This window comes from Malus sylvestris, chromosome 2 (assembly GCF_916048215.2).
Source record: "Malus sylvestris chromosome 2, drMalSylv7.2, whole genome shotgun sequence".
Taxonomy (NCBI): Eukaryota; Viridiplantae; Streptophyta; class Magnoliopsida; order Rosales; family Rosaceae; genus Malus; species Malus sylvestris.
In genome coordinates, this window is record NC_062261.1 from 14,473,030 (window position 1) to 14,544,955 (window position 71,926).

The 71,926-nt window shown below is 38.6% G+C and overlaps 3 protein-coding genes and 1 pseudogene across 5 annotated transcripts; 1 reads left to right on the forward strand and 3 right to left on the reverse strand.

Annotated features, from left to right (window-relative positions):
- Positions 1-13,432: 13,432 nt before the first annotated feature.
- On the reverse strand, positions 13,433-14,885 carry LOC126584480 (protein ENHANCED PSEUDOMONAS SUSCEPTIBILITY 1-like; annotated as a pseudogene).
- Positions 14,886-16,801: 1,916 nt separating this feature from the next.
- LOC126599883 (protein IN CHLOROPLAST ATPASE BIOGENESIS, chloroplastic-like) lies at positions 16,802-19,286 on the forward strand. Its single transcript, XM_050266348.1, has 11 exons — positions 16,802-16,959; positions 17,061-17,144; positions 17,592-17,666; positions 17,761-17,803; positions 17,873-17,930; positions 18,049-18,216; positions 18,297-18,359; positions 18,452-18,546; positions 18,648-18,729; positions 18,831-18,941; positions 19,032-19,286. The coding sequence occupies exons 1-11, from the start codon at positions 16,845-16,847 to the stop codon at positions 19,170-19,172; spliced, it is 1,035 nt and encodes a 344-aa protein (XP_050122305.1). The 5' UTR covers positions 16,802-16,844; the 3' UTR covers positions 19,173-19,286.
- Positions 19,287-19,970: 684 nt separating this feature from the next.
- Positions 19,971-26,256, reverse strand: LOC126599869 (filament-like plant protein 7). 2 transcript variants are annotated; one of them, XM_050266338.1, is made up of 8 exons: positions 25,953-26,256; positions 25,579-25,816; positions 25,314-25,452; positions 23,751-23,895; positions 21,249-23,667; positions 21,074-21,128; positions 20,338-20,770; positions 19,971-20,234 (listed from the first exon to the last, which is right to left on the reverse strand). In XM_050266338.1, the coding sequence occupies exons 3-8, from the start codon at positions 25,419-25,421 to the stop codon at positions 20,191-20,193; spliced, it is 3,204 nt and encodes a 1,067-aa protein (XP_050122295.1). In that variant the 5' UTR covers positions 25,422-25,452; positions 25,579-25,816; positions 25,953-26,256; the 3' UTR covers positions 19,971-20,190. The 2 variants fall into 2 exon arrangements, with proteins under 2 accessions (XP_050122295.1, XP_050122287.1); XM_050266330.1 differs by having other exon boundaries at positions 25,579-26,256.
- A 38,844-nt stretch (positions 26,257-65,100) lies between these two features.
- On the reverse strand, positions 65,101-68,693 carry LOC126605448 (floral homeotic protein APETALA 2-like). Of its 2 annotated transcripts, none has more exons than XM_050272856.1 (10): positions 67,746-68,693; positions 67,576-67,601; positions 67,425-67,455; positions 67,243-67,330; positions 66,770-66,918; positions 66,533-66,577; positions 66,360-66,451; positions 66,068-66,249; positions 65,724-65,945; positions 65,101-65,615 (listed from the first exon to the last, which is right to left on the reverse strand). In XM_050272856.1, the coding sequence occupies exons 1-10, from the start codon at positions 68,342-68,344 to the stop codon at positions 65,397-65,399; spliced, it is 1,653 nt and encodes a 550-aa protein (XP_050128813.1). In that variant the 5' UTR covers positions 68,345-68,693; the 3' UTR covers positions 65,101-65,396. The 2 variants fall into 2 exon arrangements, with proteins under 2 accessions (XP_050128813.1, XP_050128822.1); XM_050272865.1 differs by having other exon boundaries at positions 66,770-66,915; positions 67,746-68,691.
- Between the last annotated feature and the right edge of the window lie 3,233 nt (positions 68,694-71,926).

Sequence of the window (71,926 nt, forward strand, 5' to 3'; positions counted from 1 at the left end):
TGCGACGAATATGAATATTTCATCGCCTAACCCTTATTTACTTATTTTTATATTTTATATTGTTAAACTAAATTATTTCTTTATTTTTTATTATTTTCTTTGCGCAACGAATACACATTTGGTCGCCTAAACCTTATTTATTTTAATTTATTTATATTTTAAATTGTAAAATAAAATTATTTTCTTTTTTATTATTTATATATAAATTTTGTGCAATGAACAAATATTTCGTCGTGCAAAATCCTTAAATTTGGACGAGAGCCATCCCACATCGGTGGGTGGGGGTTGGCCCTTGGCCTTTTATGTACATGCCTCTCTCTTCCTAGCATGACGGGTTTTGGGTAGTGAGGTTCTCTTGCCCAGGAACAAATTTGTGAGGGCTTGTCGTGCTACGGCGGAGTCGGGATGTGACAATTTGGTATCAGAGCCAGACTCACCGTTTGTTCGGATGTGCCGATAAGGACGTCGATCTCCCTAAGAGGGGTGGATTGTAGTATCCCACATCGGCATGGTGGGGGTTGGTCCCTGGCCTTATATATACATGCCCCTCTCTTCCTAGCATGACGCATTTTGGGTAGTGAGGTTCTCTTGCCTAGGAACAAATTCGTGAAGGCGTGGCCCAAAGCGGATAATATCATGCTACGGCAGAGTCAAGATGTGATAGGGCGTGGGAATTTTTTTTATTAAGACTTTGCGCGACCAATTTTTCGTCACGTAAAACTTTACGTGACCAACACTTCGTCTCACAAAACTCTAAAAATTTGGGCGGGCACCAAAATTGGGACGCGGGAAATTTTATTTTTAAATTTTTTTTAGACTTTGTGTAACCAATATTTCGTCGCGCAAACTCGTATCCTTCGTTGCGCAAAGTAATACGGTTTTTAAAACCAAAATAACTCCTCCACCATTTTCTCAATGTCTTTCTCTACTCTTACCTCTCCTCTTTCTTTCCCTCTCTCTCCCCAAATCCGACCCTCTCTCTCACACTCACTCCTCTCGTTTAATCTCTCTTCACTACTTTTCACTCTCACTCATCTCTCTTTCACTATCTCCTCTAATTCTCTCACACTCACTCCTCCCTCTCATTCTCACTCACTCTCAATCTTGCCAAAATGTATATTCTCCCCGAATTTTAATTTTTTTATTTATTAATATGTGTTTTTGGAGTTAGTTTTGAGTTTGGTGTGGGGTTTGGGGTCGAGTATAGGGTGAGGAGTGGAGTTTGGGGTATACCAATTTCAGGGGAGATTATGCCAATTTTTTGGTATTATTTTATGTTATTTTTTTGTTATTTGACCATATTTGTTTTTTTTGTAGGGAATCGTCGATACTTTGACGGCTAAAGTTGAGGATTAGGATGCTATCGAACCATATCCCTTGCCACTATCACCACAATATACTTGTTTATGATTTTATTATTGTACTTTTTTAATTTATGTGTACATTTTGAAAATATTATATATATTGGATAATTTGATCACTATTTTTCATATGTAATTGTATTTTGAATATGTCAATTTAAATTAAGGTAATTAAAAAAATAAAATCATACAATAAAATTAAATTTAAAAAGTAAAAATTCGAAAAATCTTGCGCTACCAAATATTTCGTTGTGCAAACAATTAATCTAATTAAATTAATATAAGAGAAATAATAAAACAAAAAAATCAAAAACCTTGCGTGACAAAATATTTCATCGTGCAAAATATTAAATTAATTTATTTTAATTAAAAAACAAAAAACTTTGCACGACATTAATCTTCGTCGCACAAAGTTACTTTGAGCTACTTTGAGCGACTTTGCGCAATGAAGTATTTTGTCATGCAAAGCTTCCACTAGTACAAAAAAGACTTTGCACGACGTAGGACCGTCGTCGTGCAAAGTCAAAAATACGTCACCCAAAAATTAGCCAAACGAACCTTCATCGCGCAAGAACCGTCACGCGAAGGCAGTGAAGGAAGGGGAGGACCACAGACATCAAGAGCAAACATACATCCTCACAAATTCCCATATCATGCACAAATCCAATTTCAAACCTTTCCCTACAGAAATTTATGGTAGCTGCTAATCTTATACAAGTTATGAAAGCCAATTTACGAAGATAATACGCAAGTCATTTACTAAGCATGAGACATTTGTTACTAAATACATTGACATATTCTGCTTGCTGATTGCATTTGCAATCGACTGATAATTTGACTTATGAATGGAACTAGGTACACAAACGTAAAACTGTACAAACAAGGTGCTTAAACTTGCAGACTGCTAACTTCTATGAACATAAGAAGATGGCGTTACTAAAAGGCTCATTGCCTGCTTGCACTCGACTGACACAATCCGACTTCTAAATGCAACAGTTACATTGCTCATTCTCTTAGCAAGTGACTATTTGCAGATTTGAAATAAGGTGTTGGATTAAAACAAAGAAGGGAGTAGGTGTTGACAGGGGATCAAAACTGTAAACTTGAACAAGTGTTCAAATGATGATAGGCTGCAGTCTGAGGATTGGCAGCATCTTAATGTCTGTTTGATAAGTACTCAGACCTAAATGTTACTCACAAAATATTATTAAGATATGTCAAACATGCAAGTAGTTGAAGATAAAAAATGTCTTAAGACATAGACTTGGGATTAATAAGGGATTAAAAAAGGAGAAATAAGTTATGTGCTTTGTTTCATCGGTCTGAAAAAACGAATAAAGCAGGCTGGGTTTACATGGAAGTTTGTAGGCGATCATGCGTCTGCTCTCTTATTATTTGTCCTCTTTCATTTTCTTCCTTGTTTTATATATATAAATTTTTTCTCTAACAAATGATATTATCTACACTAAAAGAAGGCCGCTAAGCCTCACAATGCTATTCCTAGTAATTTCTTAAGCTGTGCTCAGTGGCTATTGAATGATTGAAGAGTAAGACGAATATCTGCAATCGTTTGAAAAACGGCTTGGATAAGAAACAGATTAGTCTTAAACATGTACTTACTATTTTCCTAACAGTAAAGGTTTTGCACGATTCTAATCTCACATTGTGAAGATTGGATAATAGTGTGAGTTATAGGATACAATGGTCGACAAACAATGTTTATCCCCTGATTCTTTATGGTTTCAATTGATTCCTTGTATCCACTCAATTCGAATTCATAAAACTAATGTTTTTGGTCTTTCTACTAATTCAGCGTTATTGTAATATATCCAAATCCTTTCTTTTAAATCATTCCATCCACATAAGCTCGAATCCATGGAAAACATTAATATCCTTCATTAAGTATACCTTATCAGGGTTTAGTAGAACTTTGATGCCAGGAACACCTTTCTCCAAACCATTTTTGACTTGATCAGCTCTTACCTTGAATGACTTGCATTGCTTGCTAGAGAAAAGAGCCAAATCAGTCAATAAGGATAATAAAAGAACTGCAAGTACACAAAGATCTTGCTATTGCAGGGGGAATGGGGAAGGAAAACGTACATGTGGATGCAAATTTCTTCCTCCTTGATCTTGGACAATTTTGCACCTACAAAACAATTAACACCTTAGGTTAAGGCCAAGAGCCTCACGCGCCCACGATGAATGGGGGGGGCTTTGGCCGAAGAACCTCCGATGCCAAAGTTAGAATTTAGAGAGAAAGAGTGTTTAGAGAATTTTGGGATTTTTGCCAAAGTGTTGGAATGAATATTTGGTGAAAATATGAGCCTATTTATAGGGCTAGGTTGGTTTAGGTTTTATTTTGGTTTAATTAGCCAATTAATTGTCTAATTAAACATAAAAGGAAATATTTTTGTGGTTATGGAATTAATTGGCTAATAAAAAGGAAGAAATGGTGAAAAAGGTAGAAAAGGTGATGGATTAGGTTTTGAATGGGGATAGCCGGCCATGTGGTGTTTTAGGGTTGAATTGGATGTATTTTGTGGTTATTTGGATATAATGGATGGTTTAATTGACAATTAATGGGTTAATTAGGCAATAAACCCATTAATTAGCCAATTAACATAATTTAAAAGGAATGTGTTTGGGAATTGCCTTGTAGAAATGATTTGATGAGATGGACTTTGAATTGTTACCTATTTTGGGCACTTCTGTCTTGGTTGAAAGAGGGTTGCCCGCTGCTTGCGCGTAGGAACCTCGTTGTACTGCAAGGGTATTTTTGTCCTTTTTGTCCAAAAATCCACGTGTCGCCTTATGTATATTTTTGGCTCCACAAATGCCCCCACACCTGTTGATCTGCTCGCAGAAAAGGGCAGCAGGTGTAGATATCTTCTTACTTTAGGAAACTTATGACTGCTTCCTATTTTGATGTAGATTCTCTCTTTAATAAGAAATTAGATCCTTCTAGGAAAGGGAAATAAATTTCTCTCAAAGCCTATTTAAGTCCACCTTAAGTGGGTTATTAAATCAACTTTGGAGAGCGATTTATTCTACCCTACAAGAGAGAGATAGCTTAGAGGATATTTGTTCCCCCTCCTCTAGCAATCTTCTACATCTTGCTCGTGCAAAAGACCGTCTTTCGTTGCTTTCTTCGTCTTCTTCGTGCTGCACTGAGGTAAGAAAAAATTAATTTTTCTTGTCTTCTTTTTAGATGGTGCTACCTCGGGGCAGCCGTCGGGGTGGTGCGGCACGTCGGCTGGCATGGGCCAGGAGTCGGCTCGGCATGGGCCGAGGAGGTATTGTGGCAGAGACCACTGCTTTAAGCTGCTCGACTTGGCTAGAACCAATGGCAGCTTGTATGGCTGGGGCCACGGATTGTGGCGCTGTGGCGCAGTGCTAGGCGAGTCACATGGCTCATGTCTTTTTGGGCTTTTGGACATGACGTGAGCTAGGCAGGTGATTGAGAGAAATGAAGAGGTTGCGGGCCTCATGAGCTGCTGGAATGTTGGGTTGAACTCCCCTGCTGGGTAGTACGAATGGCGTTGGCTACTTTAACTCTCTTCATCAGGAGAAACGTGGGCTGCTCCTAAAATAATAGGTGAATAGGATCAAGGCGGATGCATTGGCTCGTCCAATCACCGTTGTGGATCCTGCTGCAAGTGAAGGTGGGAAAATGGATCTTCCCTGCCTGCTCAAGAGATGCCGGCTAAGAAAAAACCAAAGACTTCTTTCGTTGCTTATGCAAAGGATGAAAAGTTGATTGCTGCTTATAATTAAGTGATCCACTTCAAGAGAATCGTCGATAGGCATGAACCCCAAGTGTTGGAACTTCAAGGTGTACTGAAGATCAACGAAAGTTTGAAGAAAGAAGTGGATGAGCTGCAGCGCGTCCATGTTGGTATTGGTGAAGTAGTTGGAGAAGTTGGTGCCCAGGCTGGAGCAGTCGGGGGTGATGCCGCTGCTAAGAGCTTCGTGGCTGCTGAAGGTGTGGCGACCGAATAGTTGTGGGATGTCCAGGCTGCTAAAGTGTAGTCATCTAGGTAGCCTTTAAGATTTTCTTTGTTTTTCCTTGTAGCTCTTGTTTTGCTTGAACTCATTCGGCCTTTGCTAGTCGTTTATAAACATGTTTTCCTTAGCTTTTCTTCATTTTTGCTTCTTTTGTTCATGCCCTAACCTTTAGACTTGATAGACCAGTGGCAAGCATGCTACTTTTTTATAAGCAGACAAGTTCGCGTAGCCTATGCAGCCGTAGGTGTTGGTGTAGAACTTTGCAAAGTTGTTAGCCATTGGGTTGGCAGCCGAATGCCTTACTTATAGAAGCAGACAAGTCTGCGTAACCACTAGGTTGTTAACCTTGACTTTCTCCAATTCCGTAGGTTGCGTAGCAAGTATCACAACACTTTAGGACTTGGTGTAGGTTGTTCCGCGCTTGGCAGAGGTGAAGCTTATCGACTACGTAGCATGTCAGCAGTGGATAAAACTTCGTATATGCGTGCTAGCTTGTTTAACCTTTCACAAGAATGTGCGGTTGTATAAGTCTAGTGCGGCTTTACTGCTCGAAGGGCAAGCCGTAGGCAGTCTTCCGGAATCCGTAGGCTACCTTAGTGCACTCGGTAGCAGCTTTAGGATTCCAAGGCAGCCGTCCATCGGATGTACTGCGTAATGTGCCCTTTCCGTCTCTAAGGCCCGGTTCCCTACGGATTAGGCCAAGAGACCCAAAATCCTTCAGTTAGCTAAGCCTTGAAAAAGACCATTGCGGCTACTTCTAGGAATCCTGGCGCAAGCCATCGTGCATCTAGTTATACTAGGGCAGCCTGGCTCATCCACGTCTGGATATTCAGAGTGCATAGTTTATCCTCCCGTTCTTGGAGAGCTGACCCATGTGGGTGTCGGGGAATTGGTTTACCCTCTCGCGTTGGAGAGCAATTAGTTTACCCTCTCGCACTGAAGAGCATGGTTGGTCCCTTAGGGGGCGCAATTCCTGTGGTAAGTCTCTAAGAAGGGCACGGTCTTCTTTTGAAGTGCAGGAGTGATCAGTTGTTGTAAGCATGCAGCCAAGCCAAGTCGTGATTACTTCTGAATTCCTCATTGAAAAACGAGTTAAACGAACGAGAACTTAGATGTAAGGTAAGAACTGCATAACAACTGGATAATCCTCGGTTGGTGAGGTAGTGCCCGTCGAGCTGCTTGAGTTTTCGGGCTTTGATGTAGCGAGAGGTCACACATGGTACTTCCTCAGATTGTAGGCGTTCCACTGTTTTTCGATCTTTTTGTCGTTTTATGGTGGCGAAGGTGTAATTGTTCTTGCCACCTACTATGCTGATATTGTACGGACTTTCCCAGATGGGATCCATATTTTTGGAGCCTTTTCTGCTGGCAGTGATAAAGGTTTTTCTTATGACCAGATCTCCGGGCTGGAACTGCCGGATCTTGGCCCTTTTGTTGTAGCTGGAGAGGAGCTGATGCTGGTAGGCTGCAATGCGAGTGATAGTCTGTTCACACCTCTCTTCTGCCAGATCTAAGCTTGTGGCCATCTCTTTTCGGTTGCTCGTCTTTTGGTTGTGCGATATGCCCATAGACATCTTTGGAGTTCGTCTGGCCGTTTTCTTTTCTTATTGGTGGGGGATTTCTTGTGGCAGTTGAGGATCATCTTAGTGGATGCTTTGGCCCGCTTATTGCCTTGAAGATATCTTGGCGTAGACATGTGCTGCTTGATGCCATATTTTTGGAAGAACTTCGCCAAATCTTTGCCCACGAATTATGGGCCGTTGTCGGTGATGATGGATTAAGGGATGCCAAATCGGCAAATGATACTCCTTCATATGAAGCGCTCTATATCCGTCTAAACCATGATCGTCATAGGCTCTGCTTCTACTTATTTGGTGAAGTAGTCGGTTGCCACAATTATCATGTTTTTGCCCCTGGTAGTCTGGCTGGTGATTAGCTAGGACTCGGAATGAATGGAAAGCTTTTTCACCACCAAGTCTTTTGTCATTCGAAGGCCTGCTAGTGGGGCTTCATACTTTGCTTCGTTGTTAGATGCTTTGAAGCTTAGAGTGATCTCCTGTTTAAGCATTGAAACGTCTGGGGTGGCAGGAACCATGGCTGCTCACGAGCCTTCGTAGTTGGATGCGCCGTCGACATGCAAACGCCAGAAATCTCCATTGAATGAGCAGGTGTGGCTAAAGTGTGCTCGGCTACCTTCGAGGCGTCGTTGGACCGAGTTGTTGCGTTCGTCAGAAAACTTTGCATCTGCCAGGGTCTAAGCCTTTATCGTCGCCGGTTTGGATTTAGCAGAATAGTGCGTCATGATGATGACTGCTTGCGTTTAAAGGTAAAACTTAAGCTTTTGGGTTACAACAATTATCGCCAAAGTGAACTTTTGAATTTTTAATAGCATCGAGGAGAGCTTTTGAACTGTAGAATACAGGTAGTCGGGCCCCTAACTCTTCTCGCATGATGGTAGAGCTTATTGTTACTTTAGATACCGTCAAACATGCGAATAAGTCATCCGCTGCTTCTAGGGAGGTGATGTCGGGTACTTCTTCAAGTCCTTGAATGTGCATTGGCGAGCCTCATCCCAAAGTGCATGCTTCTCTGCCAAAGCAAAAGAGTCTGCCAGAGTTAGATATTCTTTCATGATCAATTTTTCGAATAGCGGGTGGTCTGCTGGAAGTCCTTTTTGGAAGGCTGCTCTAGTTATCAAGTCGTTGTATCCGACTATTTTTGCCTTCTCTACTTTGAACCTCCTCACATAGTCGGGAAGCGACTCCTTTGGGTTCTTCTTGATGTTGAACAAATGGTCAGACTTCTTTTTTATCAAACGATAAGATGAATAATCTTTGGTGAAAACCAAAGAAAGTTCGTAGAAATTCCGGATGGATTGTGACAGCAGGGTGTAGAACCAATCTTGCGCCTCGTCTTGTAGAGTGGTGGCAAATATCTTGCACATGAGATCATCGTTGTTTCAATAAAGGATCATTGCGCTTTGGTAGCGCTTTAAGTGTCTCTCCGGGTCTTCATCCCCTTTGAAAGATGTGAAATGTGGCATGCTGAACTTGCGTGGAGGCTCTGCCTGCTGGATCTCGTCCGTGAAGGGTGACTTGCTTATGTTGGTCATGTTTCGTCGTAGTGTCTCGTCGGTGACCTCGTTGCGTTGGAAATCATGCAATCGCTTGGTCAATAGTCTCTCTACTTCTTCTTGAATTTGCCTTTGTTGGGGTAGCAGAGCTCTCGGCTGCCCCCAACCATGACTTGCTGGTCTAGGCTGCTCTTCCATATGTTTGGCTCGTCTATGCCGCGGATGCAGTGCATGTGGTACGTTCCTAGCATGGAAGAAAATATCCAAAATATCGCCGATATATCGGCGATATTTTCGTTTTTTTGAGTTATCGATATTTTAATGAGTATCCAATGAGTTTTCGTCAAAATATCGCGATATTATCGATAATATCGCGATATTAGCTATAATATCGCGATATTAGTAAAAAATTCCTGAAAATTTTGAAAAGTCTCAATTTTGAGCATAGAGGGGTTCGAACCCTTCCCACTTAACTCCTTAACGCCTTAACCACTATACCACTTATGTTGTTGTGATAATATGCTACAATATTTATATATATTCTTTTGTTTTGAATTATTTTTACAAGAAACAAATTTGCACATTTTCCAAATTTTTTGTGGTATTATATTTTAAATTGTGTCAATTAATTACTTAGTCAATGGCATGTGGTTTTTAATTTTTCTATTTTTTATTTGGTCACTTACATGGTAGGGCTGGAAAAAATTCCGGAAAATCCCAAACCAAATCGAAAAAGTCTCAAACCCAAACCGAAAAATCCCAAACCAAAACCATCCTGAAGTTCGGGAATCCCATCTCGAAAAATACCGAAATTTTCGATATGGGATTGGTTTCCAAATCCCATTTGTTTGGTAATCCCGAAAAATACCGAAGTATTCGGTTTCCTATTGACTTTTGGGTTTTGGTTCTTGAAAACCATTGTCATGGTTGCTAACTACTCTTCAAAATACACTCACTCTACACATAGAGATGATGAAGATAGTGAAAATTTTGAACCTCATAGGAACTCTATGTGGTATTAAGTCACTCATGTATCTTACCATACAATGTATAAAGTGTAAAATATTGTACTAATTCATTATATATAAATGATTATGGTGTGTTTAGACTTCTTTCATTAATTTCTACATATTTTCTACACTCACAATGTTTGTCAGCTCGCTATATAATCAACTTGATAATGTTAAATCCATCATGCAATGCATTTCCTTCCAATTTTTTGTGATAAACTAATAGATAATTGACTAAATAAACATCCTGCAAAGTTTCAATAAAAATTTCCAAGTTTTTCTTACAATTTCCGTGGTTTCCATGTAATTTTTATCGATATCGATATTATCCCGATATTTCCATTGATATTTCCGTGTTTTCGGACTACCGATATTTCTGATATTACCGATATTTTCTTCCTTGGTTCCCAGTAAGCGAACGAGTTCTTCGCAGGCTGCTGGTTGAACTTGAGCTGGATTGAGTGACTGCTTCTCTCCGTCCGTCGTGCTGCCTACTCTGATGTGAGGTGAATGATGCTCATTGTGGGCTTAGTCGCGAATGGACAATTTGTCCGGAAGGTTGCTCATGTTGACTATCGGAGTATGACCCCAACCGTGAATGTATGCTCATCCGTGGGCCTAGTCGAGAGTGCATGCTCATCCGCGCGCTAAGACGAGAATGTACACTGCCCAAATGTTGGGCTCGTGGTTGGTCGAATGGCTGCTTGCCGGGACGCTGCTGGAAAGGTCCGTCTGCCCTTGTCCTACTTCGGGATACCTTGTCCAGGGCACGTTAGATCCCGATGCGTTGCAAAAGTTGATTCACTAAGGTTGTCTGTTGTGCAAGGGCGCTCGTCAACTCTATGACTTGTCGAGACAAATGTTGTTCGCCATTTGGATTGGAAGAGCTTGGAAGGAATGTGCCTCATTGGGTAGTGGAAGGGTGGTAGACTCTGGGCGCGAGATTTGAGTTGGGAAATGTCAAATCCGTGAAAAAATGTGGTGAGAATGCCCTCGGCTCGATGGTAGGTCCGGATGGTTGAGATAGTCTTGGGCCGACTTGGGCTGCTTGGAAAGCCACGGGAGCAGGCTGGGCCGTGAGAGTGGGCTGCTCGACTGGAGTTGGCTGGGCCACTAGAGTGGGCTGCTCATCGGGAGCATGCTGGGTCACGAGAGCAGGCTGCTCGGCAGAAGCAGGTTGGGCCGTGAGAGTGGGCTGCTAGACGGGAGCAGGCTGGGCCATGAGAGTGGGCTGCTCGACGGAAACAGGCTGGACCACGGGAGTGGGCTGCTCGTCGGGAGTAGGCTGGGTCACGAGAGCAGGCTGCTTGGTAGGAGCAGGCTGGGCCATGAGAGTAGGCTGTTCGATGGAAGCAGGCTGGGCTAAGGGAGTGGGCTGCTCGACGGAAGCAGGCTGGACCACGGGAGTGGGCTGCTCGTAGGGAGCAGGCTGAGTCACTAGAGCAGGCTGCTTGGCAGGAGCAGGCTGGGCCACGAGAGCAGGTTGCTTAGCGGGAGCAGGCTGGGTCGCGAGAGCAGGTTGCTTGGCGGGAGCAGGCTGTTTAGTATGTGATGCATGCGAATGCGAGGCTTGGGCCCGGGCCCGTGCAAACTTGGATGGCACGACTTGGGCCGTGGCCTTGGTGCCGTGAGCCTTGGATGGCACGGCTCGAGCAGTGGTGAAGGCACCATGGACCTCGCCACGGGTGGCTACCGAAGTAGCCACCGTGGTGGTTCCCATGGTGGAAACTCGTGGTGGTGGTGCTGCTCCACTTATTGTCGCATTTAGCCTCACGGATCTCCGCAATCCCATTTCTTGAACATTAGAATTTTCACTTGTGGAATTTTCTAAATTTCTAGCCATTATATTTTGCTTATACGTTTTATCAAAGAACATTTGCACGTAAAAAATTCTAATAATAAGAACGTATAAAAAATATTCAAATGGACTAGAAAATAAAGAAAAAACCTTTTTGTGCGAGAGTCTTCTACGAGTATGGATTTCAACTCTCAATGAAAGCACCAATTTGTGGATGCAAATTTCTTCCTCCTTGATCTTGGATGATTTTGCACCTACAAAACAATTAACACCTTAGGTTAAGGCCAAGAGCCTCACGCGTCCACGATGAATGGTGGGGGGCTTTGGCCGAAGAACCTCTGATGCCAAAGTTAGAATTTAGAGAGAAAGAGTGTTTAGAGAATTTTGGGATTTTTGCCAAAGTGTTGGAATGAATATTTGGTGAAAATATGAGCCTATTTATAGGGCTATGTTGGTTTAGGTTTTATTTTGGTTTAATTAGCCAATTAATTGGCTAATTAAACATAAAAGGAAATATTTTTGTGGTTATGGAATTAATTGGCTAATAAAAAGGAAGAAATGGTGAAAAAGGTAGAAAAAGTGATGGATTAGGTTTTGAATGGGGATAGCCGGCCATGTGGTGTTTTAGGGTTGAATTGGATGTATTTTGTGGTTATTTGGATATAATGAATGGTTTAATTGACAATTAATGGGTTAATTAGGCAATAAACCCATTAATTAGCCAATTAACATAATTTAAAAGGAATGTGTTTGGGAATTACCTTGTAGAAATGATTTGATGAGATGGACTTTGAATTGTTACCTATTTTGGGCACTTCTGTCTTGGTTGAAAGAGGGTTGCCCGCTGCTTGCGCGTAGGAACCTCGTTGTACTGCAAGGGTATTTTTGTCCTTTTTGTCCAAAAATCCACGTGTCGCCTTATGTATATTTTTGGCTCCACAGTACACAATAAAAACCAAGGACTAAACGCTTAAGAAACAATCATCATAATCTTATAAAAAAAAGAAGAAAAGTTTGCGGACTGCACAAGACTTTAACTAATGTGGGATTTGGGGAGAGCAAGACATACAAAATAATAACACTATTTCTAATGATTACAGATTTAGGCATTATGGCTATTCCTAGTAATTCAAACTTCAAACCTGATCTGGTAGACGGTTTTGAAGAGAGAGATGGGCGATGGAGGTAGCTGCTGCAACTGGGTATGCAGTTTCTGCCTCCCAAACTGATCAAATGAAAAGAAAAAAAAGTTGTTGACTTTGCGCGACGCATGCTCACCTACGTCGCGCAAAACAACTTTGCGCGACGTAAGTGGGCATGCGTCGCGCAAAGTTGGGAAAAAGCGGTAAATTCTTTTGGTTTGGCGCCAAAAGTTTGCGCGACGAAGGACTACGTTGCGCAAATATGTTTTGCGTGACGTACGTACACCTACGTAGCGCAAAACGGCTTTGCGCGACGTAATTTTATGTGTCGCACAAGTTTTCGTCACGCAAACATGTTTTTGTACTAGTGTTCTTTGTGCAAAGTAGCTTTGTGCGATGAAGATTAATTTTTGTCGAGCAAACCTTAGCTTCATAAACTTTGCGAGACCAAACTTATTTTGTTGCGCAAAATGTTTTTTGTAGTAGTGTAAAGTGTCACATCCTGGGCTCGACTCCACTGTAGCACGATATTGTCCGCTTTAGGCCTCGACCACACCCTCACAGTTTTGTTTCTAAGAACTCACATGTGAACTTCCCAGTGGGTCACCCATCCTGGGAATGTTCTCACCCGAACTCGCTTAACTTCGAAGTTCCGATGGAACCCGAAGCTGGTGAGCTCCCAAAATGCCTCGTGTTAGGTAGAGATGAGAATATACATATAAGGCTTATCGGATCCTTACCCCTGGGAAATGTGGGATCTTACATAAAGCACCGAACCTGTGGCAATTGGATATAAAAATTAATAAACTAATTACTGGAGGTAGAGAGATTTTGAATACTTCAAATGTTTAGGCCACAAAAAGAGTTGAAAAATAATATGAACTGCTAGGTCGAACGCTTAACATTGAATTATTTCCTTCCAAACCACTTTTCTCTGGCTTTTAGTTATGCTGCATACATGCATAATATATATCTACTCATAAAATACAAACAAACAACTTCCCAACACTCGTCCGGTTTTATTCATGTTTATCAAGATCATCAGATCTGAATTATTAGTGAACAACACCGATGAAAACTTGCTATCATGCCATGCGTGATGCACAAAGCTATCGAAGTCTCAGCCTACTGTGACCGCATCCATGAATTCCGAATCATTCCCCATGGCCCCAAGGTCTCAGCCAAAAGACAAGCTTCAACATCAATGCTACCCTCTTCATCTCCAGCAAACACTGAAATTTTCCCATGTGACTTGTTCCCAGCACCAGTTCTCACCCCAACTGGCCTTCCCCAACCGAAGTCATTGCCGTACACATCAAACCGCGGCGAACTGCTCGTGACCAAAGCTTTACCGGTCAAGTTGTCCACTGTCATCAACTCCGGCTCTCGTACCCAACACTCCAAAAAGCTCCTCACTTTCTCTTCTGTATGCAAAGCTACCATCTTGTTCATTTCCCAAGCCACAGAACCAGTCCCACGTTCTAGAACATCGCCTGCTTTCTTGGTCACTGTCCCGGCTTGAAGCGCATTGCCAAAATACTGTTGTGGCAATGGTGGGTTCAATCGGGATCTGGTGCCTATGATTAACCGGTAACTAGACTCTTTGTCAGGGTGAAGACCATGTCCAATACGAATACGTATGATGGACCACCAAAGATGAGCTAGGACTGCTTGTAAGGAGGAGATTTTTCTATTAGGGTTTTCAGTTTCAGTCTCAGCATTTGCTTTTGCTTTTAGTTGAGCAATTTTTTCCCTTGAGAAGTGAAAAATTCTTTCTTTTAGTAATGGTACAGCAGCCGGGATGTTGATCTTGTCAATGACTTTATCATCGAAGACTTGATCCCGACCAGGAGTATTGGGGAATATGGGAATTCGAATGGGAGTGCTAATGGTGCCATCAAAAAACGAACGCTCAAGAAGAGGAGCTTTCGATACAGAATCAGAACCACGAGAAATTTCAGACCAAGAATTAAAGAAGTGCCAAAATGAAGTTCCGTCAGCAACAGTGTGGTTCATGGTGCAGCCTATGAAGATACCATCCGCAAGCTCGGTTGCTTGAACGGCAAGTAAGGGCCTGGATGTGCCTTCGTAGTTTTGAGCACCATTTAGAAGGAAAAAAGAGCGAACATGATGAGGAACGTAGAGAGAGTGTTTAATATCAGATAGAGTGACACCATCAGCTTTGGCATGGACAAATAAAGCGCCTGCATTGTTACAGTTGATGAAGAAGGACAAAGTGTTGTCGTCGTGTTCGATAGTTGTGAGGCGGCCGGCAAGTGGTGGAAAGAAGTTAAGTGTGCGAGAAAGGGAAGTTTTAAGATGTTAAATATTGTGTTGAGAAAAGTTTTTAGGTTTGTGAAAAGGAGGCCTTTCTGGTTGTGATCAAGACGAAGAACCTGAAGGTCCCATGGACTTAACTCTTGGAATTGAGACTTTCTTATCTGGACTCGCTGCTTTCACTGAACTATTTGTGAAGATCCTGATGCCTCCCATTGCGTTCTCTATATTTTCGAAACCGCGATGTTCTTTTTTACCTTATGCAGAGACGATCAAATATGGCTACCCATTAGCTTGCCAAATTTATACACCACCCTTCGGTCACGTACCTTTGCTTATCCAGCTTTTCTCCCTACATATCTCTTCTATTCCTACCAAAAAAGTGAAAGCTAAAACGTAAAAACAAAATGGTTATCAAACATGTACGTAACTTCTTGTCATGTCTAAAGGTTCTAACCTATCGATCTGTTGGTGGAACCATATTTTTGGTCTAAAGTACGGTGGTTTTGTTCTATTTTATTGTAACCTAAATTCTTTGTCACCCTAACCGAACAAATACTAAGTCTAACTTTGAGGCTGAGATGTGAATTACATTAGAAAAGAAATTATATCCAAGGAGTGTTCCACGGTAACTGCACTAGCAAACTTGTCAGTAATTGTTATGTAGCTAATATATGGCGTCAGTTGAACGAGGATAATGTCAGTCGTGTTTGAAAAGAGGTCCAATTGCTGAAATTGAAGTCTCCTTAATTGTTGCTTATGAAGAGACTTTACATGTTCCAAAACACAAGCTTGTATATTATGTGTTATAATATTATTACAGAAGATGATATATTTTAAAATATTTGCTCACTTGTTTATGATATGTTGTGTGTGTGTATATATACAGTGGCGAAGCCACGTGAGGGTGAGAAGTTGCGGCTGCCACTCCCCTCGCCGGAAATGAAGCCCAGGAGCGAGCAACCGCCCCTCCTCTTGCCGGAAATGAAGACAAGCCATGTATTTTGCTGCAGCTGCACAAACAAGCGCGCGCAGTGGCGAAGTTGTTAAGGTGCAGGGAGGGGTCCGCCCCTCCTCTCATCGGAAAACATGCCCAGAAATCATGGTTTGCTGCCCCATCGCCCCTCTGGTTTCGCCGGATTGCAGCTCACAATTGCTGCAACTGCAGCAGTTCTCCATAGCTGCGCAGGGAAGGGAAAACTTATTATTATTATTATTATTTAAATCCAGGATGAAACGACGTCGTTTCGGTCCTAGAAAAGTAAGTGAAACGGTGTGTTTGGGCAATTGGGCTTAATTTGAAAAAAAAAATATTAAAATATGATGGGAGGACCACTTGTCCTCCATTACCTCTCGGCTTCCTCCCCGTCCCTAATTCCCAACCTAACAAATAAGATTTCCCAGCATCAAACCCGCGCCGTTCTGTTTGGGCCCTTCTTACTGGTATGTTGGCTTTTTGTTTACTTTTTCGTTGGGATTTAATTGCTATTATTTAAATTCAATTTGTGCTAATGGCCATTGAGTAATTTGTGGGATTGTTCATTGATTTTGATGATTAGGTGGTGATTTTGGTGTGATTTCTGTGATTATTTATGTGGGTCAGTAGATTTAAATGTGTTCTAGTATTTGCAATGAATCCATCTGCATTCTCCAATTGATCCTTGGAATTTAGAAAGTTTGGTCCTTTATTATGCATATTTTAAAAATCGTCTAATTTGTATTGTCCACGTATTAAGCTTGAAAATTCTCCACAAATAAGGGGGCATGTAAGAATGTGAGGACAAAGTCATAATCAGAAAAACTAAACTATGCAAGGGCTTATAAGTTGTTAGGTTACTTAAAACCTCAATTTTTTTCATGTACACAAAAGTTGATTACCTCAAAATTTAGACACGTGAATCGAATTTAAAACTAGCATACAATGGTGAATACTCTGAACAAACTCAGCTATACCTTTGCTTACGAGCGAGTTTATTGTATTTGAAAGCACACACTTGCACAACTCTGTGCCTTTTGCTGAGGCCCAAGATAGCACTTCTGGGCCAGAGGCTTTTCTCCCTGGGCTGGGTAGTCAATTTAGAATTTTTGTGGCCCAATCCAATGTGGCTGAGAATTTTGATGCTCATATAAAAGATAAACAAAAGACAAACCAGAGAGCACCAGAGACCCACAAAAATGAAAGTTTGCGGCGGATTGGTGTGCGGAGGCTCTCGCGCCACCGCTCTGCCCACTGTGCTTCTTCGGCACGGCAGAGCTCGGCCGCGCTGCTCTTATTCCTCTGTCACGCACGGTAACTTAAGGCACTGTTTGGCTTGGATCTTTTTAGAAAGTGCTTATTAATGTTACTGTTTTGTAAAGTTTGGGAATTGATTTTGTGGTCGGAAATTGCAGACCATGTGTCTTTCATCAAGGAGGTTGCTTCCACTCAGCCGCCGCAGCATTTGAGCCAGTTGCTGAGAATGCTCAAGACAAGAGGTGCGTCTCTTCAAGTTTTCACATTTCTAACATCAAACATCATCAATTTGTTGGGTTTCTCTCACTTTGTTGTGTTTTCGGATTTGCATATGTTGGTTTGTTACCTTAAATTATGCTAATGTGACAGTGGCACTTGTAAAAGACAATGATTTATAGTACAACAATTTGCCCAGCTACATTCTCAGGATTATAGTACAACATGTGACAATGTGTTTAACTTTTGGTCTATAATTTAGAGTTATTTCACATGGAACAGTGCTTAGCTCCTAGTTTCAAATTACGGTCTGACGCACTTGCAAACTAACTTGTTAAAATCACAAAACTTTTTGCACGCATGTCAGACTGAGATTTGTTTGCAAAGGACTGGCTCAGGGGAGCTTTTTACATACATTGCTAATGGAAATTCTATGTAAATACTAAATTCTCACATACATTGCTATGGAACAGGTGAATCTATTGTTTCTCCGGGAGCCAAGGAAGGGCTAATCCCCCTTGCCATACCACTTGCGAGAAACAGCTCAGGTATGGAAAACCTTTACTTGTATTTGGAATTTGACCAATCCCATTATCCCAGGAGTTGCCTGTTCTAATTTTGTAAATATTTCCTCGTCAATAGGTGCTGTAACTGCACTGCTCCGGTGGCCTACAGCTCCGGCAGGGTAAGTGTTTGGAAAGAACAAATTTGATCCTTTTTTTAAAGTTTGATTCATCTAGTCCAATGCCTGCAGTATGGACATGCCAGTCGTTGAGGTCAGGAAGCATGGGGTGTGGCTTTTAGCCAAGAATGTAAGTAAAGCAATGCCAGTGGTGCGAGTGCGATACATTTCTAAATGTGACTGTGAATGCATTTATGTACTCGCTATACAACTCTTCTCAGAGCAGACGTCCAATCTTTAATCCGCAGGTGGACCAATTTATTCACAGAATCCTAGCTGAAGAAGATGCTAAGAACTCTGAAGAAAGAAATGAAGAGCTCTTTCAAGCTTCTGCTGATGTTGGGGAGAAACTTTATACGAAGGGTGACTTTGCAAAGTCGCAGATTTCAAAACTAGATTTCTACCTTTTAAGAAAAGTACCAAAGAAAATTCTATATTTTACTTTGTTTAACCCACTTCCTCCTTTATTTTCTTTTAACAAATGGTTCCTTTTCAGGTTGGTTTATTTCCAGATGTCTTGGAGCGCAAAGTGAAGTGGCATTTTGAGGAAGGGGACTATGTAAGATTCATCACCTCACTTTGGTTACTGCCTATAGGCATCTTTGATTAGTGTGTATCTACAATTCTAATTCCTTTGTGTGCTTTTGAAAGGTTTCAGCCTTGGTGACGGGAGAGTTCTATACGAAGAAGGAACATTTTCCTGGTTTTGCACGGCCTTACGTATTCAATGCTGAGGTTTTGCTGAAGTTCGTAGAAAACTTTGCTAGCTACTTTCCCCCGTGCATTTGTTCTGAATTAGCCAGTTGAATCACTCAAGTTCCAACTTCTAAAATCAAATGTTTTATAGGGTCGGGCGTACTGTTGAAGCTAAAGACGCCGCTAGGGGAGCTCTAAAATCACCATGGTGGACACTGGGTTGCAGCTATCAGGTTTCTACTTTTGGTGATCATTCCTAGATTGTCGCAGCTCCCTGTTCCTCTGCATGAATTTTTTTTTTGTGACATTATTCACTTGAGTACTTACGATACAGGAAGTTGCTAATATAGCGCAATGGGAGGACGAGCAAATAGAGTACATTAAGGAGAAGGTGACAGAGGAGGGAAGGCAGGCGGATCTTAAAAAGGGAAAGGCCCCTGCGCAGGTTTTGTACCTGTCATTCCTTATTAACTCTCAGAATAGGAAAAAAAAAAAAAAGAATAATTTCTTATCCTCAGAGTTCCATCATTTGCAGGTTGCATTGGATGAAGCAGCATTTTTGCTGGATCTAGCTTCCATTGACGGGACTTGGGATGACTATGTCTGGCAGGTTGCTGATCGATATAAAGAGGCGGGCCTCCAGGATATTGCAGGATTCATATTATACAGAGATTGATGATGGAGATAAAGAGATTTATGTTAAAACTGAATATACAGTGTCATGAAATTGGCTCCATGACCGGAGACGATTTTTGTGCTGAGTAATTAGTATGTGCACCGTCTTTCTGAATTTGTCTCTCTTTATTTTTTTTACTCATTATATGTTACATATCACATTTCTCTTAATTTTCTAAATTCTGTTTGTTTTTCTCTCTATTGCTGAGGCATTACCAGATTCCAGGAAGCTAAATAATATTATCAAACTATGCCTTTGCTTAATCTGCATTTTTAGGGTAACTTTTTTTGCTAATTTTCTTGTGAAAGTTGGTTGATTTCCTGTCCAGATTGCTGAGGCATTAGCCGCATTATAGAAATCCAAGAGCTCGTTTGGTAATCATTTTGTTTTTAATTTTTGTATATTATAGATAGAGGAATGGTAAGAGGTCGCACTTGGTGCGATGGCAAGTGCCTTCGCCCATGAGCGGTAGGTCTCGGGTTCGAGACTTGGGAGCAGCCTCTCCATAAATGGGGGTAAGGCTAGCCGACATTCACCTCTCCCAGACCCTGCGTAAAGCGGGAGCCTTGTGCACTGGGTACGACCTTTTTTTATAGATAGAGGAATGGTATGTGGGAGAAGGGAGAAATGAAGAAGAGTGAAGGCTAGTGGAAGAAATGAACAAAAACTAAAAAGTAAAAATGAAATGGTTATTAAACGGACCGAAATAAAAGTAATAACTTTGGACTCCGCTTGATCAGCTGTAAAATGGTGCTAATCCTTCCTTGATGTTAAAATGGTTCCGCAGAAACTTAAATATATCAGGACGAAAGAGAAACATATTTATTTACTTGGAAGATTACACGTGTGCAAAAACTGGAAAATACATGATGGGGTACACAATTGTCAAACACGTCGTGTGCTGACATTGCTTCAAATTCCGATTTGCCTACAAATCCATGATATATATATACACGAGTAATACACAAAATATTACCTCTCGGACGCACTCTGCAATCTCTCAAATCACCAACAGCAGTCATATCCTTATTATTTCCAAATACATGTGTGAAACAAACAAAACTGCCATCAAAACACAGCAAGGAACACCGACATTGTTATCGCGTTATCATTTGATTGAGATTTGATCATGGGCCAATCGGAAGGGGTGTCTTTAGGCTGTTACCTTTCTTCTTTCTCCACACTAGCTTTCTCCATAGGCTCCCACCTCCCCGTTTCTTGCTGGGCACTATAGCTAACGAACCAACAGCTGCATTGTCATCCTGGTATTTACTATTTAGAACAAGGATATTAGGACCGAACGTGGAAGTCGAATTACTGCCAACCTCTTTTGTCATTGGAGACGTAAAGTCCTTGACGCAAGCACCATCTTCTGCTAGCATTTTATCTAGTAATGAGGATCGTTGGTTCGAGTTCCTGTGTGGGGTTTGGCTTGCAGCTTTGGCTGTGGAGGTGTCTGTATCAGAAGGATTAGTGATGACCTTGTCGAAAAGGGCTGCTTCTCTTGGTGAAGCCATTGCCTTCAACTGCTTCCCGAGGTTAAGTATTGTCTCTTGGCATTCGGCCAACTTTTCTGAAGCAGCTGCTACCTCCCAATCCTGAAATTTTGAGGGGAAAAAAAATATTTACCTTCAGAAGTAAAGAATCAAAATTCTTTGAACTGTAAAAACAGTAACTCGTGTAATATTGCAGCTGAATGACAAGAAAGCACGGTAGAAACATTTTTCGCTTGCAGTAGTTTTCTTTCAAAACGGAATTCTCAGTCTACATTTAAGTCGATCACTTTCGATGGTGTTTCTAGTGCGATTACTGTTTCACCGTAGAATTATTAGCTACCATTCACAAATTAAAGATTCTCAAACAAACGTAAATGTATGTTAAACAATAGGATATTAACTCACATTTTGGGTTTTCCTTTCCTCCTGATTAAGATTGGAATTTGGGCTTTTCTTCACACTGCCAATAAAAAAATACGTCAAATGCATATGAATATTGTAGATGAGTAAAGCTGTAATTTGTATGTGTGTGTGTGTGTGTGTGTGTGTGTGTATTTGTGGTTTATATCAGCATTTGTACCTATCAAGCTGAAGCTGCAGTTCCAGGCATGTAGCCTCCAACTCTGCACAGCAGTTGTGTTTATTCTGCAGATGAACTTCTAGGGATGAAAACTTTTGGAGAGCTTCGTTTAATTCAACTCTGGCCTCAGTAAGCTGCGTTTCAAGATCTTCATTCATCATCTTGTGATTTTTAAAATGATCTTCAACGATTTCCTTTGACTCTCTTAAACATTGTAACTCTGTTCTCAAGCTGGCAATAGCTTTTTCAGATTCCTTGAGCTGGTTCATCAGGTATTCGCTCTTATCACTGGCCGACTGAAGTCTCCCTTCCAACTCTCTCCTTGCAGATTCTAAATTCACCAATTCATTCTTTAACTTTCTGTTTTCCTTTACCAGATTGGCCTGCAGCTCTTCTATTTGTATAATATGGCCATTTGACAAGTGACCAACCGCTCCAACTTCTCCTTCGGTTTCACTTCGTGTATCATCCCAATCAAATTCCTTCTTAATTGCATCCTTCATGCTTGAAACATCTTGAAGTGAAAAGCAGTGGTTTAAAATCCAGTCCAATGCAGCAGTTAATTCTTTGGCAAATTTTTCAAGACCAGCCTTTCCATTCAACAGATCATAGCAAGCATGAACAAACCGTTGTAAAAGATCACCGAGTTCAGAAGCTTTCCACTGGAAAACACGAACCATGTAGCCTGCGTTTTCCGAGTTTTTAAATGTCGACACATTTCCGTCCTTCCTGGACCCATTCTCTGGGTTATAATCTGGAGATGGAACGTGGATTCCTTCAATAAGCTCAATTAGTTTACATAATGACTTACTCAGATCTGGCTGGAACTGCGGATTACTCTTCTGTGGGTTTGAGATGTCCACATCACTTACTCCTCTGGGTGAATCGTTTACTAGAGATTTATCTGAACCTTTCCATGAGGTGCAGCTCTTAACGGAGGAAGGATTCAATGCATCAAGATGGCTTCGATTTGTCCTTGCATTAACAAATTCACCAGGCTTTGGATCTTCTGTACATGCCAAAGCTATTCTTAAGTCTTTAAGTATCTGTTCGGGGTTTCTTCCTGCAACATGGTTGTGCTCCATCACCAGTTTCACTACATCCTCAACCCAATGAGGAGCTTTGCCATTGACAATATTGTTAAACCTGGTCTCCCTGTTTGACAAACTGAAGCCTGACTCACCGTCCAAAATAGGGACCATCTGGCTGCCCACAAGTTCGGAGGAATACTCAGATTCCAAGGGGCGCGCAAATGCCTGGACTGAAGAAACAGGAGAACCAGCACTTTGTTTATCAGCAGAAACGACTGCTAATTTTTCCATTTCAACAAAGTCATCCATCAGATTTATGTCTGAAGCTCCTACAGTTTTGTTCGTCAGAGACCCTTTTTGTTTTTCAGCTCTGAAGTGCTCCAGTTCTGTAATCAAGGCAGATGCCCATGAATCGGCACAACTAACCTTATCATCGCTGCCAATATCAGACATAGATGCTACAGAGACTTCTTGTGACAGAAGATTACTCCTCATTGACTCCATGGTTGCCTGGCCCTTTAATGATTCTTCAAGCGGTGTCTCAGATTGCGATAATTTAGAAGCTACACGGGCATACATGTTTCTGGAGAACTGGAGTTCATTTATCTTCTTATTGAATGCTTCCTTGAGAGTCTGGTTTTCTTCTTCCATAGCATATAACTGCTCGGTCAAAATGTTAACCTTTTTGCTGGGAGTCTCAGGAAAGTTATCAACTGTGGAGTCATTCAACTTTCTCCTCCCCATGCCAACAGAGTCCCGTCCTAGCATTTCCACTTCATTTTTCATTTTTGCCAAAGCAGCAGGGCCTGGTAACCGCTTCCGGACTAGAAGCCGCAACCTCTGACATTCTGATTCTAACTTTGCAATTTTCTTTGCACCCTCCAAATTCTGCTTGTGTGATGCATCAGCGATTCGACGATTGAATTCTCTCTCTTCATTCCGGATCTCAAGCTCTTTCTCAAGCACCCGAACCTCATATTTCAAAGAAGCATTATGTTTCTCAGTGGATTCTAATCTGAGCGTGAGTGCATTGAAATCAGCTTCCACCTGTGTCAATTGTTTTCTTAAATCTTCTATCAACTTATCCTTCACTAAAAGAGCGTTACTAAGATGGGTGTTTTCAGCACCGATTTTAGAAAGCCTTCTAGTAGTCTCTGCTAACTTCTCCTCCAACGCCATCTTGGATTTCTCGAATTCTCTTGATGCCTTCATCATAGCCTCGTGAACCCTTTGCTCCTGCTCTTCTCGAACAAATCGTAGCTGCTGCATGCAGTCCTTGAGGGCTCCATCCAATTGAGCTATTCTTTCTTCACCAGCTGCTCTGACTTGGAAAGATTTATCTAATTCATGCTTCAGAAACCCCGCATCTGCTTCCACCTTCTCCCAGCCTATATAAAACATCCATATGAAAATGAAGACAATATACTGACAAAATGCACAGATTATTGGAACTTTTCGACTCATGAATTACCTTGAACAGCATCCTGTGCCGTTTTGGCATGTTTTTTCACAAGTGCATCTTTACTGTTACATTCAGAGAGAGCTGAAGCAAGCTTATCGCTTAGAGCTTTCAGGTTGTTCTCCAGTTCTGCCTTCTCAGCCTGAAGTGCTTCTACCTAAAAAAGAAAGCAAACAAAGTAAAGTGAAAAATAGTATCATTAATGCCTCCAAGAATATTGAACAGTTCTGAAAATTATTTAAAAATAAAAAATAAGAATAAAAAAACATAGTTCTGAATGAACACATATGTAGCAACCTCAAACAACAGGAATCATAAACATCCGTAAACGATGATAACTAATTACCAATTACTCTCTTAGAAAAACTGTACACATTATGAGGAAATCCTTTTTGACAGCAGTTGACTGGTTAGGATCATCGAAAGTCTAAAACTGGTTTCAGAATCCCCGCTGCCACAGGGGACGCATACCTGATGTCTCTATAAAATTTACCCCACGCAGTTTGTCCTTTTGATTGACAATCATATTATTGTAGGCTTGGTTTGTGGAATAGATAATTGGGGCCAATTTAGTGTCTTTCTCTAATGCTAATTTCCAACATAGGAGAAACTTTGAAACTTTAGCACTAGTTTTTTAACCTTAAGATATATCACAGTTCTTGCGGTCGAAAACTTCTGATTGATATAAATATTTATCTAAAAGTTGAAGGCTTAACATATTGAAAAGGAAATTTTGTCAAAATTGACCCACTCTCCTGTAAAATCTCTATTCTCTGGTCATCAAAACCCACTAAGATATACTGACTAACTTTTAGCAAAGGTCCTTGATCTATACCACGAGTTTAGTTTTCGTCCTGAACTCTACTAATAGTTTCTCCAAAACTTTTCCTTGAAGTTGAGGGGATTGAGGAGGAACTCCTTAAAATAGCTCGTGACCTATTCACAAAACTTCGTGCGTATGATCGAAACTCCTTAAAATACCCACTTTACCCCTTAACTTAACAAAAAAGTCGAAGGACTTAACAAAAGGATCACAAGTGCAACACAGGGCATAATTCGAGGACGAGAGCAACTGTTAGTAGAGTTCAGGGACCAAAACCAAACTTATGGTATAGCTTAAGCACCTTGGCTACAATTTCCTGTTTCTACTTCCACTAGTGTAATGCATGACCAGTTTTCTTAAAAAAAAAAAATGGCCTCCTTATGCCAATATAGTTGTTTGAACTGCAAGAAGTTATTCGATTTTAAGAATGTCTCAAGTGAATCTCCAAGGAACAAGAACAACCTTGGACCTTACATAAGTGTTCCTTTTAAGGGGAACTAGCATAATAGCATAAGAAAAACCATAAACATTTCTACTTAGGGAAATTTTGAAATAGATCCAATTTTATAGGCCTACTTTTGAAATAGGTCCAATTTTTATTAACTTTTGATTTTTGAAATAGGTCCAATTTTTAGTTACTTTGGATCCATATCAAAATACCCCTCCTACTTACAGGTAATGTAGATTGGAATAAAACATCATGGATTTCACTAAACTATGAATTTAACATAAAAGTTAAGGAAAATGTGTACCTCCTCTCCATTTCCTTTGACTGAGACATTGACTTTGTCTCCTTCTGCTGCTGCTGAATTGGTTTTATCTGCAGATTTCTTCATCCAAAGCCATGGCTTGTGGTCCATGATTCACCTCCCCAACCCACTTGCTGCCTCTCTAAAATCCAAACAACCACTCAATCCAATCACAACCAGATGCATGCAAACAAACAGATTAAACCCAAATTTCAAAACCCAAAAATAATTACACCCAAAAGAAAAAATCAACAGATTAAGTACCAACCAGGTGAGCATTGCATGAACGAGCAAAATCCCAATACCAGAAAATGCAGAGGAGCTGAAATTTCTATTTCTCTATAGAAATTGCGGTAATTAGAGAGAGAAATTTTATGAGAGAGAAACCATCAACGCAGTCCGATCCCACCACCGACAGTTTGATTTGGTTGCAGAGAGAGCGGACTCGAAGGAGGAGTTGATGATAACGAAATGGAGGCTGACCCAACCACCAAGCTTTAGCTTTCCTAGAGAGAGAGAGAGAGAGAGAGAGAGAGAGAGAGAGAGAGAGGGTGTGTGTTTGGTAAACAGGAAAAGTGAAATGCGGGGAAAGTGAAGAGTGGGAAAATGTAGACAGAGAGAGAGGAGTATGGAGGAAGATACAGTTGGGGGAGCCGGAAATGGATCTGAGCTTCTGACACGAGAGCCGAAGCGTACGTGTAGCTGGTGAGTCGTCGAGTTCCGTTTATTTATTGGTCGTTTTTGCGTTCATCCGACGGACTGGAAGAGCGGAAGTCGTTGTCCTTGTTGACAACGGTCTTCAACAATTGCGACTATTTTTTTTTTTTTTTTGGTGAACTATAGTTCGATTTTGATACTGTTTTCTTTGAAAATAAGACCAGCTGATGCTACGGTACAGTGATATTGCTTTTTAGTTGTAAGGGAAATGTTTTAAGTTTGATTCTTGTTAAAGGAAAATTTGAACTACATTATTGTTAGTTCATTGTGAGGTTAAGCTCATTTCCTCCCCTTAGTGTAGAAATGGCAGTCCACCCTTTCGGGGGTCATAAAGACTCACATAGACATTTCAATCTCTTTTTGACCACTATCGTGCAAATCAGTAGCGTCCGGAATCAAAATGTGCTATGAAATACGGGCCTAAAATTTTGTTTCCAACACTGGACCATCTGGTGGTGGTAAATTTGATTTTGATACTTCATTTCCTGGAAAAAATTAAGAACAAAAAAAATTGTACCTTATTATCCAATACAATCGCAATATGTGCTAGCATTAGTCATTGTGAGCGTGATTACAGAGAATGAGTTTTACGCACAGTGAAGATATTAACACTACGCATTTAAACATGACTGATTTTGTCAGAATATTTAGAATGACATATTATCTAAATGTAATCGTATTATATTTAATCATACTTAATATCTGAATATTAAAATTGGCACATGCTTATTAATTTTTTCATCTAAAATTACTTATTATATATATATATATATTCCCAATTTTCTAAATGTTTTAAAAAATGAAGTTTTAACGAAACACTTCTGGTACTGTTCAATTTTAACGAAAAATCACATTTTTATTAAAACTAAAGATTTTTTATTCACTATACCTTTATTTGTCATTTTTTATTAAAACTAAAGTTTTTTTAGATTTTCCTTTAATTTTCCTTTAAAAAACTATGAAAGAAAGTTTTTTCTTGCGAGGACGAAGGGAAGTAAATTATGTAGGTGCAAATAAACAATTACATGTGACCAATTAGTGTTGTTTTTTCCACTTATTGTATAAGTGGGGGTGTTTTCTTTGTTCTAGCTAGAATGGTGGTGGAGTCAGTGAACTTCTTGTTTCGTGTACATTATGTTAGTAATAAATTACGATTGAAAAAAAATATATAGAGATTTTCATGGCATGAAGAATTCAAGTTGAGTTAATAAAGAATTAATCACAAAAAGTTAGAGGAAAGAGTATTGTCCTTTATACGCTTTACAACGACTTCTGAGAAAACATAGCTTAAGGAAAAAAAGAAGTACCAATACTTGCTCCAGGAAACGATTGTGGAAGAAACAAGTGAGGCAAGCCTCGAAACGAAGGCAAAATATTAAGAGAGGAGCTTTGGCTCCTAAAAATTGAGGAAAAGTTCATTCTTAATTGTGTTTATAATCAGAACCGTTTATATTAAAAATAATATGTAAAGATCATATCTACAAAAAAATTAATTAAAATTAAGATCTTCCTCTATCTGTTTTTATTTAGTTTGATGACTAAATGATCTAATATTAATGATTTTTTGTTAGATATTTTTAGAGAGTAATTTATAATGTTAACAATTCTGTTTACAAATATGAAATTTCGTGAATCGGCTATGAAATGAATTGAGGAGGAACTCCTCCTCCACTATTAAAAGCCAAGTTAATTCCAAATATTAAAGTCTAAAATTGGCGATGTAAAAGGTGATATAGTTTTGTGGAGGCAAGTCAGAAAGCTGAAGTGCAAGACATCAATAACCATAATCAAATAGTTGACCTGGGCTCCCTCTTTTTCCACTCATGATATTAAAAATCGACATCGAACCACTACTTGTCGAATGTCATTGCCACCGACTCAACAAATTATTATTATTTTTTTAATTATATACACTAAATCTTTAGATAGTGTATATTAAACGGTTAATATTCATTCATCTCAAATTGAACGGTCGATTAAAAAAAAATTAGAAAAAATTAGAAACCGATAGCCAACAATTGCAAGGCTGCTTCTCCATTTTAGCACCAACAAATATTTTCCGGAAATTCATATTTTCATGGCAAAATACAATTCATCATATATAAGTTTTCATTCAATTTCTATGTAATATGAATTTCACATCAAACAAATTCTGAATCAGAAGACCTTTGCATTTCTCCCTCAACATTTTAATGTTGTGTCTCAACCTCTGTTAACAAAAAAAATCCATCGAAGATCATTTAATGGGGAGACAGAGAACTGGATCTGAATTGGAATTCGATCTAGATCTGGGTTTAGGACATGTGATTTTTCTTAAATTAAATACAACTTGAAATTATCACTTAATAGTACGATCTAGTGATAAATGAGAGATTTTAAGTTTGATTCTCGCTAAAAACGAATTTAAACCACATTATTATTAGCTCATTGTGAGACTAAATTCACCACCTCATCTTTAGTGTAAATAATATCGATTGTCCAAAAAAAAAATATACAACTAGAAGCCGAAAAAAAAAGTTACAAAAACCTATAAGAGAAAGTACAATTACACACATGTCATTATCTGAGTGGTCGCCAGTTAGGCTCACTCACTGCAAACTCGTTGTAATGTTAGCATCGTTCCTATGACTCTAAAACCTCATTTTAATTTGAAAAAAAAAATTATTAGTTGTCTAAAACTTGAATTTAATTATGTACGATTAAGTAATTTCATAATTTAATCAACCTCGCTCACTCTATGTAACTCTTCTCTCGACTTTTAATTTCTATCTACTTTATACAAACTTATTTTAGGACTTCATCGCAACATATTCGTAGCATCTTTTAAAATATTTTTAATATTTTTTTGGTAGTACATGCTACGAAGCACTAAGACAAAACCCATGTTACACTCTTTGTTTTTTATTTTTCTAAAAAAATAAGACAACGAATGATAAGTCACGGTTATTTATCTGTTTCGGCCTTTGAAGAGGCTATGGGAATTTCACTTTGCCTACATCGTAATCAAGCAGACTCACCAGCTAGGAGCATCAAATCTAAGACTTCTCACATTTTTTTTTTATTAAAAAATCTTAGTTCGTGTCCTTTATCACTGGATTTCTCACGCTCTTTGTTGGTGTTTCAATTATTTTATGTAAGTGTGGATATTTTTTATATATATGTTTTGTCTTGTTTGGCTCCGAGTGCATAGGGTGGTACAACAAAAGACAACCACACGTGATACGTACAATTGGTGGAGTTATCATAAGTTGATATTAAATACATTTGGTACATTTAATTTCAGGTGGCAAGTAACTATATGTCCTTGACAAATTTGGTAAAATTGGACGGTTGTTGCTAACTTTATTAAGGCATGATGTGCGATGATAGAGTTGTTTGGAAGTACTTTTAAAATAATTGAAAATATTTTTAGTGAAATTATTTTTGAAAAAAAATCTTTAATAAAAACGCAAATGAATCTTGAAATAAGCACTTCAAGTGCTGTTACAATCCAAAAATATTTTCTCTACAAGCAATTTCAATCATTTTAAAAAGAACTTCCAAATAAGCTCATCATCATGACTGACGACTTAGACCAACGAACTTCACATTATTCAAACATAAAACTTGTGATCGAGTTGATGACCTTTACTTATGATTTATTAAAATTAAGTCATGTTTGGGTTTGATTGATCTTAAAATTCTAGTATAAATTTTTTTTGAAACAATATGAAACGACATTGTTTTGAAACAAATACAATATCAACATAAACATACAACTTGTATTGGCAACGATATTACAACTTTTGAGTTTTAAAGGAAAAAAGATAAAATTATGAAATTTTGGGAAGTTGTCATTCAATCCAAATTGAAAATGATTTGTACAAAATAAAAATGAATGTGTGGATAATATTACCCTCTTCGGATCTGATGAAAACAAGATAGTACATATATCCTTCCTACCAAAACAAGGATTGATAAAGGCAAAAGTCACATCCCACACCTAACGAGCAAACATCTAGTTCTCTACCTTAGAGTTGTGAATTTTAAGGTACCATTTGGCCTATTCTCCTTGTAAACGCATTCAACCTAGAAACTGCAACAGTAATTTAGTGAGTAGTTGGTTCGAAATTTGACTCAATTTAATTATTACATGTACGTGTGAAAATGAAAGGAAGCTATCATTTGCACTCATAAAAAGTTATCGTGAATTATTTTCAAACAAAAAAAGTAAAGAAGTGAGAAGTAGGGATCGAGTGCAGAGAAATTAAAAACTTTGATCGTTTCAGTGACTTGAAAAATTGGATTGAATCTCTAAATTTCAAAATTGGCATGATTGGATTAGATGATGGGAGTTTTGGTGTGAATCAAATTGAATCTAATCCAATTCAATTTAATAAGTTGTATCACGTCAATTGCGAGATAGAAATAAATGAGAATGAAAATGGGCACAAGTAGAAACAAATTAATGAGATGTTGCCACATCATTTGGCATTTAAAAATTTGAGATAAGACCATGTTCTAATGGTATTTTGCTACACTTATAAATGAGATGTCTAAATCCAACTTTGATATATTCGAAATCCCTTTCTCCAATAGAATTGTATCAAAACAATGAAGGGTAGGAAAACACCAAAAGATTCAAATTGAGGTAGGGTTCTGCTATTTCCCAATACATATGGGCTTCCTCCCTGAAGCCCAAACATATCATACAGACTATGGTCAAGCTTTGTATAGCTAAAGGAAGGTCCAATATTTGTAAGAACCCAAAACCCATCTAGAAAACTTAGGGTTCTTTTGTTTTTGGTGGAAAGAAACCATTTAAAAGATGGGCTTGAAGATTGTAAATATAATTTTGCACGAAACAAGATATTTTGCCTATGTACTTTTCGTGTAGATTTATGTTTTGCCTTCAAACTCGTCTTACTGGTTTGCTCTACATGACCGACTATATGACACCACTATTGAAGATTCCCCATAACTTGTTTGATGCAAAAGGTAAGCAAGTGATCCATTTACTCAAGTCTTGCTGAAACACTTGTGTGGTTTTAACTACAGCTAGTTTTTTTTTCAAGTGCTTCTTCCATTATGTTATTGAGAACATTGAAGTTTTGGAACATAGATGTCAAGTTAGAGAGATTTTCAGTGTGTTCAGAACACGGGACAGAACACTATATATCATTATATAATTGACAGCAACAGACACGGAAGTCAAATCACTGCTCATACCTTACTGGGTCATATGATCTTCCTCTTTCTGTAGCTGAAGCTCTCTAGGGCTTTAGGTTATATAGGTCTGGCCCTAGCTTGAGCTAAACCTCCCACCGAACCTAAAACCCTATAAAGTTGTTGGGTTTCCTTCTTCGCGGACTGACTGCATGCAATTTAAGACCTATTATTCTAAATTGGAGTCGACAAACATCACTTCCCATATACCACTTTTGGTGTTTTCAAAAACCTAAGGCAAACTATTAGAAACCGCCTTTCAAAAACTCCAAAATTGCAAGAAAAGAGATGGGTACATTGTTTGCCACCAACCTAGCCAGTTTTTCAATATTTCAAAGGTAATTTATTTTGGGTAAATTCTTTAGTTGCAAGCAAAACCCAAATACATGTCACATGAAGGCAATATGCTTAGCTTAGAAAACAGAAAAGACTAAATTTGGTGGTTGGGTGACAAGAAAGGCTTGGCTTTAAAGACCAAGTAACTTCTATTTATGGAAATGATTGCAGTGCAGCCCATGCCAAAATAATCAATCAAAGCCCATTCATTGTGTAGGAATCCAAGCATGAAAGCATGACGAGACATCTATTACATTCGTCTTAAGATATATTGTATTTTATCTCCGGATGCTATAAAATTACAAAAATGCCTTTAGCGGGCAAAGTAGAAATCCTATGTAAACATCTGAATTCTTTTATTTTTTTTGTCCCTCTTCTCGTCTTACTTAGATAGTACTTGTCCTTACAAACGAGTTGTGTACATTTCAAGGTGAGGGCTAAATGGCAATTTTGCCCTCTCGGAACTCCACAACTTGTTTTTCAAGACATCAATAGTTGTCAGTATCACTGGCTACAGACTGTAGTACTGTTGGTTTGCTAGCTGGACTTGTTAGACAAGTTGGCTAATTTATTTTATCATTTTCTAATTAGGCCTAATGCATAATTAATTTATTGTTTTGGCTTGACCCAAACACACACACAGTGAACAGATCCATTCTCTTAGCATATTCTTGTAGCTCTTGTGACTACGAAGGCATGAGCTCAAGAGGAACAAAATTCGGAGTAAAACGAAGAATCTTCGAAACAACGAAGTCAATGGCATTCTTGTAATTTCACAATTCGTCTGTGCACTACCAATATTCTTTATTGTTCTATCTTGTTTTGTCGGTTGGTGGGACCCACTTCTTTCTCTCCTCTCCCGAGTCACTCTTTCTCCCTCAACTCTTTTCTCTTATACTTTTTTAGGACAACAAACCACCTTATCACTGACTTCACCCTGGCAAGAATACCACCGCCACTAACTCATTATCCTCGCCCCGAACCCAGAGACAAACAGAGCCCTCGAGCTCGAAGCCAAATCGAGGAATCCTCTAGCTTAGTTCAAACTCAAGAGAATATAACGAGTGATTCCGTCAATCCTTGTTGAATTGGGCAATTTCGAGACCACCAATCGACTCCCCATCAACCATTGCAGGCTCGAATCCACCTTAGAATCTATAAAACTTAAACCGACCGAAACTTTTAGGTCCTGCCACATCTGGCCATCCCTTAGCCTCGATTTAGGTAAAAACTAATTATACTCTTTGATCATGAAAAATGATATTGCTTGAAGCAATACATCCATGAATAAATATAGTTCTAAAGTTTATAGAATTCGTTCAAATTTTGATTGGAGAAGATTTTTCTTGTCCTTCTATGTCTTTAACTTGCTCTTGAAGCAGTAGTATAGAAAGTGGAAGCTTACCAAATTTTCGAATCTGATATTACCACAACAGTGAAAGAGAGGTACCTCATTGGTTCGGCTTGGAGGTACCGAATGGTATGAACCTGACTTAAGTTGGTGTATGCCCAATTGTATATACCCAGCTTCGGCAAGAGTCTACCAGAAGGTCTGGCCTAGCTTCTGTATGAAACCCACCTAATGGCATGCCTTGTTTCAGCAAGGATGTATAGAAGGACATGCTTTGCTTTGGTAAAAATGTACATAAGGAAATGCTCTGCTTCGGCAAAGAGGTACCAAACAAAAGACTTTATTTCGACAGACATTTATTGAATTTGCTTATCTAGCTTCAGCTGGGGAGTACCGAACAAGCATGTGAGTTTGTTTATCTCTCATCCACTTTAGAGTTTGTTTTACAAAATATGGTAGAATTAGAGCCTGCCAAATGGTGGAATCACGACCATAAGCGTAATTCTTGACACCTAAGATCCAAAACTTCAAGAATAAGGGAATATTTTGGAACCTTGATCTTGCATAATCTATTTCTGTTTCGATAAAAGAGATCATTGGTTATGAACTTTTTTGTGACCTTTGTTTGTACCATACTTGACCAATCTCGAAACTACTAAGCACCGGTCAACGTTATACCGTCAAGGACCCAGAAAAGTTTCCCTCCAACCAGGAGGCCAATCACAGCGCGACACATGTCGACATCAGAAGCCAATCATAGCGTGACACGTGTCAACATCAGAAGCCAAGCACAACACGACACGTGTCAATGTCAGAATGAAACTAGAAACTCTTTTCTATAAATAGAGATCATTCTCTCACAATATTTCCTAATGTCATTTGTACTAAATCATTCACTAGTACTCACTAAAGGAGAACTTGAACCTATGCACTTGTGTAAACCCTTCACAATTAATGAGAACTTCTCTACTCCGTGGACGTAGCCAATCTGGGTGAACCACATACATCTTGTGTTTGCTTCCCTGTCTCTATCCAATTACATACTTAACCATAGTAGTGACCGAAACAATCTAGCGAAGGTCACAAACTTAACATTTTCTGTTATACCAAAGTCCTCACTGATTTTGTGCATCAACATTTGGCGCCGTCTGTGGGAACGACACTTATTCCCACTCTCTTCAGCTTTGTCAAGTTGGTTTCCACCATTCGTACACTCTCTTTTGATCAGGCATCCCTCTCCAACATGGGGAGCGAAGGAAGCCACAACACACGGAATGACATCCCTCTTACACCTAGTGCGAAACAATGAAAGAATGAAGGAAAGAGGGTTGCTCTTCAAGCTAAAGTCGATGAGCTAGAAGCTTAGAACAACAAGATAACAATGAAGAATGAGGTCTTCTAGGAGCAGTATGAGAAGCTCTTTGAGACGCTAGACGAAACTAGGCGTACTCAAACATGCGAGCTCGTTACCCTTGTGGACATCAACCATTATCTAGGTGCCCCCCAACACGGAGGGTCACCTCCATCTGACATGGGTATCCCTGATGAGGAGCGAGCTAATCATCAAAACATTGATCAACATGAAACTTCTCTCAACCCAGATGCTTCGACCCGAAGTAGAAGAAGTGGAGGAAGACACCTCCTTGCTGAAGGGTAAGAAGGATCGAAAGTTATTTATCGTGACTGCCGAGACTTCTTAAAGCAACGTCGAGAGAATCCCCTCCACATATGCTCGAAGATCAATGACCCAAGGGTTTATGAAAGACTCGGTCCCTTCCCACGACCCAGGCCAGCTGCTAATCTAGGAAATGAACGACAGGTCCCAGAGGAACATGAAGGTACGGGGGACTATGAGGTATTCCAACATACTCGCCCTAGAAGTCAGTACGACGAGTCCAAGAAAAAAACCACACACCCTTGCTTAAACTTTCTTACTTCCAAGAGGCGATAGAGACTTACGAAAGAAAATTCTAGTGGTACATGACTCCACTCAAGACCTCCTTATCCTACAGCTCATTGAGAAAGTAAACAAGTTAAAGGCCGAATGTCAGGCCGAGATACCTGACTGGAACCAACCCAGGCCTGACCTTCTCATAAGAAGGATCCTCGACACCCCCCTTCAAGCGAAGACAAAACAAAAGCTTGGTTTACAACTTTATACTGGAAAGGAGGACCCAATTGAACACCTTAACCTCTTTAAGTCCACCTTGGCATATCGGATGTACACCGACGAAGAGTGATGTCTTCTCTTCCCCTCTACCCTCTCTGGCGGAGCTCTAAACTGGTATTGCCATCTTCCACCTTAGACAGTAGACTCATTTGAGGAATTGAAGAAACTGTTTGTCTCTCAACACATCTTCCAGACCGATCACTTGCATTCTGCAGATGACTTGTACATTATTCACCAGAAGCCGAACGAGTTACTACGAGACTATGCCGGTCACTTCAGCCATGAATATTCTCGCTGCGCTGAGGCAGATGGCAAGACCACCCTCAAGGTCTTCACGGCAGGCCTACGTGATTGTTTCTTCAAGTACATAATCAATGCCAACACTTGGAAGACTTATTCTAAGGTGATGACACAGACTTATAACCACGCCTCCGCCGAAGTAAGAATATACCAAGGGAACCCCCATATGGTTAACCGCTATCAACAAATGGGAAGTGGAAGTCAAGTTCTACCAAGTGAGAAGATATTGGCCATTCAGACACACATTGCATCATCTTCTACCTCATTTAGTTACTCGCTAAGTCACCAAACGTATCTGTCTCTTGGTAAGAGGAAGAATTTTTACTCTCAGCAAGCCCATGACAACAAGAGGGATAAAAGTTCGTATCAAGACAACCAGGGGTGAACGTACCGTCGACTATTATGACTATGGGGCCAAGCCTCACTCTTTCAAAGTGAAGGACTAGGTACTGAAGGAAATGCTATTATAAGAAGGCATATACATTACAAATGTTTTGACTTTCAACCGCTTGAGATCTTTTGTCACACAAGCCATTCGGAAAATATTTAAAGAAAAGGGAATTCAGAAAACTTCTTCTGAGTCTTTTGTGTTCCTAGCACTGGAATACTTGGTCTACGTTGACCTACCCTTATACTCTAACTCAGAGTTTCAACATGTGTACTTTGACATAAAGTATGTGATACTAAGTGTTACAACCAACATGGTTCACATATCAAAAGCATGGATCCCTTCATGCATAGCAAAACATTCATAAGCATCACTCATATCAATCAACATAAACATTATACATTCCAACACATTCATACATAAACATCATACATTCCAACACATTCATACATAAACATCATACATTCCAACACATCCATACATAAGCCAACTGTGCTTCGAAAGGGTTCGATATACTTTGTGTTTTCGACACTTGCTACAATGTGCCTCGACACATTGCCCTTATTCTCACCAACCAGGTGATGAAATGTGAAAAAGGAACTCATCTTCATGCCACCAACTAGGTGATGAAATGTACAACCCGTACTCTCCTTCATGCCACCAACCAGGTGATGAAATGTACAACCCGTACTCTAATATCATTTGGCAACTTGCCACTCATGCCACCAACCAGGTGAAGAAGGAACTCATCTTCGTGCCACCAACCAGGTGATGAAATGTACAACCCGTACTCTAATATCATTTGGCAACTTGCCATTCATGCCACCAACCAGGTGATGAAATGTACAACCTGTACTTTAATATCATTTGGCAACTTGCCACTCATGTCGCCAACTAGGTGACGAAGGAACTCATCTTCATGCAACCAACCAGGTGATGAAATGTATAACTCGTACTTTTCTTCATGCCACCAACCAGATGATGAAATGTACAACCCGTACTCTAATATCATTTGGCAACTTGCCATTCATGCCACCAACCAGGTGAAGAAGGAACTCATCCTCATGCCACCAACCAGGTGATGAAATGTGATGAAAGGTGATGATGGAACACCTCTTCATACCATTAACCAAGTGATGGGTAATTTTCGTCAAGCTGAGTGTGCATGTGACAGGTGTTGACGAGGCTGAAAAAGACTGGCGCCTCTTCGATATCTGGGATTGGCGCTTTAACAAATTGCCCGTGATTTCCGCAAAGCTGAGTTTGCGCGTGACGGGTGCTAACGCGTCTGGAAAAGCAAGATGCTTCTTCGATTTCTGAGCTTGCCTCTTTGATTTTTGAATTGGCCTCTTCGAATTCTGAGCTCGCCTATTCGATCTTTGAAATCCCGTCGAGTGTTGATCTTTATAGAGGCACGCAGTTCGTTTCAAAGAACACTTGAATTTTCGCTTGTAGAAACTCCCTTCTTGCACTTCTAAGATCTTGATTTGTCCGACCTCTTCTTTCTTCAACACTTTGAAAATGTCTGGACCCTCCGACCGTCGTTTTGACTTAAATCTTGGTGAAGAGGCAGTCCCGCCTTCCCCAGACAACATATAGCGCCCATCCTTCATATCCCCTACTGGTCCTCTTACCGTTGGGGATTCGGTGGTGAAGAATGATATGACCGCTGCGGTGGTGGCCCGAAACCTTGTCACTCCCAGAGATAACAGACTACTTTCCAAACGGTCTGATAAGTTGGCTGTTAAGGATTCTCTGGCTCTCAGTGTGCAGTGTGCAGGTTCTGTGTCTAATATGGCCCAACGCCTATTTGCTCGAACCCGTCAAGTTGAATCATTGGCAGCTAAGGTGATAAGTCTCAAACAGGAGATTAGAGGGCTCAAGCAGGAGAATAAACAGTTGCATAAGCTCGCACATAGCTATGCGACAAACATGAAGAGGAAGATTGACCAGATGCAGGAATCTGATGGTTAGATTTTACTTGATCATCGGAGGTTTGTGGGTTTGTTCCAGCAGCATTTGCCTTCGTCTTCTGGGGCTGTACCGCGTAATGAAGCTCCAGATGATCAACCTTTGGCTCCTCTTCTTCCTGGAGTTCCGCCGAACAGTCACCCTCCGGCGCCTCTCATTTCTGGAGCTCTGCCGAGTGGTGAGGCGCCGCCTGATCGTCCTTGAAGATCCCCTCTTGTAAATTTGATTTGATTTGATTTTTTTTATTTTTTATTTTTTATTTTTTTTTATGACATGTGGAATGCGAATTTATATAAATTTTTAGAGAAATAAATAAAAGATGGACTTTACTAAATGCATTATATATGTATATATATATATATATATGTATATATGTATATATGTTTCTCATGGTGCCAGATGCACCATCACTTCCCTTTTAATCATTTTTTTTCTTTTTTTCTTTTCTTTTCCATGGTGCCAGATGCACCATCAAAATTTTCTTCTATTTTTTTGTTTCTTTCGGCGGTGCTCACACCCACCACAATCATGAACCTTTTTTGTTTAATTTATTTGTTTATTTATTTATTTTTATTTTTTTACTCTTTTGTGCGTGGAGCACCAAACTCTTATATATATATATATATATATATATATATATATATATATATATGTATATACCTTTTTTTTTCTTTACATGGTGCGTGAGGCACATTTTGTCATTTTTTTTTCTTTTTATAGTGCTCTGCAACGCTTGTTCTCGTGGGTGGAAACCCAAGTCGAGTCGGAGAGAAGGAGCGGAGCATCCTTGCTAGGCAGAAGGAGAGTGAAGCAGGAGTGGGCAGGAAATGGGAGGGCCAGCGGAGAAGAAATGCCAGCAACTTCCTCAGATCTTAAAACTCGTGTGAGACTGTAAGTGTGGAGGAGGTGACCGCGAACGGTTTTCGACTCCGATCCGACGGCGGTAGCCAAGGCGGCAGAGTTTGAAGAAGAAGCTGCAGAGGCTGGTGAAAGCAATCGTCGGCCAAAGACTATTTCTCTACTCTGAAAGAATTGAAGCTCAGGGAAAAATTGTTATCTTTCAAGCTCAAGGATCTTCTCTTTTGCCCTGAAGAGTTCCGGTGCTGTAGAGGTGGAGGCGTTGACGGGAGAATTGCAGGAGGAAACCCTCGTGAATACTAGCACCGCCTATGACCCTTGGAACCACCGTCAGCACCGTCAGCACCATGTGCGCTCCGTACCACTTGGAGCTCAGCTTGCTCCCCGCCGCGTCGCATCCCACAACCTTCTTCAGAGCCGCCTTTTATGCTCGTGCGGATCAGGAGCGTTGTGCCATGTAGTTTAGGCTCGTGCAGATGAGGAGCCTCGTGTCCTACAGTTTAGGCTCGTGCGGACAAGGAGCTTTGGTTCGTGCAGTTTAGGCTCGTGCGAACAAGGGGCATTGGTTTGTGCAGTTTAGGCTCGTGCGAACAAGGAGCATTGTGCCGTGTTGCAGTTTCAGCTCGTGCAGGCAAGGAGCGTTGGTGTTGCCTTTTATGCTCGTGCAGACCAGGAGCTTAGTGCCATGCAGTTTAGGCTCGTGCAGGCAAGGAGCCTTTGGTAGATTTGTCAAGCAATTTTGGAGAGGCGCTCCTCACAATCTTCATAGCAAGGAGCCTTGACCGAGTGATTAAAGAAGTCTTCGGGCAAGAAGTCGTGCATCGTGATGGCAACAGACGATCTTTGTGTCGCAATTTCATCATCCTCAACACTTTCGTGTAGCTTTGGAGGTTGACGAGAGCTGTTTTGCCCCCTTTCCAATTGGTGAACTTGTGGATGAGACGTATGCTTCTTGCGCAGTTTCTTTGGAGTAACATGCGTCCATCCTTCAACTTCACTTGACTTAACTGACGTGGTTTTGGAGCATGCCCCCAGCGGTTGAGGTGAAAATTTTGAATTGAAAAAGGCAGAAGTGACGGTGGTATAGTTTGACTTCACCACATCATCAAGATCTAGCTCGATGATTCCTTTCTGAGCCAGCTTTATGATGAGATCTATCAGCACGAAGCACTTTTCTGTCGGATGACTGATGAAACGGTGGAATTTACAGTATCTTGGACTGTCGGTACGACTCATCTCTTCCGGCCGTCTGCATTCAGGCAAACTGATCACCTTCTTGTCCAACAGGTCATCCAGCATGGCAACCACATCAGAGTCGGGGAATGGATAAGTCTTCTCCTCAAGCTCCTTCAAAGTGTGTCTACGCATTTCTTGATCATGAAAAGCTTCGGTTTGAATCGCCTTGCCTCGTGTGAAGATTTTGACGGGAGATGTGTTGACCGTTATTGCTTCCTTGGTGGGTTTCCATGCAGCCTTTTCCACCTTTGTCCCAAGAACTTTGTCGTTCTTGTAGTCGGTGATCGGTTCTTTCTTCCCATGATGGGCGATGCTCAACTCCATGTCATGGGCGCGAGTGACCAATTCCTCGAAGGTCTGTGGTTTGATGCCTTGGAGGATGTATTGCAAACTCCATTGCATGCCTTGGATGCACATCTCGATTGAAGAGGTTTTCGAGAGCCTGTCTTTACAGTCGAGGCTCAGAGTGCGCCATCTGTTGATGTAGTCAATGACTGGCTCGTCCTTCCACTGCTTTGTGCTCGTTAGCTCTAGCATGCTCACATTGCAGCGGGTGCTGTAGAAGCGGTTGAGGAATTCCCGCTCTAATTGCTCCCAGCTGTTGATGGACTCAGGCTCTAGGTCCGTGTACCACTCAAAGGCGTTTCCTTTTAGCGAGCGCACAAACTGCTTGGCAAGGTAGTCCCCTTCGGTCCCTGCGTTGTTGCAAGTTTCAATAAAGTGGGCAACGTGCTGTTTCGGGTTTCCTTTTCCATCAAACTGCATGAACTTTTGTGGTTGATAACCCTTTGGCATCTTCAGGGCATCAATATTCTTAGAGTAGGGCTTCGAGTAGAACAATGAGGTATGTGAGCTCCATTCGTACTGTGCCTTGATGGTGTTGGTGATCATCTCCTGCAGCTGCTGGATAGAAAGAGATCTCATGAGTGCCGCTGCTTGGTCTGGCTCCGGCTTCACATCGTTTTTCTCCACCTGAGGCTCATCTTCTTCGTCATCTCTTCTCTTTAGTGGATCACTCTCTGGGTCGGGGTTCTCGTCGTCCTGTGGCTTCAGTCGGCTGACGAGTGCAGCGATTTGCAAGTTTTTTTTCTTCAACAATCCGTGTTAGCCTTGCGATCGCTTCATTCATTTGAGCCAATTGTTCTTCGATGGAGGTAACGCCGATGGTCATGACTTGTGCAACCAATAGACGTGACTTTCCTTTAGACATCCAAGATGTTGACGAAGAACGTCGTTGGCTATTTTGGGATGTCATCTTGTGTGCCTCAGCAGCATGCTTCGGTGCCCCCAGCGAGGTCAGGTTGATGACAGACTTACACATTTGATGCTCCCCTTGCTCTTTTAGCGGCACCAACTTTGAAGTGGCATGTTGAGGAGCGATTGTGGCGCCAATGGATTGTCCGTTTGTGGCAAAAATGCCTAGGATCCTTCCCTCAGTGGTTCCGAGAACGGCTTGTCCCTTGCTTGATGCCATTGACTTTGAGGTGTGTTTGGATTCCTTGAACGGAGAAAGAGATGAGAGGTAGAGATGGTCCCACCGGGCGTGCCAAATTTGTAAACACCAAATTTTCCTGAAACGAAAGAGACAAGAACAACATGCACAAACAAATATTTGTATTTGATGATTTTGGGTTACAATCTCTCTCTATTTTGATCCTCTGATTTGATCTCCGTAAGGTGTTGATTTGTGGATGTTTCGTTGATCCAAGGGCCGTCGAGGCTTGATCTTGGATGAACTGTTGGAAGTTTCTTCAAGGGGGCCGTGGGCTTGATCTTTGAAGGTGGATTTGAGCAGATCTTCAAGGAGCCGTTGGGGCTTTGATGTTAAGGATGAGTGTTTCTTCAAGGGCCGTTAAGGCTTGATCTTGAATAACGGTGATGAATGGGTCTTCAAGACGAGTGGTACAACTTGTACATGTGAACTCCTAGCATTCACAAATAATTAAAAACCCTCAAGCTTGACAACTCAACTAGGGGAGCACTTATGCCTAACAAGAGTTATAGTCACCAACAAAGTCTTATTGCAAGCCAACAACAACTTTAGTGCATGGCATACGAAGATTAAGCTATTCAGCCCTCTTGCATCTGCTTCAGACATTTCCCCTCTATAACAATGCAAACATTACAACTCGTAGAAAGCTTCACACTCTTGATCAAGACAGTGTGAAGCAAAACCAATTTATAGTGCTAATAAGAGCTTCATCAAAGGAGTTCAACCACAATTCTCAAAAGCTTCACACATTCTTGATCAAGACAGTGTGAAGCAAAAGCAATTTATGGTGCCAACAAAAACTTCATCAATGGAGGGCAACCACAATTCTCAAAAGCTTCACACACTCTTGATCAAGACAGTGTGAAGTAAAACCAATTTATGGTGCCAACAAGAGCTTCATCAATGGAGGGCAACCATAATTCTCAAAAGCTTCACACACTCTTGATCAAGACAGTGTGAAGTAAAACCAATTTATGGTGCCAACAAGAGCTTCATCAAAGGAGTTTAACCATAATTCTCAAAACCTTTGCACACTTTTGATCAAGACAGTGTGAAGCAAAACCAATTTATAGTGCCAACAAGAGCTTCATCAATGGAGGGCAACCACAATTCTCAAAAGCTTCACACACACTTGATCAAGACAGTGTGAAGCAAAACCAATTTATGGTGCCAACAAAAGCTTCATCAATAGAGGGCAACTACAATTCTTAAACCTTTGAGGCAAATTCAAGACTGTTCGAAGCAAATTCAATTTATATGGTTACAAGGTGTGGCTTGCATCACAATCTCTTGCTCAACAGTGTGGAAGCAAAATTTGTATATGTTGTCTCTCCTAATTTTTTCAAATTTCTAGTTTCCCAAAAAAAAAAAAAGGGAAATTCAACAAAGCTTCATCAATGGAGGACAACTACAAATTCTCAAAAGCTTCACACTATCTTGATTAAGATAGTGTGAAGCAAAATCAATTCACGGTATCCAACAAAAGCTTTAACTCCAAAGCTTCACCTACAAAGCTTCAACCCTAAAGCTTCACCTACAAAAGCTTCATCCACAATAGCTTCACCTACAAAAGCTTCACCCATAAAAGCTTCACCCACCACAAAAAGCTTCACCTACAAAAGCTTCACCCATAAAAACTTTACCCATAAAAACTTCACTAACAAAAGTTTCACTTACCACAAAAGCTTCACCCACCACAAAAGCTTCACCTACAAAAGCTTCCCTCACCACAAAAGCTTCACCCACCACAAAAGCTTCACCCACAAAAGCTTCACTTACAAAAGCTTCACTTACAAAAGCTTCACACTATCTTGATCAAGATAGTGTGAAGCAAAATCAATTCATGGTATCCAACAAAGCTTCAACCTCAAAGCTTCACCTATAAAGCTTAAAATATATATATACTTTTTTTTTTCGAAAATTCGAAAATTCGAAAATTCAAAAAATAAAAAAATTGCCTAGGCCTCCTCTTCTTTGGACCTAACAACTTTCATAACAAATATATATGAAGGAGGAGTTTTGGGCTACCACTTAGAAAGGAAAATGGTGAAGTTTTGTTATTTTGGAAACTTGGCTACTAGTAAGACACATCTTTCGTCAACTCCCTCGACCGGAGACTTGTGGGACTTTTACCATATGCTATTGCACATTGATACTCGGAAGTCTCACGACCACTCAGTGACTTGGATTTTTTCAAGTCTCCAACCGATAAGTTTTCCTCACTCGGGAAATTAAGGGAGCACTACCTCAACCTACATGTTTTACTCATAAAGCTTCAACATACAAGATTCAACAAAAGGAAAAATTCAAAGAACTTAATGAAGAAGGCCTTGGTGTATTTAACACAATACGTTGAAATGAAGCAAACCTTGTTTATTGATATCTCCGATAAGTTACAAATATGTACATATACATGAATCAAAATAAACAAATGAGAGGGAGCCTTCACAAAGATTGCTCAGGAAAAGTCTCAACAGTCGGCAGAGCCCCAGAAAGAGGAGGCACCATAGGGTGATTTTTCGGAGCCTCAGTATTTGGCAGAACCCCAGAAGGATGAGGCACCGAAGGTTGATCATTTGGAGCTTCATTACGCAGTACAGCCCCAGAAGATGAAGGCAATAAATGCCTTTGGAACAAACCCACAAACCTCTGATGATCAAGTAAAATCTGACCATCAGATTCCTGTAGCTGGTCGAGCTTACTCTTCATGTTTGTAGCATAGTCATGTGCGAGCCTGTGCAATTGTTTTTTTTCATGCTTGAGCTCTCTGATCTCCTGTTTGAGACTTATCACTTCAGTCGCCAATGATTCAACTTGACGGGTTCGAGCAAATAGGTGTTGGGCCATATTAGACACATAACCTGCACACTGAACACTGAGAGCCAGAGAATCCTTAACAGCAAACTCGTCAGACCATTTGGAAAGTAGTCTGTTATCTTTGGAAGTGAGAAGGTTCTTGGCCACCACCGTAACGGTCATATCATTCTTCATCATAGAGTCCCCAACGGTAAGAGGACCAGTAGGGGATAAGAAGGATGGGCGCCATATGTTGTCTTGAGAAGGCATGACTGCCTCTTTACCAAAGTTCAAGTCAAAACGACGATCGGATGGACCAAACATTCACAGAAATGATGAAGGAGAAATGAGGTGCAATAAATCTCTGACGTAAGGGGAAAATTCCTATAAGCAATAACTCTCTGAATGTACTTCTTGCACACAATTGGTGCCCTTATAAAAGAAAGGGCAACAGGGCCGTTGGTTCAAAAATTGAAAAGGCACCACTCTCCGGATTTCGAAGAGGCACCACTTTCCACGCGCAACATCAGCTCATCGGGTACCACATATAACTTTGCCAAAGATCTCTGATAAAGGTTAGACACATAAATTTTGTAGGTCCAGCTACCCTACTATTACTCACAAGGGTAAAGGAATAGCACCACTGGTTAATAACTAGAAAGTCCCAATGTGTGTCAACCTCCATGCTCCGTGGCAAGGCAGACTGGCAAAAATCCCCAACCTTTACTCACATTCGAGAAAACACTCCCAACAAGATTGCTTGCTTAAAAATCGAAGAGGCACCGCCCTTCGAATCTTGAGAGTCAGACTCCCAACAGAATTACTTTCTAAAAAATCGAAGAGACACTGCTCTCAGAATCTCAAGAGTCAGACTCCCAACATGATTGTTTTCTCAAAAATCGAAGAGGCGCCGTTCTCCGAATCTCGAGAGCCAGACTCCAAACAGGATTACGTGCTCAAAAATCGAAGAGGCACCGCCCTCCGAATCTCGAGAGCCAGACTCTCAACATGATTACTTTCTCAAAAATCGAAGAGACACTGCTCTCCGAATCTCAAGAGTCAGACTCCCAACATGATTGCTTTCTTAAAAATCGAAGAGGCACCGTTCTCTGAATCTCGAGAGCCAGAACCCCGACATGATTGCTTGTTCGAAAACCGAAGAGGCACCGCTCTCCGAACTTCGAGAGCCAGATTTCCTTGGATAAAGCTTGTCTGCAACCTTCATATGCAACATCAGCTTTCCAGATACCATAGACCACTTTTTCAAAGTGCTCTAACAAAGTTAAAACACGTGAAGCTTGCAGCTCCCACTACATTGCTATGACCAGGAAGGGTAAAGGAATAACACTACTACTTGTTGTTAGGGAGACTCTTATATATGTCGACCTCCATCCTCCACAGCCAAGCAGACCTGCAAATAAAAAAAAATGCTCAACTTTTCTTCACATCCGAGAGGACACTCTCAGTAGAGTCTCTCGAAATACTCAGCTTCTTTTCCTCCCGATAATACCTCTGCAAACAAGCCACACCAGAGCAAGAATATCTTATATCATCAGGGTTAAAAGCAAGAGTATCCCATATCATGTTTTTTCCTTGTCTTTTACTTTGGCCTTGTTCTTACCTGCAAGATAAGGAGAAAGAGAGCAATCAGTCAGCACTTGGAATCAAGCTTCTAGTCAGGAACTGACTGCCTGGAACCCCTTGCCTAATTACTTACCTGGCATTGCTCTCGAGTACTCATCTTCAACATCTTATGCTTCCAGAGAATATACCACATCTACCTGAGGAACAGATAAGGCAAGTGAGAAGGATACAAGGAAGCATGTGGAGACAAGCGTAACAGAACACGTGCCTATACATCCACTACTTTTTCAACAGCAAAAGTATCTCATATCATCAGGGTTGAACGTACTCTAGATTTGATGGATGTGTTTTGACCCTCAAATTCTTGAGTCAGCCTTATACTCTGGAGGAAACCAGAAAACCCTCCAGCCCAATTCAAGAATAAGCCTGTGGAAAGTTACTTCTTCAAAAGCAAAAGTATCTCATATCATCTATTCTCCATTTGCTTCTCCTTATCCTTGTTATTGTTTATGACACAAGGAAAATGAGAACAATCAACCGGAAGCCGAAGTCAAACCTCCGATCCAGGTTGCTTGCTTTGAAGTCTGATTGCTTACCTTGTCTGTTACCTCATTTAGCAAATCTCTTAGCTCGGCGACTTGGGGGACTCCTACTATAAGGTTTGTATCACACTTAACCAAGCCCAAAACTACAAGTAAGCTTCAAGTGAAATTGATATATTACCTTGTGCATATTCATCGGTTAAATATACCACCCCTGGATAGAGGAAAAGTACTTCTAGAGAAGATGCCACATCTACATATGAGATAGATAAGGCAAGTGAAAATGATACCATACTTCGGTACTTAGAAGTTTCGTGATTACTCAATAGCTTGGATCTTGTAAGTCCCCAACCGAGGAGCTTCCCTCACTCGTGAGCTTAGGGGAGCACTGTTTCTACCATACTTGACCAATCCCGAAACTACTGAGCACCGGTCAACGTTACACCGTCAAGGACCCAGAAGAGTTTCCCTCAAACCAGGAGGCCAATCACAGCACGACACGTGTCGACATCAGAAACCAATCATAGCGCGACACATGTCAACATCAGAAGTCAATCATAACACAACACATGTCAATGTCAGAATGAAACTAGAAACTCTCTTCTATAAATAGAGATCATTCTCTCACAATATTTCCTAATGTCATTTGTACTAAATTATTCACTAGTACTCACTAAAGGAAAACTTGAACCTATGTACTTGTGTAAACCCTTCACAATTGATGAGAAATTCTCTACTCCGTGGACGTAGCCAATCTGGGTGAACCACATACATCTTGTGTTTGCTTCCTTGTCTCTATCCATTTACATACTTATCCATACTAGTGACCAAAGCAGTCTAGCGAAGGTTACAAACTTAACATTTTTTGCTGTACCAAAGTCCTCACTGATTTTGTGCATCAACAACCCTACCAATGTTGTTGAGTCATTCTCATAGTCAATCTATGAGACTAATTTTGCTCTACGTAACATATTTGGAAAAGCAAAATTGTGAAATTGAAAGGCCAAATTGGTCAAATCATGTTAGTAAATTATGGTTTACTTTGTGAACAATTTCCTATCTTCCCAGATTCAAGTTTGGTGATTGTTTTAGTTATGGTAATGTTATGAATATTGTTATCGAACATGAGTTGATTGAATCATGTTTCTTACAAATGTGACCGAATTCAATTAACACGTGATAGGGTATAAATGTGACGAAATTAGTTGTCTAGATGAATGTACTGTTACACACACTAACTTCATACCTAAATCACCTATCTAACAACAAATTCAAGTTTATCCACCTGATAAATGGCATTGACACAATTGCTTGTTGTATGAATGATATTGAATACCCGTTAAGGAGCTTTATATACACTCTGTTCTGAAAGAACCTCGTTGAGTTTAAAGGATATTATAGAAAGCAATAATCATGAATGAAACCACCGAAGAAAATAGTGTGGAATATCTTTGCACCACCTCCAAAATATGAAGCTTGGGATCAATGAGTTGCCTCTTAACTAGGACGCACCACATGTGGTAGGCTTGGAGTTGGTTGATTTGAGCAGTTTACTTGCTTTGACATGACCAATTGGGACACTTGTTGAACAGTGATGCCACGTACTACACGAAGCATCTCCTTATCTGAAGTAAGGATCATGTACCCACAAGCACACTTTGCTAAGCTTGCTCGTTGGAGAAATTGAATTTATATATCATCTGTAGCAAAGATACTACTTGATCTTAATGTACTCTTTTTCCCTACCCATTATGAGCATTTTCCCATTGAATTTTTGCTACCTAACAAGATTTTAACGAGGCACCTATCTTGGGTTGTTCATACTCTTGTGTGTGTTCTACTTGCATGGCGTTTAGTTTTGACTTAATGCAACTTCTCACTTTTCTCCTTAGACTATGAGTTTTTTTAATCCTATCTTGGGTTTGTTCATAGCGATATTTTGTGAGTTTCACTTCTTATGCATTCTTTTGTTTATTTTTAAGACTCGGGTTTGCTCATTGTGCTGACTAGACGGAATGGCGTCACCAATTATTTGTACATCATCACATGAATACCTGATGCACCATCTATTTGAGTATTTACACACTCAAGGGGAAGTGTTGCTATCCTAATTTCATTGGGAGTATGATTGTGTAAATCATAATGTGTAGGATTCTACAATATCTTTTAGATAATTTCTTAGTTGTAATTGTATTACTTGGAGAGTAAGAATTATCTCTCTATTATTAGTATAAATAAGGGCACAATGCATGGGGATTATGGCATGCATAATTCTTCAAGTCTTTTTCTTTCTTGCCCTTGCCGACGTTTTTTTCCTTCTCTTTTCACTCTCATCTCACTCATTTGGTTCCCCTCGCCCTAATTAAAAACTTATCTGTGTCTAAAGGTGACTGTTTCTGATGGGTCAATTTTATTGTTTGTAAGCAATAATAATACCATGTACATGTGAAGAGATAATGTAATGTAAACTGTAACATTTTACTTCAGGGTTCTTTAAATATAGATATTTGTAACTCTTATTTTCTAGACAAAAAACCCACCTAGTTATAAACTTTCAAATAAAACCTAAATTTGAAAATGACTACCAAATAGAAAAATAATTGACCTATTATTACAAGATATTTACAACTTGTACCACAATATTCAAAATAAATCAATAAATGTAATTACTCACCTTAATTACAATGAACAAATAGTTATTACACATGTTATTACCCCTACCATATATATACACACACACACGTTCAAATGTATATAGTACTACCATAAGCTCAAAAAATATATCTATACATACAGAGAGCTTAAGGGGAGGGATCCCCATTTTTTGAAAAAAATGGGGATTAGGTGTGGGGCCCACTTCACATCGAATTTCAACGATCCGAACCGTCTATTTTGTTAGTCTCGATTCATAGATCACCCTTGCAAAATATTAGCTAAATTGGAAATGTTTAAGACATCTACTTGGGTTCAAGGAAATGAACGAATACTTTGTTATATAAGAAAAAATGAAATTTGATCTTGATAATTAAATAGGCAAATGGTTTCGGATTGAATTGAATTTTTGCAAGGGTGATCTATGAATCGAGACTAACAAAATAGACGGTTCGGATCGTTGAAATTCGATGTGAAGTGGGCCCCACACCTAATCTCCATTTTTTTCAAAAAATGGGGATCCCTCCCCTTAAGCTCTCTGTCTATACATATACATATATATATATATATATATATATATATATATGCATAGTACTACATATATGTTTAAACATATTATACTAATTAATCTACCTATATGTAAATTTATGATGAGCAACTAACATATATTTCGTGGACCTGGCTTCTCTGCCCTCCCAGTTCCCATACACTCTCATCCCCTCCTATTTGTGCGGTCACGGTTAAGCCACGTCAACATTTTATATCACTATTTCTTTTTGTCTTATTATCTCTAAAAAAAATCAATATAAAATGTTGACGTAGCTTAACCATGACCGCACAAAATAGGAGGGGATGGGAACTGGGAGGGCAGAGAAGCCGGGTCCATATTTTGTAGGTAAATTGATGTTGAATCAAATAACATTCTTTTATTTAGTAGGTAATATATTTTCCATGTATTATTACATATATTTGGCACATTTTTATTATAAGATATATGTACAAATAATAGGCAAATTAATTTTGAATCAAATAACATTCTTCATTATGTAGGTGTTTTATTTTGTATGTATCATATATTGGGCACATTTTATTATTATATGTACAAATAACAGGTAAACTAGTATTGAATAAAAAATATTATTTTTTATGTAGATACATTATTTTGCATGTATTATGCATCTATTGGGTTTGTTTTATTATGTAGGTAAATTATTTTGCATGTACTATTGGATTTTATGTGAAGAAAATTAAGTTTTAAAGGCTAAAGTCATATTTTCAGTTTATTTTATGAGTTGGTCAATCTGCAGTTTGCAGTACATGTCACATCTCGACTTCGCCGTAACACAATATTGTCAGCTTTGGGCCACACCCTCACGGATTTGTTCCTGGGCAAGAGAACCTCACTACCCAAAACACGTCATGCTAGGAAGAGGGGCATGTACATATAAGGCCAGGGACCAACCCTCACCCCGCCGATGTGGGATTTTACAATCCACCCCTAAGGGAGACCGACGTCCTCGTCGGCACTTTCGAACGGACGGTGAGTCTGGCTCTAATACCAAATTGTCACATCCCGACTCCGCTGTAACATGATATTGTCTGCTTTGGGCCACGCCTTCACGCATTTGTTCCTGGGCAAGAGAACCTCACTACCCAAAACGCATCATGCTAGGAAGTGAGGAGCATGTACATATAAGGCAGGAACCAACCCTCACCCCACCGATGTGAGATTCTATAGTACGGCAGCTGCGGGCAGCAGCATCCGGTGAAGAAGCATGAAAAGAAACACAGAATCTTCATACAGTGAGTCAAAATTAGGAATAAGGAATGTGCTACACAATACAATAGGATAAGAGTGGGGATAAGGCTTGTTTCGAAGGATTGCTTTAGAATGCATAAATAACTATTTTAAGGCATGTTAAATAAAAAAATGAATAATTATTAGGAAGAAAACTTATTTATTCTAGTTTTCCTCGAAATCGGAGGATTAGAATAAAGAAGTTTTTTTATGTGTCTAATTTTCTCAAAATGAAAATCATTCTCCATTACTTTCAAAATACCTTGAACTTAGAGAGTTATTTCATACTAATTCAATCATCTGTACTGCCTAGGAACTATTAGACGTTAACTAACACTAATAGAGTTTTCTTACTATATATGCTATATATATGCAATATATATCGGTAGAAACAGCGGCTTGATTCGTATGTTTTAAATGCATGAAACATAATATTTGGTGGTCTAGTGGATCCAAAACAAATGTATGCAACACATCATTGCATTACAAAATTTTCACACCTCCAACTTAAAAAAAGTTGAATTTCTTTAAACAATGCTGTAATTGTTGTTCATGGATTGACGAATGATTAGAAAAATAAGCCACTTTTTTTTGTCAAACTAGAGACGTTTCATTAATAAAAAAAACTAATATAAGAAATAGAAAGTTCAAAGAAAATTCAAATACAAGCATAATCCAAAAGTAAATAAAACAGAAAAGCTCAAAAATAGTAAGCCCACAACAACAAAAACCTAGATATAGAAGAATGTAGACTCCACCACACCAGTTGCGCCACCATCGCCGATCCGCCGCCACCACTACGAGGAAGAACCCACGAACAAACTGGATGAATGGAAAATAGGGTGAGTGTGTCACCAGCACAAAAAGCACTCACATAGTCCTACGAAATAGTGCTAAAAGCACTTTAACAACCATCCAACATCAAAATGCGCCACCGAAAAAAGACACGTACCGGGCCGAGTAGTAGGATCAGTGGTGGAGGAATGACTATGGAGAGAAACATCAGAGGAAAAAAAGAACATAATATCCTACCTTATAATATTTTTTTATATGTGCAACATTTATAATATTTTTTGATATGTGCAACATAAATACCCGTTCGACCCAAAAGTTAATAATTCCTAGGAATTAAACTCTACGTATGGAACAATAGCAACAGAGTTCCATTTAGATTGGGTTTTGTTTGTTGTAGTATTGTAGACACAAGGTGGACAAAACCTACATGGTTGATGGCAATTCAACCTTGCCAAATTGCCAAACGTTATTTGGCATAGTTGAATTGCCATCAACCATGTAGGTTTTGTCCACCTTGTGTCTACAAGACTACAACATACAAAACCCAATCTAAATGGAACTCTGTTGCTATTGTGGACCCACCTCCCTGTGAAAAATCTCTTTCTGTGAACAAAACCTACATTGTTGGTGATACCGGGTCTTGTACGGCATGCATACTATGCAAACGTTATTTACTGCATTATAATTTCATTAACTTAACTTTGAACAAATAATATTATTTATACTAAAGAAAATGAGGTGGACTTAGCTTCATAATAGGTTAGTAATAATGTGGTTCAATTCGCCTTTTGCGAGAATCGAACTTAAGACATATCACTTAAAAGTGAAGAGAAATATCATTAGACTGTAATACTAAGTGACAACTAACTTTTAACTTTTAAGAGCATCAAATTTGCAACCTAACTCTTTTGAGAAGGCCGGGACCATGATTGAAATTTCAACCTCTAGCAGTAGCATTCACAACGAGTACTTTCCTCTTGTGGTCCAATCCAATTGCTAAATGTGAGACCGATGGAATTCAGAAACAGCTCATTATCTTTTGTAATTTATGAACCCGTGGATTAGATAATTAGACATCTGAGGTATTGACACAATTGTAGGTTCTTTGATTCATCGGCTCCTTGATTTGTTTTCGTTTTCAACCATAATAATTGTTAGATAATTATTGGAAATTGATGTCCTCACCCACTCTCTAACTGATTAATTTATGGTTTATGTTATTACTATAGAAATCTTTATTAAATTGAGGATATTTTTGTTAAACTAATCCCTTTTCTTAAACTTGTGGTTTCTTCAATTTAACAAAACAAAAAGAACAAAATCCTTGACGGTGGACCCACTTCTATTGACTTTAAATATCAGAGACCAAAGTAAGGAGTTATGACAATCTCATAGACCATTTTAGCCCAAAAATCTTTACGTTTTATAACGGATCCACTGTTATTTGTTGATATTAATGGTGGTCATCAAATTTCTAAACTAACTCAACTTGGCAAGCTTTTTTCTATAAAGGATCATGGGCCTTTACATTACTTCTTAGGAATGGAAGTGACTCACGCCAACAAGTTTGTATCTCTCTCAGTCTAAGTATATTTTGGACCGTCATTTAGTACTACAGTTTAGTGATATTTCTCTTCACTTGTAAGTGAGAGGTCTTAGGTTCGATTTTCGTCAAATGCAAATTTGAGCCCCATTATTGCTAGCTCATTAATGTAAATAATATCGTTTGTTTAAATAAATAAATAAACAATATATCCTAGACATACTCAAGAAAACAAAGATGCTTCCAAACCACTAACAACTAGTCTGTATCTCTCTCATTCTTATTCTCAATAATTTGGCTAACCGAATAACCTAATAACCCTAGATACCTATAAAACAAAATGCATTATCCAAGAGCGAAGAGTCGAAGCTAGTACCTTTTTGTGATTTACAACCTAAGTGGCTCAATTTTCTTGGCATTACAATGGAAGCAGCTTATATTTTGGGTAGCCTGAAAACAAGGAGCATAAGACTGAACAAGTATTCACATGCAACTGCATAGCCAACGCCTAAGTTAGCTCCATCTATGGTTCACTTCCACGCAATTTCAGGTCTCACACACGTAAGGTTTCTACAACAAGCAGTGTACGTAGCTAGGTTTGATTGGAAGTATTTTTTATAGTATCAAATGTGTGTATGTCCATCATATAACCAAAAACGTTTTGCGATAGAAACTTGACTGAAGATTATTTTTTATTTATTTATTTGATGTTTCAAAGAAAAATATCTATCCTTGTAGCAAGAGCTTGTAGGTGAATACGTGTAAGAAGTATTTGAATCTTTGTATAAATAAAATATACTTATATATGTTTTTCTTCTGTACAAGTGATATTAAGGAAAAGAGAAATCGAACGCCAGACCTTATATATAAAGATAGACTTAACCAACTAACTTGCAAACACCTTGCAAACTAATATGCTTTTAACAAAATCACTAGTCACCAAGGTTCTAAAAGACGCTAGGCGATAGTCAGGCGGTGGCCTGGGGCCTTGGCGGACTTAATTAAATCTATTATATTTCTTGTAAATAAGTGTTTGTTTATACTTAAAATATATATGATTTCATCATAAACTACAAAATGGAATGACATATATATTATGAACTATTGGAACATAATGAAAACATGAAGAATAGGTATATATTGTGTGTTCCTTTAAGCATTCAACAAGTCTCTTACAATTTATTGAAAAAATAAAATGTAAAATGAAAGTTATCTATTTTCTATTTAAGTGAGTCGCAACCTAGGTGAGTCTAGGCGGGCTAGGTGAGTGCCTTAATAGGTCTAGGCGGACGCCTCAATAGGTCTAGGCACCATTTCTTAATTTTCAAACGCTTAGGCATTAATCGGGACGGTGGCCAACTGCCTAACACTTAGACGGGGATTTTTAGAACAGTGCTAGTCACTATTAGTTAAAAAAAAATCTTGCGTGCAAAAAGTACTCCGCAAAAAATCTTTTTCAGTAAGAATTTTTGTTGTATGTAATTGTAACACCACCGCATGGTAATCATTTAATATTAGAACATAAATGAATTGATAACATGGTGTTATGATTATGTTGTTACGATTTTGTTCATGGTGCTCTTTTCCTCTGTCGATGAAAACTTTCGTGTTTGTGGTTTCTCACTCTCTATTAATGGCAACATTTCGTAACGCTTATAGGACTGGGTCAATCACGGATCTTGGAATAGTTGTTGTTGTTGTTGCAACATGAGATTGTGATTTTTGCGCTTGGAAAATGACTAATGAGGAGGAAGTATGATATTTACTAGAGGTGACTAATAACAACGTTTCTGAACCAACGATTAGAAAATCATCAGAGTAGTACAATATTTTCCTTGTGGTGCCCTTATAGCAGTTCTTTCGCTTGCAATTTTTAGTCCTTGCAAGTGTTATTTTCTCTGTTTGTTGGATATGAGTCTTTCGTAGTTACGAAATTGAATTTTACTTCTAATGAGTTTACAATTGTTTACTTGACCCAAGTGGAACTCTTGCAAGGGATCTCCCTTGTATTTTTTCTAGCTACGATTTGCTTTGAGATCCATATTTCATGTGCATGTAATGTAAGTTCTTACTCATTTTTCTGAAGTTTCATTTGATCTAAACAAAAAGGCTTTTTAGCCAAAACAATCTGACATTAGCATAACTTCTCATTTTGATTTTTGAGATTTGAAATCAATTGAAGTGGTTCTTAAGTTTGTCCATCATGAATTATTTTGATCATTCCGTGAAAAATCTCCATTAAACAAAAATAAAATGACAAAAATACCCTTTATTTGTGTCAATTATTTGGCCCATTGTTTATTAAATTGAGAGTATTTTTGTCATTTCGGTCATTATTTAATAGAATTTTTTTATGGAAGAACCAAAATAATTTATGGTGGACAAACTCATGACCACTTTTATTGATTTCAAACCTCAGAAACCAAATTAAACCAAAAAAAATATGTCAATAGAGACCATTTTGGGTAAAAAGGCAAAAGAATATAGACAAATAGACAAAAATGATTTAATCTTGGGACAAATATCGGACAATCGGCCATGCACACCATGCACAGAATCGAAATTACTAAAATACCCACATATAAATACTAAAAACCATCAGCTCAATGCATTACTTTCTCATTTAGAAGAGAGAGATGTCGAAAGAGCTTTGTGAGCTCTAGGGTTTTGGGTTGAGCTCAGATCTCTGAGCTCGGATTTCAAAGAGAAAGAAGTCCAAAGAGAGTTGAGAAGAGTGAGTTGGTTTTTGAGTTGACCTCATACCTTTGATTTTGAACATAGGAATGTCGAGAGATAGTGAGAAGAGTGAGGTCGGGGGTTTTTGGGTTTTAGCTTAGATCTGTGAGCTATGTGTGTTATTCTTCCATAACCAAAAACAACAAATTGTTTCATCCTTAAAGATAGGACGTTTATACTATATTTTCTGTTTTAGCTGAAAAGTTCTATTTTTTTCTGGCGACTGAAGCTTTGGTAGGCATAGTAAGGTAGGGTGTTTAGTTCCAAGTTCTTTCATCAATGATTTATGAAATAAATGAGTTCTTTAAGATGAATTAATACTTAGAAGTTAAATTAGGGTTTGTGTTTCATGTTGGGGCATATGGGTTGTGGAATAAATTTTAAGTTTTGACGTGCTACTAAACTGGGAAAGAAAAATTTCTGGTTCAAGTGTTCAATTGCAGAAATTTGTGAAATTTGTTCCGTAATGTGCATGTGGTGTACATTGCTATATCTTAATATGAGAAGCGGGAATGTTCACTAGTATAAGAAGTATTTGAATATTTGTATAAATGAAATAAACTTATATATGTTTTTCTTCTATACAAGTGATATTAAGAAAAAGAAAAATCACATACCAGACCTCAAATATAAAATAATTTCCATAAAACAATATAAAATAAACTTAACCAACTAACTTGCAAACACCTTGCAAACTTATATTCTTCTAACAAAATCACTATTAGTAAAGTGTAAAAAATTACTTTAAGCAAAAACTCTTTTAAGTTAGAATTTTCGTTGTATGTGATTATAACACCACCGAGTGGTAATCATTTAATATTAGAACATAAATGAATTGATATCATAGTATCATGATTACGTTGTTATGATTTGTTCCGTGGTACTCTTTTGCTCTATGAGAAAAGCTTTTGTGGTTGTGGTTTCTCTCACTTTGTTAAGGATAACATTTTGTAACGTTTATGGGACGGCTCAACCTCGAATCCTTGAGCGTTTGTTGTTGAAATATGAGTTTTTGGTTTTTGCGCTTGAAAAATGACTATGAGGAGGAAGTTCGATGTTTACGGGAGGCAACTAATAACAACAATGTTGCTTCACCAACAATTAGAAAATCATCAGATAGTTGTATAACTTTTTTTCCTTGTGTGCCCTTATAGTAGTTCTTTGGCTTGCAATTTGTAGTCCTCACGAGTGCTATTTTTTCTGTTTGTTGGCTATAGGTCATTCGTAGTTAAGGAATTGAATATTACTTCTAATGAGTTTACAATTGTGTAATTGACACAAGTGGAGCTCTTGCTAGGGATCTCCCTTGTATATTTTCTAGCTAATATTTCCTTTGAGGTCCATATTTCATATGCATGTGTTATGTAAGTTCTTACTCATTCTTCTAAAGTTTCATTCGATCTAAACAAAAAAGCTTTTTAGTCAAAATGGTCTCTGAAATTAGCATATCTCTTCATTTTGGTTCTTGAGATTTGAAATTAATAGAAATGGTATTTGAGTTTATCCATCATCAATTATTTTGGTCATCTCATGAATCAAAGTAAAAAGTTATGTCAATCATAAAGACAATTTTGACTAAAAATGCAAACAAAAAGTATATAACAAAAGCATATGGCACTCTCCTTGAAGTGCAGGTGGGACTAGAGCACTTCAATGTTGCGAACATGGTTAAAAGTCCGTCCAAGGAAGGCGTGATGGGGCAGATAGGCATAAATTTTGTGGACACAATAACAATTCCATATAAGGAAATAGGGAGAGAGAGAGAGAGAGAGAAGCAAAGCAAAAGATTGATGGGTGGTATCAAAGAGAGAGAGAGAGAGAGAGGGAGGGAGTTGTGAGTGGAAAAGCTTAAACGCGTCCCAGAAAGGGAAACCAAAGAAGTAGTTTGTCCGAGTGAATAATGAAAGCGACCTAACACAGTATATATATATTTATAATTGTAGGACCAATGCAGTGCAATGCAATGGCAACTTCCAGAGTCAAGTCCCAGTCTGAGTCCCTCCTCACAGCTGAGTGACAGTCACGTTCATCACTTATCATCAGAAAAATATCTTCTCAACCGAAAAATATGTAAAATGGGTATCTATTGGACACAAACAACGTGAAAAGACAATGACACGCCACTCCAATAATGAAACTCAGTAAATGAAAAACCGATTTCCAACAATTCAAAGTAACCGCATTCATGGAAACCCTCCTTCAAATTGAATTGAAGTGTATTGAAAATAAATCTCGTAATGATAGAAATAGAGATTTTTTATGTGCTTCTAAGTAAATTAGATTACTTTGTATATTACCAATTAGCTTTACGATGAAATTTCAACTTTTTTTTATGGTATCAGAGCAGGTTATTCTGCGTGTGAAGTCCAACGGTCACATATGCTCAATGTCACCTGATTTGTGTTGTTCGCATTCTAGATTGGAAAATTTGCCACACATGAGGAGATGTGCTGAGAGTATCAATCTCATATCCAAAAAAAGAGAGATCTTATATGTGCTTCTAAGTAATTAAAGTACTATGTATATAACCAATTATATTTACAGTGAAATCTCAAAAAAAATTTCGAACTGCATACATAAAATTGGCCCCACGACAAGCGACATTAATTTGGTCCTTATTCTTTTCTAGCTAGGGTTTTCACTTTGATCCCTAAACTATTCATTTAATAGTAATATATCTGTACTGTGTGTTGTTGCAAATTATGACCATTTTAGCGTTCCACGTAATTCAATGTTATTTTTTTATCACGTTAAAGTATTCCCCTATACTAGCATTATTTTAGTAACAACTAATTTAATTGTTCAAATTGATGTAAAATGAATTTGTACACATGGTCATTTTTTAGGTGACGGCCTGAGAAATTTACTTTCACATTGAAGAAGAATAAATATATAAATAGAAAACTAGATTTCAATCCTTAAATAAGATGAAGTTTAGAAAAATATCTTATACAAGATTAAAATTTGATTTTAATCCCTAGACTCTATTTAATGCCCGAATATGTTTGCACTGTCTCTCCTTTTTATTTATAATTTTATGGTGTTCATAAATTAAATTTTATAAAAATATTATAAATTTTAATTCTGATTATGGTGAGTATCTTATATGAGAAAATATTTTGTAGAGATTTTTCAGTACACTTATGTTTTTGCATATTTTTTTATGTGCCACTAATTTCATTACAATATATTTATGTACAAACATTTCGGTACACTGAATTAGCATAATATGTTTAGGTACAGACATTTCGGTACACTAGTTTAATATAATATATTAGGTAGCGACATTTTGGTACACTAGTTTAGTATCATATAGTTAGGTATGAAATTTTTGGTACGATTATGTTTTTGCATATTTTCCTATGTGCCACTAATTCACTACAATATATTTAGGTACGCATATTTCAGTACACTAATTTAGTAAAATATATTATGATATGGACATTTAGGTACACTAATTATAGGAAGTTAAATAAAATTAATGAATTTAAAATTTAATGTAACAACATTAAATAAGATATCTATTAAATATTAAAACAAAAATATAATATGAATTTGAATTAAGTACACATTAAGGGATTAAAATCAATATCTAATCTAACACCAAGTTTTTATTAAATTTTAATCGTCTTGAAGAATTAAAATTCAAAAACCCCATATATAAAACATGTTCACAGAAGAATAACATATCAGAAATTCTTAGTTACATTGTTCAGTATGATAACTATAGTATACGCTGTCACATCCCGACCCGGGGTGGATCACTTCCCGGGCCCGCTCCACCACCGTAGCACGATATTGTCCGCTTTGGACTTACCATTCCCTCACGGTTTTGTTTTTGGGAACTCACGAGCAACTTCCCGGTGGGTCACCCATCCTGGGAGTGCTCTGACCTCCTTCTCGCTTAACTTCGGAGTTCCTACGGAACCCGAAGCCAGTGAGCTCCCAAAAGGCCTCGTGCTAGGTAGGGATGAGAATATACATTTAAGGATCACTCCCCTGAGCGATGTGGGATGTCACAATCCACCCCCTTAGGGGCCCGACGTCCTCATCGGCACACCACGGCCAGGATTAGGCTCTGATACCAATTGTCACATCCCGGCCCGGGGTGGATCACTTCCCGAGCCCGCTCCACCACCGTAGCACGATATTGTCCGCTTTGGGCTTACCATTCCCTCACAGTTTTGTTTTTGGGAACTCACGAGCAACTTCCCAGTGGGTCACCTATCCTGGGAGTGCTCTGGCCTCCTTCTCGCTTAACTTCGGAGTTCCTACGGAACCCAAAGCCAATGAGCTCCCAAAAGGCCTCGTGCTAGGTAGGGATGGTAATATACATTTAAGGATCACTCCCTTGAGCGATGTGGGATGTCACATACGCAATATTCCATGATAATTTATATATTTATTACATTTATGTTACTTGTAACCCACTCATCTCAATTATGATGTGGTTGTTAATGATTTAATTATTACTTAAGTATTTTTAACGTGTTTATTTTTTATGAATGACACATTCAATAACTTGCAAATGTGGTGTAAAAAATTAGTCTAACATTATTCTTTTCATATATGTTCTCTAACATGTTACATTAATTTTTTTTGGGTGTATATATTTAGAACAACAATAATCCACAGTATGGGGGATCCACGATCCTAATCTTGGGAGGTCACAATGTAAAACGTTCAATTTTTTAAAAGAAAAATAACATTAAAAAACCGAACAATAATACTTTTCATTCATAAGTCATGATAAGAACAACATTACAAGTTAAGCCTAAATGCTAAACCCTGTTTTAGCCATATCATTAGGGAAAAAAAATCCATTTTTTCTCTTACATTGATAGTTTTTCAAAATTTTAATGAGGCGGAAAAAAAACCAGGTTTTTCTTTGGCAAGAAACGAAGATAATGATTCTCTATTATGTGGTATTATGAACTTTTTTTCTATTACATTATCTAAAAAAGGTCAACTTCCAAAAAAAAAAAAAACAAATTAAAGGTCAAACTTAGCGTGCTTTCATCACTCTTTGAATTGCTAGCCCCATATAGAGTGAGGGATTCTATCATTTCTGTCCTGTGAAACAACGACGTAGAAGGGAAAACAAAGAGTTTCAGCATGTGCTTTCTTCCTCATGATGAAGCTGATGCAACTCCTTCACGCCTCCTCCATGGATGCACCAGAAATTTGATTGGACTATTATATGTCATTTTCAGACCTGCAATCGCCATTGTACTTTTCGCCTCGACCACACCACATTCCCAGACTTGGATGGTCCTCGGAGGTCCGCATAGCCACTTATTTAGGCTTTCGGGTGGTCCCAGGATCACCCAGATCCCTTAATGAATCCATCTCTGAATCCACACATGATAAATAACACCATATTTTTATGTTTTTAGGCCTGAAATTCTTGATTTAGGCCGAATCAATTGATGGTTTAGGAAAGAGGTTGTAAGTTTTAGTCCAACGATGAAGTGCTCAGCAATGAAATGTTGATGGTTCCGTCAAGTCCTAGGTGAATTGAGAAAACTAACTTTTTCACTAATCGTCAGCACAAATTTCAACAGGATAGACGAGTTTGGGTTGGCAGCCAACGGACAACGACTGACTGGATAGACAAGGTTTTCCAGAAGAAACCAGCAAAGGCAAGCTATTGGATAGAAAAGGGCGGAGTTATAGAGTCAATTTGTCTTCGAAGTCTCAGTTGTCTGGTTGGACGGGGACTCTCTAAGGTCTGAATGATTATTTATCTCAAGTCTAAGCCGGCGAAGAATTTTTTATTCTTTCGCCGAAAGAGGTTACTTCATCACCTTTCTCGGTGAAGTGATGTGTTACTTTTAGATTTCGACACATAGATAGTCGAAGCAGTATTGAACTTCACAACAATTGGCAGAACTTTGAATTCAAGTTATAGAACCCAAGTCCAAGAGTGTTCCTTTCTCCGCTGAAGTCACTCGATTCAGAAGTACAGAAACGCATTTCACCATATCCACCACATTCAAGACATTTGCCCGGCCAAGCTCGGTAGCAAATTGGCACATTTGCATACCGAAGAATGTAATTAGCTCTTAGTTATTTCGGTATTCATACCACATAAGCTGTGTAATTTTTAGAATCAACGGTTACAAGAATGTAACAAGACAATCAATCGCACTTTCCTTCTTTTAGTTTTCTGTTTCATTTTCCAATTGGTCCCCACACTCCTAGTACACACACATATGCAATAGTAACATTAATTCATATAGCTGTGTTATCAGTTATTAGCCTTTCACCTTTTTGTTTTATTTTTTTTTTTCACCAAAATTTAATGGTAGAAAGCATATGATGAGAGATGCATATAGAGAGTGGGATAAATGATCTGTTTGTCTGAGAAATGGCAGTGCTTCGTAGATCCGATGCACAGGGAAGGATCTTAGGCGAGGGGCTTTAAGCTAGTAGAGGACAGTGTCGCTTTGTTCCCTTTTGGAAATTGCAGTTTTTCCTCCAGTCAATTCAAACCTAAATTATATAAAGCCCCGTGCAAATGTTAGTGCCTTGGACCACTTCACACATAACACTGATCAAGAAATCTACGGCACACAAAATTTTTGTATTATTCATTCTATACAAAGCAAATAAAAACATCTGAGAAAATTACTTCTTTAACCTCAAAATTCAGGGTTAGCAAATCAAGGATTCAAGGAAGATCCAAGTCTTTTAGATGGAAGCATCGCAAAATATTTCAATGAGACATATCGTCAAATAATTGGTGCACCATGTTGTCGTCTATCAAACCATGTCATGCACATGACAAATGTAGACATATGTCAACGTGTACTGTCGAGATATTTATAAAATAGTCAAATACCCTATGGGCACAAGAGACCTTGGTCCCTATGTGGATCCGCCCTTGGTCTAACGTACCTTGTGTTTTGAAATACAATCACGTTGACGCATGTGTAATAAGAAGTTCCGAATGTGAACACTAACGAGTTATAGTAATAGCAATTTCATTCTAAAAGTGTAACATATCTTCTTCTTTTTTTCTTTTTTTTTTGTTTGTAATTTAGACATTGAACGTTAATGTCATATTATAACACCGATAAACATGAAAATATGAAGCCTAAAAGTAAATAACAATACTGAAATGTGATATAAAGCAAAGAATACAATTCCATAATGTTCACTAAAAAGTTTACTAAGGAATTGTGAAATTTTCTCAAATTTTATATTCTTTAAATATTCTAAATTACGCACAAAATAGTTTTATGTTCTTCAAATGATTTAGAAGCACTACATTTGGCTTCTACTTCTAAGTCAAAAGAACAATGAAGAAAAGTGGCAGTAAAAATGAGAGGGGCTGCGTACGATTCTTTGCTTCGCAGGCCTTGTTTACCGCTCTCACATGCAAGGGACAGAATCTTTTGCTCTTTGGTTGATCAGATGCCTACTTACAATGCTTAATCCATGATTACAACTAATTAATCAACATATATGCCATCCCCAAAACGAAAGTACAACACTCCATGCTGCCTTCGAAACGTAAGTACGTAGAATATTTTACAGCTACGAAGCCAGGATATTGACAAAGTACCTTTCGTATATTTATATTCATAGGTCCGCCTCGATTGGTTTTTTCATATCCCGCAAAACGAAATCCCACTCCTAAAGTTTTTCGTATACATTTGTATAACATGTAATCCGATGAAGACTTCGAAAAAATGTGAGGATCGATAGCGAAAGAGAGGAGAATATATTTGTATGAGCATATTAAAAACCTTTGGTGTGACGCGCAGGATGATGGAAGCAACTCTTGTATTTTATTCGCATCTACCCAACTTACACTATCTAAATGTGGTGGATGATTAACATATTATTATGTACCATTTTTATGAATTAAAAATAGAAAGTTGAAAACGTTTTCTTCGTATTGTCGCATGTTCTAGGTCTAACCCACTCATCGAACTTGGCCCCAGTTTTTTTTAATTCGCAAAACGGCCAAGTGGAACCCTAACCCTTCTACGCATTTGGTCACTAACTTTTTGTGTTCGTTTCTTTTTTAATATATTAAGTTTCTGTTTTTCCTTTCTTTATTCATGTTCTAGGTCTAACCCACTCATTAAGCTTGATCTCATTCCATTAAATTTGTTTTTAGTACCATACTCAATGCAGATACATATTTATCGTTAGATTTGAGCAGTTTAAAATTTAATAGTGTTGGCAACTTTTAAAGAAAAATCATATTTTGTTTTTCAAAACTAACCATTAACTTTAGGAAACCGTTAAACACAAGCAATTTTTCTTTTTTTGCACATTATTCTTTATTTATAGTCATCAAATTGAAAAGACAGACAAAAACAAGGCACAAATTAACTCTAAACTCTTTTTTATTTATAATTAGAAACACGACATAAAATTACGCATAAATGTGTGAAAAATGAAAACAACTCTGCAGTTACCATCATTTCTCTAATTTGAAACCCTAACCCTTGTACCCCTTTGGCCATCAACTTTTTTAATATAAAATATATTAATTAATTTATAAATATGTTGCTTTATTTGTTTATGTCCTTTGAGGCTAGAATGAAGGGTCCCTCTCGTCATAAGAGCAGTGTCTGACTGCTTTTGGCGGAGAGAACTGATTCAAAGGACACCGATGATAGCGACTATTCATCACCATCGCGTTTATATTTCCAACACATTTACAAAACACCCCCTTCTCGTATAGCTCCTTTTATTCTGTCTCCACCCTCTTTTAATAGAAATTTTTAACCCTACATTTTCCTCCACTCTGTTTTTCACCTAAATTATGTCACGCATTACCCCATTAGGTAACTAAAGAATCAGCACTCCAACCCCAACTTTTGTGGCCAAACTTTCATTTATTAAAAATGATAGATACCGTAGTAGAGACTAGAGAGTAAGAGCAATATTCTAAAAGATACTAGGCGCTAGTCGGACAGCGGATTAGAGTTTAGCGTTTAGCAGCTAGACGGGTTAGGCAGAAGCTAAGCAAGTCTATGCGTCATTTCTTAATTTTTAAACGTTTAAGAATTAATCCGAGCAGTAACCAGCCGCCTAATGCCTAAACAAATTTTTTTAAAATAGTATGTTAGCGAGAACAACCATTTAAAATATAACGTCATTGTTAATAATTGAATTATTATAAAAATATTAATTAATGTATTTACTTTCTATTGATAATAAAGATTTGCGAATATGTTACAAAAAGTTGATAGTATTATTACTCTGTAATAAATAGTACTCTAGGCTTTAAGCAAATAATATAAAAAACCAAAAAAATAAAAGAAGAAATCAATTATTGTTGTCAGAATCAGAAAATCTAGTTGAAGATCTACTCCGTTCATTTGTTGGTTGGACAAAATGACCATACATTTTGTTTTTGGTAAAACACCAAAGAGAGCATGCATTTGATTTCATTTCCCACAAACTAGGAGAATTTCCCGTCCTTGTTCTAAAATCTTTGACTTGGGGCTCTGAAAGAACTAGACTTGCCGATTTGGTGCTTACAAAATAAACATAATCAAGAGGACTGATCGTAATTAACAAGAATCGGGGACGTGGAGATGCAGAAAAATCTTGATTAAGAGGTCATGATCAAAGAGCTAAGCTAGCGTAATTAGCGTCTGGCGAGAGTGTGGAACCCATTTTTCTGCAGCCAGCTGTTTTGCGTGGGCGACGGTCTAAGTTGTGGTGGGAATCCTGATGATGCTGCAGCGGTTGCAAATAAATTGGAGGTCGGAGTTGCGGATTGCCATTGTTGTTGGTGGTCGCTCGTTGACAGTGAAAGATCACTGCCAATGCGGCCGCCTCCTTCGCTGCTGCTCGGAAACTGAATCTACATAAAAAAAAAAAAAAAAAAAAATTATAATAAGCAATTATCACCATTAACTTCACAATGTACTATAGGAAATTATGAGTATAATTAAATATTAAATATCCTCACATGATGATAATTTGGTGAGTTGAAATTTGGTGGGAAATTGTGAGACATTTGAATGTCTCCAGCAGTAGGCCTCCTGCTGAACTGCCCATATTTATGTACTTCAGCTGGGGCTTGAGATTGAAGGTTTGTTCGGAGTAGAAGCTGCATGGCTTCACTCTCCGAGTACCCGTCTCTTCTCTGAGCATCAATGTCGTCTCTTGATCGATCTCGTTGTATGTTAAGCTATTAAACGAAGGAAACAAAAACTTCAGAAATGGTTAATAATGTATGAAATGTTCTCTAATCAGACTTATGTTAACCTAATTAATTATGGTCTACATTCATAATGTGGCAACATAAGATACCTTAGGCCGAAGTCCTTGACTCCTCCAATCGGCATCAAGTTGCATCGAGACAGAATGCTGGTGTTCCATTGCAACATTTTGGCTATGATGATCATTCCCTAATGCTTGATTGTTTTTCTTTGAGTTTGTGCTGCCCAAACTCAAATCGAGATTGTGATCCGCAGCAATAACACCCGATGATTCTACGCAAATACATATTGAAATGAATAATTATACTAATTAAATCAAGATTGAACATATACTCATCACCAAACTACAATCCACCAATGTTTTCCAATTTAATTAAATTTACCAGAGGAGTTGAGCTCGTTATCGTAGATGCTGGGATCAAAGTTTGTGACAGCTTCTTTGCCATTACACTTGATTGCTGCTTTGTCATAAGCCCTACAAGAATCGAAAAATGAAATTACTAAAGACTACAATATACCTCTACACACACACACACACACACACACATTTACACACCTTGCAGCGTCAACCTCAGTGTCAAACAATCCCAGATAAACGTATCTGCCAAACCATTTAGCTTAAAAAGTTATAAATATTGTCGCAAAATTAATGAAGAAAAATAGTAAAATAAACAAACAAAAACAGTGAGAAATTAGTGAGAAGGATGGAAGCTAATTAAACAGTTTAATCAATTAATAATAATAACACAGGGACCGAAGGTGGTGGCAATAGCGCTATTATTTGTGTGCTTACTTTTTGCCTAAAAATTGGCCCATCCTGGCCTCCCATCTGCCACACTTGTGCAAGGTGACCCCTCTATATTTAGAGCTCCCTCTCGGGAACCCGGTGCTTTGTCGGCGAAGTACATGCACAAATTCCTCCTTCGTTAAATTCCTCATCTTCTTGTGGTTGAGTGTTCCATTCCATGCAAGAAAAACAACATTAACATTATAATTCATCCCTAGAAAACCAAAATTCTGGATCTTAATTTCCCATGCTCAAAATAATCGATTTTAAACTTTCATGTTCAAGTTCAAATCTTCGTTTCATTGTTTGAATGAATTCAACGTAGAATATCGCTAGTATAGTTTTTATTAAAAATATGTATTTGCTGCCACTGTTTAAGATAAGGTATAATAAAATTAAAACTGTCGAAGATAAGTACAAAATCCTTTCTCTGTTTCTCGGAGACCGTACACACCACACACTCTCACCCATGAACTCACCTGCTTCAAGTCTTCTTCATAATCCTCTATGCTAAAATTTATGTCCGCCTCCACTCCCCGGAACTTGATCGCCGCCCTGTCGTACGCCCTGCATTTTAATTAATTCCCCAAATTAATTCAGATTAACAAAATGTGGGATAATAATAATAATATTAATTATTATTGGGAAACAAAGGGCTCACCGAGCAGCTGCATGCGCTGTGTCAAATCCACCTATAAAATCAAATTTTGCAGAAAAGAAAAACCCATCTCATCTCATCAGAATGTATATCCAAAGTAAGAAATTTTTGCAATAAAGAAAAAAAGTACCAAACAAAAGTACGAAATTCTTACCAAGATAAACTTGCTTCCCACAATCCCTGTATATCCAAAGAACAAATCAAAAACCCAAAAAGGAAAAATTAAAAATAGAAAACGAAAATTTGTGATTGGCTAAATAATATGGAGAAATGTTGAAAGTAAGATATAGGAACGGAAGTACAAGTTATAACTATTTAACTGACCAAATATGAGACTCCCAACGGCCAGTCCTCCGGTAAAACGTAACACCCCGGTACTGGGAGCTCCTGGAGCGGGGCCCACGCCGGCTCTTCTTCATGGGCTGGTGGGAGGCCTCCCCGGCGGGCGGCGGATTTCCGGGGCTGCCCGAATCCGACTGCCCGAAATTGACCCCAACCCAGTGGGCTCGGGGAAACGACGACGATGTAGAAGGAGGTGGTGGGATGCTACCGCCGCCCTCTGCGGGCCCCATTACGTCAAGATTAGAGGAGGAGGAATAGTCTAGCTCTACCGGAAAGAACTGTCTGGTGACGGTCGCGGGCGGATCACTATCCATGGACTCCTCGTGGGCCACGGAGAACCCGAATATCTTTCCCCCACCTCCTCCTTGCTTCTTGGCCAGCTTGGTGGGCCCGTCGTCCTGATCTTCCTCTTGGTCTGATCCGTCCTCCTCGATGACCACCGCCGACGAGCTTGAATTGGACACGGATCCGACCCGTTTCCTCTTTTCCTCGTCTCCGTCGGCGGAGGTCTTCTGGGAGGAGCAGCCTTCAGATTCCTCGCCACGTGGCCGCTGATCAGGCGAGTCATTGAGATCCCACATTTTTTTTTTATCTTCCCTGTCTCTCGCTTGCCTATCAGCTGTCTGGTTAAGTGTCGGTTTCGTTTTTTACATCAAACTCAGAATTCAGCGTGGCAAAAAGGCATCAACTTGAACAAGGAAACACGAAGAGGAAAAAAGTTAGAGAGAGAAAGAGAGGAGAGCTATAAGGACGAGCTATGGAGCTAGAGAGAGAGAGAGTGGAGGTGATGCAGGATCTTGTGTTGGAGTGGCGACTAAACTGCCAAATACAGCATATGGACGAGGCCAGTTTTCAGCAATGCTTTAGCTCAAGAATCCCACAACACTCTTCTTAATACGTCTCTCTAACCACTTGCCTTCCTTTCTTTTCAACGACTCATGGTTTTCTCTCTCTTTCTTTTCCTTTTTCTTTTTTTTTTTTGGTGAACCCTTTCTTTTCTATTTTTGTTTCGAAAAGATCTTTGAAATATCGTACGAAGTTATACAATTTGTTTTTTTTTTAATTGGTTATATTAATTTTTAAAATCACTAATTTATTATTGCACTTAATTATGTTAAGTTTTTCATTTAAAATAAGTGTGAAATATATGTATTACTTGTGTTTAGAGTTATTTTAAAGAAAATTTTTATTATGACCGAAACACATGTAATATGCCACTTGTTTTTATACAAATGGTGAGAAATTTTGATTTTTAAATCATTAACTTTTTAACATACATATCTCACCAATTATATGGTAACACGTAATGTACCACTCTGTGTTCTGATTACACTAAAAAAATCTCTCGTTATTTTAGACTTTTTGATACATTTTCGCAAGTTTTTTATTTATTTTTTATTCTTATACATACATAGATATTTTTACAGTTGCGGTGGGGGAATAAATTAGTTTAGGAGAGAGAAAGTGATAAGTTGCATGCTTTGTGTCAAGTACACTGTGTTTTTTGTTTTATATACAGTGATATTTTACGTTAGAGAGGTGGAGATTTGAGTCAAATAAGCTAACGAGTAACGAGCTAATAATAATAATGATTTAGTATCATAAGTGTCGTTTACACACTCTGCCCCACTTTATGTTCAAAAAATCGGCTTAGATGACGTTTAAGCGCTACGCGGTGGTCATCCATCACATTTTAGCCCAAGTCAGAAGGTAAAATAAGAAAAAGATTAGGCGGGTGTTAGGTGCCCTAGACTTGGTTGATAACTCTTTGGAAGCCAGAAAAGTGAGATTATAATTTCAATTTTTTTGCTGTTTTCAATCTGCAAGGGGAGGAGAAACGCAGATTAATAAGGATGCGACCCTGTTGTCTTTTTTATGAAATCCTAATTAATAAGGGTCATACAAATGTGATTTCATAAAAAAAAATGAAGCCCAACATTCTTTTGTTTATACTCAAATAAGGCCCATTAATTATTTATAATACATATTTATATTTAAGTAAACTAATTATTTTTACATATTAATAGGCACTCATTCGTATGTATATATACATATATATATATATATATATATCTAAATTACCTATTAATAAAATTCTCTTTATTAATTAAAAGAGAGTGAAAAGATAATTTGATCTTATATCACAAAATAAAATCATGAGTAATAATATAATTTCGCACAAACCAAATTTTATTGTTTTTTCTTTCTCTCACCCACATTATCATAATATATCTCTAATTTGTAGAAATAAAAAAATATAAACATAAACCTCTCTCCACTTCCAAGTTTTTTATCTTCCTGTCACTCTCTACGTCGTTTTCACATTTCTCTCAAACTTCTCTCTCGAGTCTCTCCCATATATTTTCCAAAAAAAAAAAAAAAAAACTGTTTCACACAGAGGGTGTCGACTTGGGTTAGTATATATAATAAATTTATTTAAATCTGTTTAGTCCGTCTAGGCTTCAATCTGTCGTCAACTAGCACTTAACATCTTTTAGAACTTTGGTCTCACTTATAATTAAGTTGAAAATCATATCATTAGACCACAATGGTTTATTTTGTCATATAATAAATCTTATTAGATTAGTCACTGACGAGGTTTGAACTCACGCCGTCACGTAAGGGTTCAACTTTTTTCCACCACTGTGGTAAATAGCCACTTGCCATTAGACGGCAATATTAAACACAATAATTTTTGTTTCTTATTTTGATTGGTGGGTTTGATCAAATTAAGGCACATGGATGGATAGATCAGACGGGGAAATGGTGAAAAAAGAAATAATCATCTCTTTTTTTTTTACCAAACTTTCCCACGTTAACCAAATCGAAAAGCATTCTCTCTTCTTTTCTCGCTCACTCTCTCCTCACCCACTAATGGAAATAGACAACCCAAAGATTAAATAAGATGGCTAATTACTCAATTGCCTTTGTTAGCTACTTACAAAAGTCTAGAATTTATAAATTGAAATATAGCAATTCTCTTATTTGGATTCATAAATATAAAAATTTAAAATTTCCTCGTGAAAAAAAAAAATACTTGGAGTTGGGAAGAGTTTAAAAATAGCAAATTTCGTATTCAAATCTTAATGTTCTTTTAGATTAACCAAACAAAAAAAATCACAAAATCTAAAAAATAAAATTTTATCATTTCGATTCCTTCTTTTTAAAATTCCTTAAATAATATTAAATTTCATCGTCACAAATTTAGGTTTTCCCATCTTTCACCTGGTTTTTACCATAAGAGAGAGGGCAGTAAATAGTGGATGGACAATAGGGGCATTTTGGGAAACCAAAAAGGGGTATAATTGTTGTGTGTGACTCAAGGACCTCAGAAAAAGAAATGGCAGAGAGAGAGGAGAGACAAGGAGAGAGAGAGAGAGGTTGGTTGTGATTACTGGGTTTGGTTTGGTATTAGAAAAAGGAATGGGAATAATGATAGGAAAAGGAAGGTCTTTCTAAAATTGTCGAATCCAAGAGTACGGGAAGAGGGCCACCTTTGCCTCTTTCGTTCTTGTTTAGCCAGCCAGCAACCAATGGCTTCCTCCTTGGCCCCCTTCCCATTTGCTGTACCTCGTATTTTTCTGGCCCTTTCTCTCCACCTCCCCCCATCACTCTCCCTCTTTCCCGCGTCCTCTCCACCTTCCCTTGTTAATTATTCATATGTTTAATTACTCAAACAACTTTTATAACAAGATAACTTCTCCTCCATGTTATACCTTTTCAACATGTGGCCCTTCATTTGAATAATGTGACTGTATTATGTAAACGTGGCGGTGTTTTCAGTCAAAACAATGTTTTTACAAACATTAACACTGGACTTAGGCCTAGTTTGACGTTCATGTGCTGTGAGAAAAAGTGTTGTTTTCAGAAGCAGGAGTAAAGTTGTTTTTACTTTCTGTTATTTTGGACTCATAATTTTGAGAACTTTTTTTTTATTTACCAAACACAATTTTAACCAATTTTTTTTAAAAAGCTACTTTAAAAAAAAAAAAAAATCATACCAAACAAGATCTTATACTTTGAATTAGGGTTTTGAATTCGCAACACCTTCTCACATTACTTGAGAAAATCACGTTCTCACTTTGCAATGGAAGGTCTTAAATGAATTTTGTAACTAGGAATCAGTCAAAACATCAATAGTGGATAAAAACTTAAAATTGTTA

Excerpts from the sequence above, each read along its gene's own strand:
- LOC126599883 (XM_050266348.1), top strand. The coding sequence starts at position 16,845 with ATGAAAGTTTGCGGCGGATTGGTGTGCGGAGGCTCTCGCGCCACCGCT. Across the intron at positions 17,667-17,760 it reads ACTTGCGAGAAACAGCTCAG|GTGCTGTAACTGCACTGCTC; the intron begins GTATGGAAAACC and ends CCTCGTCAATAG. Across the intron at positions 18,217-18,296 it reads ATTTCTACCTTTTAAGAAAA|GTTGGTTTATTTCCAGATGT; the intron begins GTACCAAAGAAA and ends GTTCCTTTTCAG.
- LOC126599869 (XM_050266338.1), bottom strand. The coding sequence starts at position 25,421 with ATGGACCACAAGCCATGGCTTTGGATGAAGAAATCTGCAGATAAAACC. Across the intron at positions 23,896-25,313 it reads TCAAAGGAAATGGAGAGGAG|GTAGAAGCACTTCAGGCTGA; the intron begins GTACACATTTTC and ends TTTCTTTTTTAG. Across the intron at positions 23,668-23,750 it reads GGCACAGGATGCTGTTCAAG|GCTGGGAGAAGGTGGAAGCA; the intron begins GTAATTCATGAG and ends TGTTTTATATAG.
- LOC126605448 (XM_050272856.1), bottom strand. The coding sequence starts at position 68,344 with ATGTGGGATCTCAATGACTCGCCTGATCAGCGGCCACGTGGCGAGGAA. Across the intron at positions 67,456-67,575 it reads TGGGAAGCAAGTTTATCTTG|GTGGATTTGACACAGCGCAT; the intron begins GTAAGAATTTCG and ends TTGATTTTATAG. Across the intron at positions 66,578-66,769 it reads GGCCAATTTTTAGGCAAAAA|ATACGTTTATCTGGGATTGT; the intron begins GTAAGCACACAA and ends ATGGTTTGGCAG.